The sequence below is a fragment of the Platichthys flesus genome, chromosome 16, assembly GCF_949316205.1.
Source record: "Platichthys flesus chromosome 16, fPlaFle2.1, whole genome shotgun sequence".
Lineage (NCBI taxonomy): Eukaryota > Metazoa > Chordata > Actinopteri > Pleuronectiformes > Pleuronectidae > Platichthys > Platichthys flesus.
In genome coordinates, this window is record NC_084960.1 from 2,818,432 (window position 1) to 2,873,818 (window position 55,387).

The window sequence follows — 55,387 nt, forward strand, 5'->3', positions numbered from 1 at the left end:
CTCCACCTTCAGGATGTTCCAGCCCACTAACTTGCCACAACCACTTCTTGTGTTGTAAAAAAAAAGGAAAGATGTGACACAGTGTTTTGCTCTACATGAATCGTTTGAACAAATGTGTTGTGGCATGCTCGTGTGCAGAGGAAGGAGGCCGGGACCGATTCGGCCTTCGGGGGGAAATAAAGACTTCTGACGAGCCCCGTGCTTTCTCTGCATCGCCGGCCGACCTGTGCACGCTGGCTGCAGAGCAGAGCAGCTGGAGGCGGGGGGGCCTGATGATAGCATGTTTACCACAGTGTCAGGTGCAGCTCCGCTTCTCAGTGAGCAGCTGCAAACTGGCCCTAGCTATCCTTCCAGTAAAAGAAACAAGGGGACGTGATAGATTGGCACATACAGTACTGTAGAGTAAGCACATTTTCTGTTTGGTCATGCTGTTTATTGCAAATGAGTTGAAACGTGGTGGCTTATATGAAAAAAAAAAAACAAAAAAAAACTGCAAAACCTAATATAGCGTATGTGCTCGGAGATACATTTTTCACTTTTCAATCAACCCTCTGGACATGAATGCAGTTGCGAAGAAAAACAGAGGAGAGGTACACTTCTTTTTCTCTGGGCCGGGGAGGAGATTGTGGAGACTTTTTGGAAATGGTAAAATATACAGAAGAAGAACCAAAGAGTAAGTGCATGGGGCGACAACTCCATGTGTACACAACATATTACAAAATATATACGTTTCCATCTCAAAAAGAGAAACAAGCAGTGGAAAGAATAGTTGCTCCAAAAAAAAAAAACAGAATCCAGAAGCGGGGGAGCCGATCCCATGAAGTCAAACTCCACATCATATGAAACGTGACAGAATGGATGTTTCACCTTTTTAATAAGGGGTTGCACAAATGCATTTCAGCTTCAAATGGATTCTCAATGAGAGGAAACCACACTCGTCCTTCTGCTGAAATTCTCAGCAATATTAACAAAATCCACACTGGGAAACCCTCCAGTGTGCATGTGTGTGTGTGTGTGTGTGTGCATGTGTTTAAACGTGTGTGTGCATGTGTGTAATTTCCTTTACCACAGTGATGTCTATCCCAAACGTAGAAAGGGAACAGGATAGGTCGGGCCGACGATGGCTCTAAATTCTGTGTGCAATCATCATTAGAGCCCAGGTCAAAAAAACGGGCAACAAAAACACAAACGTCTCGTAGGTTCTTAATAAGGACTGCAGCTTAAAAATGAAGGATCACAATATACTGCCTCTATATGCAAATATCACCTATGTATACATGTAATATTGTATTACATAAATGTGTAGATAATTGAATTTATCTCAAAAAGCATGAAGAAGAGCTTACCTTAAAAAGAGTCTAACACAATTCAAGGGAAACTTAGCAAAGACTCCTAAAACTAAACTTTCCCCTTTTATCACCAAACGTCTACACCTACAATAAATTATCCTCAGTTTCCAACACTTGAGTGAAAATAAGAAAAAAGCATAATTCTTAACATAATCAGTATACTGATCGGTAAACTATCATAATCAAGTAAACATGAGATTGAAAGAAAATGAGGTTCAATTATATCACTTATGATTAGTCATATTTGTGTTAACTATATTTTGCATATTTTTTGTTTGTGTGTTTTTTTTCCAGTTTTTTGTGAATTTTTATTTGCGTTTTCTTTATTTCTTAAATCGCTGTAAAACATATTTTAAAGTTACATCCTGTCTGTCTGTTTACTGTACAAAGTGAAAAGAGTTTTTTTAAACAGTTTATTTACAAGGAAAAGATTCGACAAACTAACGCTGACACTGATTGATGCCTCGGCTCCGTCTCGTTTCCTCGTGGTCTCTCCGCTCGCCCTCTCGTCCTCTCACGCCCCTCCCTTGCTGATAATGGTTTGACCTGAACGCTCGAAAAGATGTGCGTATAAAAATTCCAGAGATCCCGACGTATTTAGCGGGAGAGTCATTAATGGGTCGGGGGGGGGGGCAGGGGGTGAATCTGTTTGATTTAAGGCTAACTTTATCAGTCTCACTTTCACATTGTTAACGGAGGCTGTTGAATTAATGAGGAGTTATTATCAGCAGGTTAGTGGTAGAACAAAAAAAATGTGCTACCCCTCCACACACACAACACACACACACACACACACACACACACGCATCAGGGTATAGGACAGATATCACATTCTACACACTTCTCCAATCTCAGGCCGGCCCTCCAGCGCAGCCCTTGAACTCCTGACTCCGCCCGCTAACCGAAGATCAAACCTTTAAACAACGAATCGAGGCGTCCTTATTCTGTACAGTAATATGATGCGTCATCAGCAGACAGCTCGGGGGGGGTGGGGGGGGGGGGGGGTGGGATGATAAGGCATGTCTACCGAGTGCCTGAACCCACACCGAGGAAAAGGTCCTGTGCAATAAATGAGGCCTCTCCATCTTAAAAGACGATAAGTCAAAGTGCCTGAAAAAGGTTGTCACAAGATGGCCGCCTCTCCTGATGACGCCACGCACGGCGTTCGAGAGGCCCCTCCCTCTCAAATAGACATCCTCCTTGGCTCGAGCTTGTCCCAGCGTCATTGTCACGGGGGGGGGACAATTCCTCTCCTACAAGTTTCGTAGCATTTTCGCCGACATAAAGAACAGTGCATATATAGTCTGAGCAAAGCTTTCCGTGAGTGAAGAGTGATGCCGTCTGCCAAGATACTAGTGAGAGGCCAAAACAAGTAAGTGCCTGGTGACTGTTGTTATGTAACCTGAATAAAAGAAGTGGTCTAAAGGCTGCCGTGTTGTGAAGTGAGACCCGTCGGCCTCTCCGTGACAGTGGGACATCCTGAATACAACCGCTTCATAAAGCACTGCCCATACGTTGACATAGGAAATTATTTTACGAAGTTATAAAACATCTCGACGGCAGCGTCTCCAGCCTGCTGTAAGTGTCTACTGCAGTTTGGCTCATAAACGTGAAGAGAACGCAGCAGCCGCCGCCGCCGCAGCCTCAAAGCACGCTGGTCCGTCCCGGTGCCGCCGCGTGTGAACTGGAGGACACATCCACTGGAGACCATTAAGGCACGTCCTTCCGCTCAGTGTCTTCAGCTTGTGACGAAACGTGTTGTTCACAGTAACACAAGTTCAGACTCACCCAAAAAAATGTGTGTTAAAGTTTGTGTGTGTGTGTGTGTGTGTGTGTGCACTTGATTTGTAACGTCTTGAAACATCAAGTCAGGATCTGTCAGGTCCAAACGTGTCCTCCAGATCCCGTCTTCTTTCCCCACGAGGAGCAAATAAATGAATGAGCATGAAGCAAAAATATTCTACAGAAAGGAAATCAATAAATCAAATGAGGAGTTAAGGACTCAGTCTTTCTGGCTTGTTGGTTGAAGGAGGGAACGACTTTCCCGCTGTCACAGAACACAACGACAGATACTAACACAGGAGTGAAATCTTCTACCAACAGAACATGAAACAGAAAAAAAGAAACTTAGTGATATCATAAGCTGTGTTATCTTCATAAATACTAACATCTTTGTTATTCACAACGTTATCAATATTATTGTTGTTCTGATACCCTGTTTTTTTTTGTCTTCTATAAGAATATGTTATTACCATTTATGATTGTATTTCTCATAGCAAACAAGATCGGCTCTTTTGGCGTCAGGGATGAGGAGGAGGAGCGGCGGCCGGAGAGAAGAGGAGCGAGCGGAGGACGAGGAGAGAGATGGACAGGCCTTCCACAGAGAGAAAGAGAGAGAGAGAGAGAGAGAGTGACAACGTCTCCTTTCTGTGGTGACACAGGGGCAGATGGGCGGCTCGCCTCTCTCTCTCTCCGCTCTCGCAGTCCTTCCTCACCAGCGCTCGGCGGGAGCTCTCCGGCGGCCATCACATCGCACCAGGCCACACATGTCCAGTATCAAACCAAGATGAGGTGTCATCCCAGTACTGAGTACAGTGACTTCTGCCGCGCCGGTGGAGGGTTTGATGGACTCTAGTGTTTTGAGGGGGACAGTTACTCGTCAAGTAAAGAAGCTTTGGCCATTTCTGAGAAAGGGGTTTACGTTCCACACCTCCTCAGGGAGTCCTGATTGTTTTACCCAGATCTCACGGTCGTGTCCTCCTCCGTCTCAGGTTTGCCGTGTGCGAACAGCGTCTTTGAAATCATCCCTGATCTCCTGACACCCTCTCCCCATTCTGTCTCTCTTAACCTGCTCTCCCCCCTCCATTTTCTCGCTCACACGTCAGACTCAATGCTGGAGAGTTTCTCGTACACATGGCCATTGCTTCCGTTGAATTGCCGCGGGGGGCCGACCCCCAGCATGGAGCCGTGGTGGTTCATCCCACCGAGGCTGAGCTCCTTTGGGAACCGGGGGGCCACATTGGAGACCACCCCGGCCGTGGCAGACGCTGGCAGGTATGACGTCGTGCTCATCTGGGTCCTGAAGTCACTTCGGCTGTTTTTGGCAACTTGTTGTTGCTGCTGCTGCTGTTGCTTTTTCATGTAATATTGTTTGGCTCCGTGCATCAGACACTGGTCGTCCCCAAAGGTGGGTATAAAGGGGTTTTGGTTTACCCGGTCGGGGTAAAGAGATTTGGATAAAGAGAACCCTCCCCCGCCTCCTCCTTCCATCAGAGACCTATCCCTGTCTCTCGTGTCTCTCTCTCCGATGGAGCGGCGGTGGAGGCCGTCGCCGCCTCGGAACAAGCCGAACGGTGAGCTGGTTCCTTTCCGGCTCTCACCGCCATAAAACAGCGGGTCCCTGTCTCTTTCCCGTTCTCTCTCCGAGCCCCCGTGCCGCTCAAATATGTGTGCGAAGGGGCTGGTGCCCTCCATGTAGCGTTCTTTCTCCTTCAAGCTGACACTCCTGGGTGGAGGCAGCATCCCTCCCATGCCTGGCCCACCCATCCCTCCACCGCCTCCTAGACCCATCAAACTCCCCATCCCACCCGACTCCTCTTTCTGAAGGTCGACAAACGCATCGTACGAGTGCTGCCGCCGGAGCGGCTTGCCCAATCCTCCGCTCTTCCTCCTCTGCTGGGCCTGAGATTGAGTCTGAGGGCCTGCAACCATACCTCCTCCCCCACCTCCCCCCATCTGTTCCAAGAGGTGGTTGTTGTCCTCGCTGATATCATAGAGGTTTCCTGTCTTTTTACAGCCCTCGCAGCGCATGCAGGTCGCCGAACTGGGGCGGCTGTTTCCGCCGCCTCCCGAGGACCCGCAGCTTATGCCACCACCGTACCCGCCACCACCCCCTCCTCCATGCATGGACATCTGCTTGCCCCCTCCTACCCCGCTGGCCCGACAGTTCCTGCACTCCCACTCTCCCCCTGCCAATCCAGATCCTCCCCCACTCTTAGAATCAACCTTTTTGGGTTTGCTCTTAAGGAAGTCATCCACCGGGACCAGTGTGGTACAGGGCCCCACAACCCCATCTCTATTCCCAGGGCCCTCTGTCAGGTCCACATGTTCCCACTGAGGGACGCCTTCTTTTGGCCGAAACTGGTCCAAATAGAAATCCCTCACGCTCTCCTTCTCTCTGAAGACATGATAGTTCCCATCATTGTTTCCACCACCTCCTCTTTTGCGTTCAGGGGGCAAAAGAGGCGGTGAGGCTGAGCGGTGGCCGTGGTAGTGGTGGTGGCTGATGTGGTAGGGTTTCCTCCTGTAGCCCAGCTCGATCTCGTCCAGCTCCCGTCTGGACTTTGCAGAGGCCGGCCTCTTTTTCAGGCTATCGCGATACTTCTTGCGCTTCTTGGCGTTGCCCTCCAGGTTCCCGTACGTTACGGTGTGCGTGGAAATGTCCGAGACATCCGAGCGTATATTCCCATCTTCCTCTCCTCTCGTGGGACAATAGCCGTGCCCAGGGATGAAGGTGGAACTTGAGGCACCTCCTTTAAAAGAGAATTTACCATACACGTCTGGCAGGCCCCCCTTGAAGCTCTGGCCTGAGGGGGGAGTCTGTCCAGACAGGAGGTCAAACTTGCTCATGTTCCTGTGAGTCAGTGCGGAACAGGGCTGGGTTGAGAAAATAGGAGCCACCCCACCACCCAGGCTGTCACAGTCGAACATGCCGCCCTCCAGTGAACTCGCACTTCCCAAACTCTGAGGCCTGTTGGGAGGAGGTCCGCTGAGCCCCAGCGTTGAGCCGTGATGGTGCAGGTAGTGGTCCTGGTACAGGTTGCTGTCCTTCAGGTGGAGGTTGCCAAACGTCCTCTCCACCTCACTGATGTAGTCACTGAACATGTTGTCGTCCGGCAGGTAAGGAGGCTTGCAGTCCGAGTGGCCGGCCAAGCTGCGCCGGTGCTCCGAGATGTCATAGACAGAAGATTCTCGACGGATGAAGTCCAGGGCACTGTGTGGTGAGCCGTTCACCCCCGACAGGGAGGCCATGTTCTTGGCGGTGCGTAAGAGGCGCATAATGTTGGAATGGGTGTTGTTCATGGTGGCGGATGGGGAGTTCAGGGCCGAGCTGCTCTTCTCCTCGATCTGCACGCCGTGGATGCAGCTCCAGATGCCCTGTTGGGGGGGGGGAACAGACCACAAACAGCATTTAAAGAAGGATATCTTAAATCTAGAAAAACATCATTATTGTATTCTTAATTGACAGAAGCATACGTCTACATTGCTCCCCAACATGATGGGGTGACGTGAGAGCACCTCTTTCTCCTGATGAATAATAATAGATTCCAAAAAATGTGGCATAAAATAATAAAACAGATCTACATGTGATTTATAGACAAAGAATTGGCCGGTGTGAGATAAAGGGAGGCGGTGCCAGTGGAGCTGAGAGAGGATGGTGGAGCTGGATGGTGAATGACTGACGCTGACAAGGAGCCTCTGATCAATTCCTTTAATCGATGTGATTAGAATTCAGGCGAACAATATCCACCGGCAGTTATTAAACACCTCAGCTCCCCCCCCCCCCCCCCCGCCCCCCCGGTCACCGCGCGGCCCTCCCCCCCGAACACAAAGGCCGAGCCAAGGAGACACCGGCCGAGCGGTTCAGTGACAGAAAGATAAACTGGCCCATTTGCATTCAGTGATGTACGATACAGAATTCAGATAAAAATGGATGAACGCTGGGAGAGCAAACCAGGCCTGACGGATGGGGGGGCGGTCAAGCATCAGATCAATGGCTCACACAGATTTTTACTCAGTTTTGTCTGGACGTCTGTGGAAACGAAGGGATTCTCTTCCACCGTTAAAGATCAGAGAGCGGCTGACCTCTGACCCGTTCACCACTGCAGAGGTCACGACTCTGCCACAAGGTCAGGGGGGGGTCAGCCGCCGTCAGATCCTCTCCCCCTGTTAAGCCGCGACTCTTCGACGTCTCTTCCTTTTATCCACTAACAAGACTCGTTGACCCCGGCGTCTTCTCTCCCAAGCCACTCGTCTCTGGGTGTTAATTGGTTTCATGGACAGCGACCAGGCCTCCACCCCTCACACCGGGTTTTATAGATAATGTTGTTTGTTCTTTCAATTTCACAGTCTGTTAACAGCCAAGTATGTAAAGCTCGAGTGTGGCTAAAAAAGAGAGGTTAACACAAATACAAAATGACGGAGGGAAATCGAACGTACACCGTCTCTCAATGTTTGTTTGTTTCTTATCCGTCTCATCCGTGTTCCTTTCTTCCATCTGTCTGTTTACAGTTTTCATCTCTCTTGTTTTTCTTCTGTGATCGTCCTGATTAAACTCCACCTGTTGCCGAGTCTGTCGCTGATCCTCGCCCCCCCCCCCCCCGGAGATCGATGACATCACCGCGTCTCGATTGTGGACGGGGGGAATCTTTGCTTATTAGGTTTTCACCTTCACAGACGCCAGGACTGGGTCGAATTAAGCGGTGACGGCGTTGAAGGGGAAGGTCACCGCGAGCGTTTCAGCTCTTCCCCCTCGGACGCAGACGCACAACCGGCGGAACGAGACGTTAACACCGGAGTTCATCAAATATGAGACATTTCACAAACTGATTCCTGCTTCGTATTCAGCAGCAGATTTCGCCCACATAATGTAACAGTTGGCAGATTGCTGCCGGCCCGCTGCTACACTGCCTGATTATTTGGGCCTAATGTGTGAATAGCTGCAACTGTGGCCCGAGGGTTCCCGAGAATTTTTCAATCCTCCCGGGGATCACAGCAAAATCTATAAGTGATTACACTGAGAGGCAGGAATTCAACAAGCAGGCCCCATGTTCAACTGTACAGACTGTACATGCAGCAGCTCGGGATTTAAAACTGCTCCTGTGCCGTTTACGGTGCTAAATGTGAGAAGATTCTTCCTCGAATACATTTACTGTTCAGTCACGAGTAGCGTTAAATCGATATAATTAATTTGTTTCATTGGCGCAGGTGGGACCTGGAGGAGCAGGTAGCCGGGACGGAGTCGAAAACACCGAGACCGAGAGGCCGTGACCGAAGTCACTTGACCGACGCCCACCGTGACAGATGTCTCATTTTTTACACTGCCTAGCTCAAGTGTTAATCGCAGCAATAACAATAACGTTTATTGGATTACGCTGTGAAATTAAAAAATGAAAGATAAGAAAAGTGGAATCAATCCGAGTGGCAGCTAGAGAAAAAGAAAAAGGAGGAAAATGGCCGAAGCCGGAGAGAAGAGCACTCGAGCAAATGAGGAGGACACAATGTGATGGTGTGGCCGAGGATTCTGGGAAAGATAATAAACCATAATTTCCGCCGCTGCCGTTCCAAAAAGCCTGAGCTCTGTGCCGCACATGCAAATTAACACTGAATGAATATTTAAGCATCATCTGGTTTTATTTGTGTGTTCATTCAAGTTGTCGCATCGCAGCATAGACAGAGGTAATTTCTGGTAAACGAGCGCAATCAGCGAATGTACACGGAGCATAATTGCTCCCGGATCCAGATCCCAGTACAAATTATAATGGTTTAATAATCAGAAACAACTACAAGCAGCCTGCAAATGAGAAGTCAGCTGACATCTCAGCAACTGGTACTTCACGCTGCTGCTACACAAACGCACACGGACACGCAACCGTAAACAAGGCAACAGCAGCGACATTAAATTAACAGCTACAAAATAATCAAAGTTGAGGCACTGGAGCGTAATGTCAGAGCAGAGAGGGGAAAATGTGATGTTGTCGTGGTTTTTTTTTTTCTCCGTGGCCTTGCCTTCTCCGCTGCACCGCGGCAGCTCATCAGATGGGGGGGGGGGGGGGGGGGGAGCAGCAGCAGTGTATGGCTCCGTGCCGTAAATTAGCCACGCGGTTTGGCCTGCAGCGGTTCACCTTCAGAGGCCCACGGTGAATTACACCGGAGCCATGTCAAAACAATTGGAATGCAAATCAAATACCTCGGGGGGGGTGACTTTGGTCTCCCGGGATTCCGGTAATCTACCCTCTCTGGTTCTGTGGCTGATTTTAGTTGAGTGGAATATTGATTTCAGCTCAACATTTTGTAAATATTTACCTGATGGACGTCAGGAGGCGTCAGAACGAATTGGAGGGAGCTGCTATATCTGGTTTATTTAGGGTTGGAGGTTGGAATTTGGTTTTGTGGTGTAGGTTGTCTTCATGGTTAATAAAATAAAGCTCTTTCAATTCAGAGACATTACCCACCATAAATCTGACGATGCAGGAGTGAAGAGATAAGAAATGAAGGTGACTCTACAGACATGGAACGACTCAGTGATTCAGAGGTCAAATGCAGAATTAAAACCCTTTTGGACGTTTTGCCCCCTGCAACATGATGAATATGTCAACGAAGAGAACGCTCACACTGGACGATCCAGTCGAGACGCAGAAGCACAAACTCTGCGTTTAACCAACAGAGAACTGGGAACTCACAGAAACTCACGTGGTTAAATGTGACTTCAGAATAAAAGAGGTAACAGAAGAAGTCTTATTTAAGCTGTAGGCATCTTAATTCTGCGGGGACCACGATTTAGAATCAGGGCGGCTCAGATTCAGCCTGTGACATTAAAAGATTATGTCTGTGAACTCCTCACACTATGGGATCATCATCATAATACATATAATCTGTTGAGGTCAGACTTAAATCGATAACGGCCCCGCCGCCGTCTGGAGGACAGAATCAGACCTGGAATCAGCCTAGTTGTACTCTAGTGTGCAGGAGGTATAAGCACATTCCTTCATGAGCTACTAGAAGCAATTCAAATGTAAAAAACACAAGGTGCTAACGCGAAAACTCACAACTTTCCGGAAGTTGTCACCTTTGGTTTTAACTTTGGCAAAGACGCCCGAGTGGATGCTGGAGGCCGTGAGGAGCTTTACACAGAAAGTTGTTTATTAATATCAGCCACGGCAGGATTTGGAAGGTGCGTTAGGTAGGAAAGTGTGATACTACCGAGCGTATGCTGTATCTCTGTGCTTGGAAACAAAACACAAGGTGTGAAATGTGTCAGCTGGAGAGTGCTGGCTCCCTTCTGAGCAGATTGTGTTCAGGATCTGAATCTTTCAATCAGAACATTGGATGAAGTATAAGTCATGGCTCTTCTCTGCAGTTGCTGGTACCAGTGTGCACCAAAAGTGGCTTCTCTTGTAATTCCTCACCCTGCTGATGCTGAAGACGAAGCCGGGCTGGCCGGTGCAGACGCCCATGAAGCAGAAGCGAAGCTGCCAGTAGAACCAGTGCTCGCAGATGAAGGTGATGAGCGACAGAGCCATGGCGGCACCGAGCATGTAGAAGACGCCGGCCATGTTGTCCACGTCCAGCTGGCTGGACATCACCTCGTTCTTCTCGTGGTGGCAGATCCCCGTCAGCCAGAGGGACTCCAGCTCCTCCATCTCACCTAGAGGGAGGAAATGCAATGACACGAAAGGAGGGGGGAGATAGTGAGGGAGCGAGAGGACGAGCAGAGAAACAGATGGTGTGGAGAGAAGAGGAGGCAGCGAGAGGACAGGAAGGAGGGACGGACAGAAGAAGGGATTTTTATAATTTGTATGGCAATTGAAATGAAGATAGGAGTGTGTCAAATAAAGAAGAAAGATGTGATGTGACAACAGAGAGGAGACAAGGGATGGAGAGATGATGAAAGAGAAGAAGAGAGGAGGGGAGAAGGAAGAAGGGGTCAGGGAAGTTACATTCGGCCAAAAACAGGAAACACATCACACATACATGCCACTGGTCACATGCTAGTTCTCACTGATCTGATTTGCACTAATTTCTCTGAATAATTGTGAGATGTTTAAAACAGCCACGTAAATAACGTGTGTGTGTGTTTCTATGCAAATGTGTGTGTCTGCGTGTGCGTGTGCGTTGGAGTGGCAGCTCGTGCGTCTGGTGCTGGTCCCCGAGCTGCTGGTCTCTTTGTGGGTCACCTTCTGTTTCTCTATCAAAGCCGACCGAGGCAGGACAAGTGTCGGTTAATTAATCATACGTTCAGCCGCCGTCACCGCGTGTGTCACCGCGACTCCTGAGCCGGGGCAGCGGCTGAGCAACAACACGGAGCGCCACCGCATACAAACTACACACACACACACACACACACACACACACACACACACACACACAGACACACACACACAGACGCACACACGCTCAGACACAGACAAAGTCGTACAACAGCTAAATGGTGATATCAGCTGATAGATGGTAACTGCTGCTATCTCAAAGCTATTTCAATGGTTTATTAGAAATGTGACGCGTGTCCCTGTCTGAATCTGAATCAAGGGCATCAGAGAAAAGTGACTGAATGTTAATGAAGTTAATGAAAAGAAGAAACAACTGTCACTGAAAGTTCAATCAGGGAATTTGGGAATTACGGAACTAGTCATTTGAACGACTGTATTTTTCTTTGGAACTCAATCCAAGTAGTTTAGCTAAAAATGAAGCTAAAGCCAGTAGCTGGTTTTCTTAGCACTATTCCATTTATCTTTGTTATTATTATTTATCTTTAATCTTCTTTCATATTTCCCCCTTTTTTTTACTCTCGTCACTTTGCAGCCTAACGTGGAAAAGTAAGAAAACCTATGATTTACTGCAGAAATGGTTTTAATCCATCAGCCAATCAGAACACAGCTAATCAAAACTCTGGGTTCCATTTTTATCTGTGATGTATTTGTGGCTCCCGCCTGCGTCAAACTACCCAGAATCCTCCTCTCAGCCTCCTTCTCAGGCCGATGGGCCCGTCTCCCGGAGTCTGATCACTTTCTAGGCCACCGGGAAGGGGCGTGGCAAAGTGACATTGACATCCTGAGAGGGGTGAGACAGGGCGGCGCGGTGGTGCAGTGTCTCACCGTCGACCCACATTCAAGAGGAATCAAACTTACGATCAATAAGTCAACAATACACACACACACACACACACACACACACACACACACAGAGATCTGTCTGAATCGTATGTAGGTTGATAAAAATAAACCTGTGTCACATAGTCAGAGTTTCTACACCTCTCTCTCTCTCTCACACACACACACACACACATACACACACCCCTCTTGCTTACACACATAGGCCTGACCCATATTCACCCGTACACGCACACACACACACACACACACACGCACACACACACACACATACATACACACTAACACAAAGCCAAGAACTCTTGCACACACTGTTGAAATACACCAGGAGCTATACTGGCACCTCTAACTGGGACAGACTATCGTGGCCCCCGGAGGGCCCTTGGTTCAGGATGCTCACAACAGGCCGGGACCGTTCTCAACTAAACACAATCACACAGACACAGACACACACACTTGTCCCTCAGTTGTGAGGACACTCATTGACATAATTCATTCTCAGTCCCCTTACCTTAACCTTAACCATCACAACTAAATGCCTAAACCTAATTCTAACCCTGAAACCAAATCTTAACCCTCAAACAGCCCATTGAATTTGTGAGGACATTCGCACACACACCAAACCTCCATTACACTTCCCACTGTGAACTGAGCAGTATATCAAAACAGCACAAAGTGAAATCAGACTGTTCTGGTCGATGAAAGAACCATGAAGCTCGTTCTATCCGGCTCAGACGTGGACACACATTGAACACGTTTTAATTTCGATCCCGGGCTCGATGTGAGATTCTGCAAAGCTCCAGCTGAGGAGCCGACTGGAGGGAAACGCATTTCAGAGAGAGCCCGGCCTGGAGAGCGTCTCCCATTAAAAGGCGAGCATGATCGTAAAGCATAGAGCCCCCAAGGTGGAGCTCAATTCCCCCTTATAGTCCTAGCAGCCCCCTCTTCTCTCGGCATTTGATGTATGGGAGTGTGCGATTACTGTACGTTTGACCTACAGAACCAATTAAACACTAAAACTGTGGGTTCCAGACTCGAGCGATGTGAGGGCCGACCCATAAACAACCAGGCCTGTGGGTCGACCTGCGGGTCGGACGAGTTCACGTCGGTTTTTATGGGCCTATATTTTCGGGCTTGTGGGCGGAGCGGGTCAGAAAAGGACAAAGCAGGATTGTGGCCGTGTTGTAAATAACGTCCAGAAGCCCTGAGGACAGCAGGCGTTGTGTTACAGTCTGAATCATAACTGTTATTACGAGTCTCCTCACTGTATTTACTGACGCTGCTCGAGCTCTTATGAAGACGGACGACACAAGGGCTCCTCCAAAGTGAAGCCAGAGCGACTCAATCGCCCCCTGGTGGCTGGTTGCGGACTTATTAATAAGTCAACAACCAGCCTCCTCCATGTAAGTGGATGGGACATGGGCCAAACTAACGTCAAAGTGCTCGTTTTTGATGAAGTTTGTTTAAAAAAACATCGGCAATTTGTTTTCTACATATTGTGCAGCATGCAACAATTGCAAGACTTGATGTTTGGTGTCTTAGCAGAATAAACAAGAACCAGAACTGAAAGGGAAAGGAGAGAATCAGCTTTTTTTTTGCAGGTTAATCTGCATTTAAATAAAAAGTGGGCATCTCTTCCAATTTTTGTGCAAAGAGGTTAAATTAAACCATAAATAAGTCGGCCTTGTACTTTTCTGTTCCCTGCAGCTGACAGTCAGAAGCTCTGCTCTGTTTCCCTCCCTGCCGAGGCACCGTGGTATCTCAGGGACTATCCGCTGCATCTTTTGAGTAATTAAATATACAACTCACTGCATCAACAACGGCTGCACGCGTAACAGCCCCTGTGCATTACACCGTGCAGGATCTATGAATAAACCAGGGGAGGAAACCAGGACGCCGTCTCACCGTCTCCAAACAGCTGCAGGATGGCCAGGTCCACGTGTCTCTTCCACAGCGACTCCTTCTGGATGGCGATGCCGTACCCCGTGGTGGCGAAGATGTAGCCGCTGCCGATGGTCACCAGCTTGCAGCCCTCGTCCCTGCCGGCCATGTAGTTGAGCACGGCCGCGTCATAAATGAAAGCGTCTAGTTTGCTAATGAAAAAGAGAGAGAGGTTGGGGGGGGGGGAGAAAGAGAGCGAGAGATAGGTTACAATTAATTAGTACTTAGGAGTCAGACATCACTGCGACAACATTCCAATTAACCTGCTAAATAGCACTAAGCTGCTGATAAGAGTAATAGACTTCCACTTGGTTTGCCAAAGGCTGGAGCTGGCACACAGGAGCAGACACACTCCATGAAAAGTGAAGAGGGGGAGTAAAAGTATTATTGGAGGTTTTCAGCCACAATATGTTTGGAGAAGTAGGAGAGACACAAACAAGGATCTTAAACCGTAAACTATTTAAAACTCTGTTTTCTCCCAGAGCTGCTGCAACGAAACGCTCTACACGGCCTGAAGCCAAAAGAGGAACATGCTCCAAATTACATTTTTTAATATCTGGCGATGTTAATTACAGATTCAGGTTTCAAACTTTGATACTGAAAATCGATCTGCTTGCTCAGTTTGGTTGTAAACTGAATGAACAGCAGCTCTACTGCACTGCTCAGGTCCTCACCCAGCCTTCAGACTGCCCAGGGCCTCGTTCACGTTCTTCTGGTGGAACTTGGTCATGTAGCCGTGCATCTCGGGATAGTTGTTCCTGATGTTCCTCTCCGTGCTCCCGTTCGGGACGGTGCCGAACCGGAACGGGGGCGAGAAGTCGTTGGGGCTCTGGAACTAAACGCAGAAGACGGGAGATGTGTGAAAACCTCTACTTCACAACTGATGAGAGGAACTAGAAGAGAGACGAGCGGCTGGTCTTACCTTTTTATCCGACAGACCGGTCACCTGGTCCACGTACTCCTCCTGGATCATGAAGGCGGCCAGGTTGGCAGTGTAGGAGGCCAGGAAGATGACAGCGAAGAAGGCCCACACCGACACCATGATCTTACTGGTGGTGCCTTTGGGGTTCTGCACGGGCACGGAGTTGTTGAAGACCAGACCCCAGAGCAGCCAGATGGCCTTACCGATGGTGAAGGATGGACCGTGAGGCTCTGAAAGAGACGCAGACGTGGTCAAATGACACAAGACGGATCAAGGTTTTCTAGGTCAGCAGAGATCAGTGGCAACATACTGATGTGTCCTCATGAAAGTTACCCTGTTCTGGCTCCACCACATTCATATCTCCTTTTGGATGAATTCTAATAACTTGAGTCACTTGACCTTTTTCTCAAACACCATCATTAAATTTCACTTTCCAATAGTTTGTCCAATACTTTGTTTTATGAGCAAATAGCTTGAAAACGAACGACCCGTCTCAGATGTACTTCTTGTCTTTTTGTGGTGTTAAACTAAATTTAGATGAAACACCAGACACCGTTTATAAAGATGGACGACATGACAGCTTCCCAAAGGTAAAGCCAAAGTGCCTCTATCGCCACCTGGTGGCTGGAGGCTGTATAGGACACAAGCCCTGCCTCCTCCAGGTTACTAAGTGGGACATGGACAAAATCTAAAGGTCAAATAAATTTTTCTCAAAGATGGTTTACGTCATTTCAGTCGTTCTCATCACTTATAACAAACTCAATGTTCATCGTGATTGACAGGTGACACTGGCTGTAACTTTAAATGATGTCTTCAGTGCAAAATGGAATCTTTCATATCTTATTTTGGCTTCATTTTTGGATACTGGGAGAAGGTGGACACACATCGTCCATTTATCCATTTATAAACAGCCTATGTGACAGACATAGGCTGTTAGAGCTCCTGGCATCGCTGTTCACTCTTGTCTTTATGTTGTTTATTTGACTTTTATCCGATTCACGCGCCCAGTTGCCAGATTTTCAGGTTCACCGAGCGAACACTGATGTAGTCTAGTGCAACCGTCCTGTGAAATAACAATCTGACCTTCACCAAGGTGTTTTAATGTTCAGGGTTAGTGAGTGAACTGCTGCAGAGAGATGTTGATTTAACCGTTTCAGCCTTTTGAATCTGACACAATGCCAAATGCAGTGTCTGAAATGAACGTAGAGTTTAAACAGAAGGAGAAGAACCTGATGGTAAATGAGCAATGCCTTGAATACAGAAGCACCGGGGATTAAACCACCGACCTCCTGGTTACCCGACAACTCCCTCTACCCACAACAGTACAACCTTTTTTTTAATTAATGCTTTTTCTAATCAATTTGGAACTACGTGGATTTCATTTGTCCACAAGCCGACAGAAGCCTGGCTCATTATGCTGTGATTAGCATTTGGTTGACGATGTTTGTGTGGGTGGGTGTGCGACTGTGTGAGAGCGGGTTGTGCGAGCGCGTGGGCGTGCATTGTTGCGGGAGGCTTTTGTTTCCTCGGACGAAGCAACTTTATCGAGCCAAATATCTCCTGTGTGAGAAGTTTGCAGAAGAAGAAGCTCGGTTTTAATGAATCGAGAATTCACAAATCCACGGGTCACTGATGCGTTATTGTGCCGGAATCCTTTGAGTTCAAACTTCGATCTGCACTCTTCATGATACCGAGCTCCCACTGAGCTACGAGCAGATACAACAAGGAGGCGCACAGAAGAGAGCAGCGCTGTAGGGAGGACTGCATCTCCTTCAGAACATGATGAAGGAGGAGAGATAGCCATTGTCTATATTTAGCCACGTCAGAGTTGAGGGAAGAGATTGATTTTAAAATCTTATCTTTCTGCCAACGGAGATCTGACAGAAAACCAGAGTCTCGCTGTCAGAGCTGACTTGTGGTTTTTGGGGAAATATGGAAATGAATGCAAATGACTGGTGTGACGGAAGCAGCACTGAAGCAGAGGAACACACCTGTAAAAGGTTATAAAAGAGAGAGAGAGAGCAGCGTGGAGGAGGAGGAGGAAGAGGAAGAGGAAGAGGAGGAGGAGGATGAAGTCACTGGGTCAGTGAGGACGCGTCTGGTTTTCATATGGAGGCTGAACACAGTGTTTGTGTGAGATGATCCAGAGTCTTATTGTTTGCATTTACCTGAAAAACCTCAATATTTTAGTTTAAATTATAATTTCTAATTTGAACTTTAACCATCAAACACTTTCTTTTACTAAAGAACTGAATAGCCAGCCGCCATATTTCCTCCATATCTAATATCTAATATCTAATTTAAATTAAATTTAGCTCAAACTTGGTTTCAAAGGATCAAAACACAATCCTGTCTCCTACACAATATGCTAATGCTCCATGATTTGTTTGGCCCAATGTGTTGGATTAAACATGGTGGGTGGCACCAGACTTTAATAATTCACCAACACTTGAGCTGAGGATCATTAAACAAGTTTTAATTCAGACGACTGACGTTTGAAATGAGCTACAGGTGGATGCTGTGGAGGTAGAAGGTTTGAATCCACAGGCAGAGCCACTGACGCAAGGCAGCAGAGGCTTTGATACGCAAAAGGAGGAGACAGGAAAAACTTTGCAGCTTTGGAATTATTTGATCAGTGCAGCTCGAGTTGACTGACGTTTTCTGTTACGTAAAAAAACATAATCACGCTTCCTTCAAAATGGTAAATGCAAATTACTTGTTAAAATTTTTTTCTGTTTGCAAAATTTTGAAAAAGTGAAGCCACACAAAGCTGCGAGTATGACTCATCGTTTACCAAAAGTGAAACTTCAAGCATGTGGTTTAATTTCACCTCTAAATTCCACCTCACATCTGGTGTGAGCAAAAAGAGAGAGGGGGGGGGTGGGGGAGAGAGAGAGAGAGAGAGAGAGAGAGAGAGAGAGAGAGAGAGAGAGAGAGAGAGAGACACGAGGGCGGCAGCAGCATGGCTACAGGAGGGGAGAAGAGTGTCTGCATGGATTAACATCTCAATCCTCAAAGAGTGGTGCAGGTACACTGCCTGTGTGTGTGTGTGTGTATGTGTGTGTGTCTGTGTGTGTGTTGTGCGAAGGCCTCTCACCTCTGCCGTCAGCCAGACAGCGGTTGTAGCCCACAGGGCTGAAGTACTCGAATATAAACACAGCCATTGCTGACACCAGCAACAGCATCACAAACATCATCACCCACACATCCGCACTGAAGGGCTCTGGAGGGAAGAGAGAGGGAAGCGAGGAGAGGGAGAGATGAAGGGAGGCGAGGGATGGAGGGAGGACGGACAGAGATAAGCAAAAGAGAAGAGAGGGGGGGAGAAGGAGAGAAGGAAGATGGGGATGAGGCATCAGGAAGAGGGTGAGGAAGAGGAGAAAAGAGCGAGGGCGGCAGGGAGAGAGCGAGGAAGAGAAAATGAAGCAAGAGAGAGAGCGAGATAGAGAGAGAGAAAAAGAGAGAGAGATATGCAAATGCAGCGTGCCAGATTGAGACGAGGGAGGAAGAGTGAGAAATGGAGTGGGAGTAGGAAATAGAAGAGGGCAAAGGGACAGGGAGCAGAGGAGAGAATAAATAAACAGTTAGCCATATTATCATGTATAACCTGCTCCATTAAACACACACACACAACACAATACAACACAAAACTGGGCTCTGATCACTCGTGTGTCCACTGAATCACGGAGGGGGACGTTCAGAGGACGACGGTGGACGTCCACCTGATGAACATCTGTCCAACACTCTCAGTCTCTCAGGAGAATAAACTTAATACTTAAATAGCTTCTAAATTAACTCCACAGAATCTCTGAAACCAGTCTGGAGTTTTAGTATCGGGGCTGAATTCTGAGAATTAAAATCATCGCTGGTTGATAAGCTCCACATTATCATAAGGTTTATTAGTTTTTAATCATATTGGTCATTAGGATTTTTGATCCCGAGGGAGAGGACATGGGTTCTCCTTGCTTCTTCCTTATTTCCAAAAATAACTATTTTGGATTCTTATATTAAACTATACTCTCGTAATATTATAACTTCTTTCTCATTAAATTACAACTTTATTCTAGTAATATAACCCCTTTCTTCTCAATTCAGGCTTTATTCTTGTCAAATAAAATCTTCTTTCCTTCAATATGGCACAAATATTCATTTTCAAAATGGAAAATAATTTAAAAAATGTCTGGTGTCATAGCTGAATGCCGACATTTCCTAATTTCATGTTTTGTTTTACCAGCATAGTTCAAATATTGATAAAAATCTCAAATCAGGGTCGTGAGGCTCGTCCTTCGCTCTCGTGTTCCTCACCTAAGAAGGCCGAGGGCGACACAGTGCCATTGCTCCGGGACACCATCACACTGATGCCCGTCTCGATGAAGGGGACGGAGAAGTCGATGACCTCTGACCTCTCCTCGTTGATGGTCAAGGAGCCCACGGCCATGTGCGCGTTTTTTAGCACCACCTGGGGCGAGAGGGGGAAAACAGAAGAGACCATTGATTATCCACCCATCATTTAAACATCAATTAACCATCAATTAACTATCCATCCATCCATCCATCCATCCATCCATCCATCCCTCCATCCCTCCATCCCTCCATCTCTCCATCCCTCAATCCCTCCATCAAGCCCTCTATCCCTCCTTCCCTCCCTCCATCCCTCCATCAATCTACCAAAGCAGCTCATGGTAATGAAGCACTTTAAAAGCTTTTCCCTGCGGGGGAACTTCTTTTGCTCTGTGGCAACAAAAACACTCAAAACAACAAATTGAGTCAACATAGTTAAAAATAGATTAAAGAGAAAAAAACTGCATAAAAATAGAATATCACAGCCATCAGTGTGTTTCAAGGTGATTGTGCAATCGTTCTAAATGTGGCTGATTCTTCATGTTTATTTCCGAGGAACAAAGATGGACGTTCTTACGTTCGACCTTAACGTCTAAAAGGGCAACGTGCAAACGCTTCAACGTAACTGAGGACGGCGGCTGTGACGTCCCCTGGGTTTGTGGGTCAGTTTCTGTTTTCAGTTCAGTTGTGTTGTTGGATTGTTTGACTTCAAGTCAGCAGGATTATGCATAATATTTAATTATCTAGTGGATTTAAATGTGGTTTACTAAGCGGACTGTTGATTCTGATTCTGTTGCTCAGTCTGAATTCTAATTAAGAGTAAATATCAGGTTTTGGTTACAAGTTGTAACTTGTCCACTGACCACAATGCACCTCAGCATCACGACTGTTGAGGGAAACATTTCCATGACCACGTGTGTAACATGCAGCAGATTCAGTCACTTCACTCACCAGCTGTCAAAGTGTAGAAATTTCAGAAATCTCCAAAACACAGGTTGAAGGAGAACGGATGCATTTTTAAAGAAAACGTGGAGAAATAATTGAACGTGGAGACACTGGAGACAAAGAGGGAGCTGGACAGGTGGACACGGGAGGCCGACACACTTTCTACACACAAACACACACACACACACACACACACAGACACACCCGCTCAGAGTGGACACTCGTGACGCTCGCCAGGGGAGCGAAAGAGCGAGAAAGACGGAAGGAAAGTGGGTTACCACACTGGGTCATGGCTGCTCGAAATAGTCACCCCAATGGCTCTCCCTCCCCTACCGGCCTCCCTCCCTCCCCTACCGGCCTCCCCCCCCTCAGCGCCCCAGCACAGGTAATATATTTATCCCCAATTTTTACAGCCCTACAGCCCAGCACGGGGGTAAACTGGGACGAGACTGTCTCACTCAGTTAATAAGGGGTGTGTGACTCAAAGTGTTAGAGAGTGAGTTTGTGTGTGTTTGTGTGTGTTTGTGTGCATACAATGAGTCATCCAGAGAGAAAGACGGTGAGAACGAGGAGCGAGCGAACCTTTGTTCTCCACCTGTGAAGTGGACCTTTACAGGCAGAGAGAATATAACACATCTACTCTGCACATTATCTCCAAGTGTTTGTGTCTGCGTGTGTGTGTCTGTGTGTACGTCGTGTGTAACTTCTCTGTCTTGTTTGTTCCGTCAGCATGTAAGTATGGATGTGCATGTGTGTGTGTGTGTGTGTGTGTGTGTGTGTGTGTGAACGTCTCCCCAGGGAAGACAACGAGTCCATCCAGCAGTGTACTCACTTCCTCTCTATCTCTCTCTCTCCCCGCTCGCTCTCTCCATCTCCCTCCTACGACTTGTTCTCTCCGTGTTATGAAAGTGACCCATGTGGGTGTTACTGAGAATGAGTGTGCGAGGGTCTGCATTTGTGTGTTTGTGTGTGTGTCTCTGCCAGCGAGTTCAAACTCATGTAACCAAGCTTATTGCCTCTAATATTTCGGATTAGGAGCGTGCGGGGCAGCGTGGGTCAGAGCAGCCAATGAAATGTGACACGGTCAGAATTGAGTTAGGATGAAATATGTAGAGAGCTTCTCAAAGTCCTCATTGATTTCTTCTTCTTTCTTCTTCTTCTTGATCTTTTGTCATTCCGAGCTGGGGCAAATCGAGTAAAGGCCCTCAGTGATCTGGCTGAGTGTCCACGAGTGTGTCCAAGCACGTCCTGTTGTGTGTGTGTGTGTGTGTGTGTTTGTCGGTGTGTGTTTGTGTGTGATCTCGCTCCATTAAGAGTGGGAGATATACTGTAGTTTGGGCCGAGATCCAAACGCGGAGGAACATAAGATGGTTTTATTTGATGCAGATTTAAAGCCTCAACTACAATGAAGCATGTGTGTGTGTGTGTGTGTGTGTGTGAGAGAGAGAGAGAGAGAGAGAGAGAGAGAGAGAGAGAGAGAGAGGGGAGGTTTAGACAAATGTCCCTCTCTCTCCTCCTAATGACCGTTCATCTGTAAAGGTGAAAAGGAGACGGCACATTACGGAGCTTTTAGTCCGGTGATAGTTTTTCTTTTTTCTTTTTTACAGGTGACCCCACCGCTAACACTCGTGACATCACTTCAATACCTTTACAAAATAGATTAATGAGCCGTTTTCAGTGTAAACTCAACAGCAAGTGTGAGAAAAACTAAATAACGCGTCACAGACTCTTGCTTGTGACTGGTGAAGGTTGTTCAAACTTCAGCGTCCACACAGAGGAGTCACGGCGAGTTGAAGAGCGACAGAGCGGCGGCGTGTTCTCCACCTGTGACCTTTAGGGGCTCATCGATCTGTTTGCCTGCTCCTTCATTAACCAGGAGCCGAAGAGAGACAGCTCAAGTGCAGCTCGCTCTCCCGGGCTGAAGAATGAGAAGTGACAACGACCTTATCCCGGGACCAATGTCGATAAGGAGAGCGCTGAGAGCCCAGAGGTGGATTGTGAACTGTGCACACCCTCGAGTGAGGAGCGTGACACGAGGGTTGGGCGAGGGAGAGCTTCAGGGCAGCTCCTATAGAAGCTAGATGAAGCGTAGGTCACTGATCACACACTGGATCAATACTCTACTCTCAGCAGGATTATTCAAACATTACAAAAATACAGATTTAAGCCATTTTCAGACAATTTGTTTAATTACTATCCGACTAGAGTCTCTTCCAAACTCACTGTCCACCCTTGCAGCAGCCCGTCACCTCTGTGCACTGGAAGCTCGCTCGGTTTTCTGTCCTGACCTCGAGCAGAAGGAAAGAAGTCCTTCTCCTCTCCTCACCTGATGTTTTGCCAAATTTGCAGATGTCTTCAGGCGAGTCACGCAGCCGCTCCGACGGCCCGGAGGGTTTCAAATCGCCCGTTAAACAGCAGTAACGCCAGCAATTAGAAGATGGAGCCGCAAAGTGTGATTCATGCGTCGGTTTCATTTGCCAACAACTTTCAAACGAGATCAAATCATTTGTGCAGAGGTTTCATCTGTGAACAGCGTTTCTGCAGCTTTCAACATGTTAGATTTAAGACTTTTTAAGAGCATAATGAGTCTAATCTAATCTAAGTCCCATGTCAAATACGACAGATATGAAGCAATATCAGTAGAGGGAGTTTACTGAGATAAATTCTGAGTTATTGGTTCTATTGAGGCATTATTTTAAAGCTTGTTAACATGGCAGCGTTAAATTAACAGCTTTATTTTTGACTCTTTCTTTAATGACCCTGTGTTAACCTGTGAAATCTGACAATAAGGGGAGTGGTGGAGGAAGTGCTAACATTTTACTATGTAAATGTACAGATAAATAGACAAAAATGTACTCAAGTGAAAGTATCACTTTAACTTTTCTACTTGAGTAACAGTAAGTTAGTACTTTGTCTTAAACACACTAAAGGTAAAAGTACTTCCAGAGAGAAGCCTATTCCCCGATGTCTACTAATTCATTATGTCTGAGGGCGACACACACGCCAAGTTAGAGTTTTATTTATTATTATTTTAGCTATTTCTTTTATGAGAAGTGTAAAAAATGTTTGGGTTAAATTTGTAACTGTGGCAGGACAAGATAGAATATGACGAGAGTAGATACACTGTGGTGGACTAAAAGTAAAAAGTACCTGAATATAAATCTTAAAGTAAAGTACAGACACAAGAAAAATGCACTTAAGTACAGTAAAGAAGTAAATGTACTTTCTTACATCCCCCCACTGAGTAAGGGTTTCAGTCGACTTGTGCGACTCGATTCTATTTTGGATCCGACACACACATTAGTAACAAAGACACAAGAAGAGGACGCCACAGACACACACACACAGAGTTTGGTCTCCTCACCTCCCCCACCATGCCGTTCCACGTCCCATTGATCTTCTTGCCATGTTTGCCGTTGGTGACCAGGTAAAGGTCGTAGGTGAACTTCACCGTCTTCGCGATCTTCTTCAAGATGTCGATGCAGAAACCTTTACAGCAGCGCTTGATGTAGATCCCCGAGTCCTTCGTCTGGTTACTGCACAGACGGACAGAGAGATAGATATATTAATCATAAATATATGTGCGTCTTTCTGAGCTGTTAATTGGAATTAATTGTAATTGATTGTGAAGACACTGGAAATCAACATCATTCCTACTTTGGTCATTACTAGAGTAGATATATCTACGAGACAGAAAAAACTGCCTTTATCAGAATGAACTGTTCAATCTACTCAAGAGGAATCAGGTTCTTTTCATTGTGGTTCTAGGATCTGAAGGATCTGAGCTCTGAGCCTCACAGTGTCTTGATCTGCTTCCGGCAGGGCACCGTGTTCCTCATGCAGGTCCCGCTCAGCGGATCCACGTCTTCCACGATGACGAACGGAGCCTCCTCCAGTGTCACGATGGACAGGTGGTCGTCCTCCCTGGTCGCTGCCCCCCCATAGAGTTCATAGCGAGGCCACACATGGTACTTCATGGACAGGGAGCCGTTCTCCCATTTGCCCACCTGGAGAGAGAGACGCAACAAAACAAGCAAACACAGATTTATGTTGTGTTTTGAATTGTTAAACCTCAGACATGGAGACTTATTGTCTGAGATTGAAATCCAGTCAGTCTGAGAACGCATCAGTAACATACATGAAATGAGTCACTGGGCAGGAATCCACTGGAATTAATTCCACATCGAAATAACTGCAAACATTTGCCAACGTTTGTATATTTGTTTGCAAAAAGACATCTCATTTTTAAATTTGGCTTTTGCTTCCTTTTCTTGTCGAGAATCGTCTGTCTGCCAATAAAGCAACAGGGGAGTAAGTAGAAGAGGAAGATGAGGAAACAAGAGGAGGGGAGGGGAGAGGAGAGGAAGACGAGGAGGACAAGAGAGGAGAGGAGAGGAAGAGAAAAGAGGAGAGGAGGAGAGAGGGGAGGGAGAGGAAGACTAGGAGGAGATGAGAGGAGAGGAAGAGGAGACAAGAGGAGAGAGGAGAAGAAGAGGAAGACTAGGAGGAGATGAGAGGAGAGGAAGAGGAGACAAGAGGAGAGGAGGAGATAGGAGAAGGAGAGGAAGACTAGGAGGAGATGAGAGGAGAGGAAGAGGAGACAAGAGGAGAAGAGGGAAGGGGAGGGGAAGAGGAGACATGAGGAAAGGAGGAGAGAGGAGAAGAAAGGAAGACTAGGAGGAGATGAGAGGAGAGGAAGAGGAGACAAGAGGAGAGGAGGAGAGAGGAGAAGAAGAGGAAAACTAGGAGGAGATGAGAGGAGAGGAAGAGGAGACAAGAGGCGAAGAGGGAAGGGGATGGGAAGAGGAGACAAGAGGAGAGGAGATGAGAGGAGGAGAAGAGGAAGACTAGGAGGAGACGAGAGGAGAGGAAGAGGAGATGCGAGGAGGGGAGGGGAAGAGGAAGACTAGGAGGAGATGAGGCGAGGAAGAGGAGACAAGAGGAGAGGAGGAGAGAGGAGAAGAAGAGGAAGACTAGGAGGAGATGAGGAGAGGAAGAGGAGACAAGAGGAGAAGAGAGGAGGGGATGGGAAGAGGAGACAAGAGGAGAGGAGAAGAGAGGAGGAGAAGAGGAAGACTAGGAGGAGACGAGAGGAGAGGAAGAGGAGATGCGAGGAGGGGAGGGGAAGAGGAAGACTAGGAGGAGATGAGGAGAGGAAGAGGAGACAAGAGGAGAGGAGGAGAGAGTAGAAGAAGAGGAAGACTAGGAGGAGATGAGGAGAGGAAGAGGAGACAAGAGGAGAAGAGGGAAGGGGGTTGGAAGAGGAGACAAGAGGAGAGAGGAGAAGAAGAGGAAGACTAGGAGGAGACGAGAGGAGAGGAAGAGGAGACGCGAGGAGGGGAGGGGAAGAGGAGAGCAGACTGGGACCCAGTGTGGAGAATGAGAGCAAGGTTAACGTAAAGGACGAGACTGAAACGGAGGAAAGAGCAGAATTCAGATCAGGAGGAGAGAGCGGGTTGGGGAGAGAAACAGCAGAGACAGAGAAGTGGATGGAGAGATTAAAGGAGGGGGAAAAAAAGAGAAACAAGACAAAGAACAATTGGCGGAGGGGGAGAGAGGCACAGAAGAATAAATGGAGCAAAAGAGTCAAGTGAGTTTCTGTGCGATGGAGGAAGAGAAGCAGAGACGGAGCTCGTTCAGATTCTGAAGAGGAGAGTCCAGCTGCAGGTCTGGAGGACCCTCAGGATCCTCATGGATCTACTCCACTGAAGGAGCATCATCAATTAGTCAATTTCCCCCCCGGTGCCGGTCACATGAACCGGAACCTGGAGAGGACGGCCGGCGTCTCCTCCTCCACCGGTGTCCTGCACGTCCCCCTTTCATCCAGGGGAGGACACGTGCCGACACGGATATGGATCATGAGTTCATTGGACACGCTATAATGGAGGATAGGGGAGGACGGGGAGCTGTGGCTGAAGTGTGTAAACTCTGGTTTGCACACTTGTTAAATATGTAAATGCACACACACGCACACAGACACACACACAGACACACACAGCACCCCAGGGAACACAAAGTTGGCAAAGCTGCCCGGAGTGGACAAGCTGAGCCTGTGTATCCCTTGGGCAGAATGCAGCCTGCAGCCTTCTCCGAGCCGCACAAGTGTTAGTAAGCGATAGAGACGGACAAGGAGGGAGGGAGAGAGTGAAAGGGAGATAGAGGGAGAGAGAAAGGTGGGGGGGGGGGGGGTAGTAAAGGGTCAAAACTCAGCCTGTAGGGGAGTAAACGGGACTGGACACTACAGAGTCTGCACACTACTTCAAAGGGAGGTGGAGGGATGGTTGTAGGAGCTGGAACTCATTAGGATCCAAGAAAAGTGGTTCAGCTGGAAGTCAGGCTAAGAATTAAACATGAGCGAGGGAGCTGGAGGAGGGAGAGAGAGAGATAGGGAGGGAGGGAGGGAGAGGGGGAGAGGAGGTGGTGCAGGCGGCGAGCGGAGAAAGAGAGAAAGAGAGGAGACAGGAGGGGAGCGATTCACCTTGTTCTCTGATCAGAGGACAGAATGTAGATTAGAGAGAGAGAAATCCTGAGAATAGAGAGCAGGAGGAGTCGGAGCAGTCGTTCTGCAGGAGGCAGACACACAATGGAGGGCGAGCGCCAGGAAACACAGATGCAGGCTGGGGGGGCGACTGTGCAGGTGGTGACGAGCGTCGGGTTCACGTCAGGTTGTCGGTTTCAGGGGGTTTGAACAATCTGCACAACAAGCGTCTTCAAACCTGATTAATTTAACCTTCACTTGATCAGAGGGAAGTTTACAGCTCATAAAGTCTGGGTTATGTATTTAAAGCTGGGGTTGGTAATCCTGGGAAAGGGAACAGGACCAGGCTACACAACCATGTGTCTATGCTGATCATATGCATTTCTACAATCTAGGGCTGGACAACAACTATATCAAGATAAATTATGATCAAAACATTATATTTTGTAAGTGTAAAGATTGATTCATGCTGCTGAGTGAATTGTGCGGTTTAAGATGAGGTTGTGTTACATCTCTTCACTGTGTTTACACAATGTGGAAGCATCAGATCAATATATATATTTGACTTTTGTTATCTTGTTATTGATGAAAACGACAAACCTAAACAGAGGTAGTGCAGGTAAACATATTTTAAATATTATGGAGCTAATCCAGGTCATTAGTGTGTGATGTCACCCGACCCTTCATCACTGAGAACCTGTGGCTCCAGTAGATCCAGACGATTCCTTTCATGACGTTTATCGTTCCTCTTTCATTCTTTAGGACTTTCAAAGGGACGCAGCTGACCAGACTTGAGAATCTGGGTCCATCTCTGAAGTGGACAAACAGATGGATGAGAAACATCTACGATTTGTGATCGATGTCTGCGTGAAGGTGAGAACCTGCTCAGCGTATACGAGTTGATAAACGAGGCCTCATCGTGATTCAGCTGCACATCCAAACCTGAGGGGTCCTGCTACATTAACTTTTTCACAGTCTCACCGGACTACAAATTCTCTGATAACTGCATCGGCCCCTTGTCAACACACCGCAGCTTACACACACACAGACACACACACACACACACACAGCCGCTGAAAGTCAAACGGTGGCAGATTTCAGCAAACACAAGCTCCTCCAGCGTCTCTGATTACAGAAGGTCGTCCTCACAGAGACACTCCTGTGCAACCGGGGGGACGTGAGACACAGGACGTGCAGCTTCATGTGCATATTTAACTTCTCCAAGCACAAATCCTTCTATCTTATAATGCATGTCTTTTGTGCTGTAGCCTTGTAAAGTACGATGAGACAGAAAGATGAGCATGAACCCAGCCGGTGTCTTTCTCTGTGGAGTTTGCATGTTCTACCCGTGTCTGCGATGGTTTCCTCCCCTTAGGATCATTTGAGTTATGTATTAAAGGGGACATATTATGCCCATTTCACCACAGTTGATATGGCTCCTTGGGGTGTTAATGAAATGTCTGTAACATATTTTGGTCAAAATACCACAAGGATCATTTCAAACGGCAGCTTTTTACCCTGTCTGAAACAGCCCTCCTCAGATTGACCTGTTTTGTGAGCTCGGCTCCCCGGCTAGCGTTAGCTTGCGAGCTAACCAGGCCGGTGGGGCCCCTGGCTAGCGTTAGCTCGCTCGTCCAAGCCCATGTAGTGAGACTCCCTACATGGGCATGGTGTGACTATGACGTTTATTTCGGTCGTAATCCCATTCGACGCACTCTAGCGTATCGTTTCTGATATAGAGGAACCACAACAAATCGCGGGAGTTGTTTTTTTCCAGAGTTTTTGGGACGGTTGACATGCCAGATACCAAATTAACGTGTAGAAGCACTACAAAAGTGGAATTTTCATAATATGTCCCCTTTAATGTGAATCATATCTCTGAACATCGGCCCCGAGCCACGCCGGCCACCTGTGAACCTCTCGCCCAGTGTCAGCCGGGATTGGCTCCAGCCCTCAAAGGAAACGCGCTGTCGATAATTGATGAACAGAATTCCTTTGATAACTTTTTAGGGTCGATTAAAAACCTCCAAAAAGAATCATACATTTTTTAAGAACAATACATAAATCATGTTTAATATGAAAGGAGCTTTGCAAACTTTTGAGATGAACAGCTGTGGACTCCTGAAGCAGTCTCAGCACAACGCCGCTCCGGAGTCGCTGCTGCAGTTTATTGCTCAAAGGCACCTCTGCCTCGCTGATAACATCTAATCAGAGCAGCGCCCGTAAAGCTTAAGGCTTCAAATGCTTAAAAAGTGTGAATCACTCGATAGGAGATGCAGATAGAGAGACAAAGACTCGTGGACCAATCAGGGACTGAACTTTCAGAATAAAGCTGAGTCGCTAAAACACCAACATTCATTCTTCACGTGTTATTTAACGACCAGAGGAATTTAAAGGCCACGTACGAGCGGGTTGCTTTAAAATTTGAAGTACAGACGTGCACACACACACACACACACACACACACACACATGTTCTCTCACCCGGTCCCACTGTCTGTCCTTGTTGAGCAGGATGATGACCAGCTTGGGGTGCATCTGGTATCCGTCCTCGCTGAAGGACAGATTACGTCCCTCGAACGTCACATTCATCAGGTACCTGTGGAGGGAGACATCGGAGAGAGAGAGAGAGAGAGAGAGAGAGAGAGACTCGTTCAGACGTGGACTCCTCGTCTTCATCGTCTTCGGCTCACAAACACTTTACTTGCTCCGTGGCTCCACATCATTTCTCGTTCAACGGCTCAATTCCCCCCCGAACATCAAAGTTTCATTGATATGTTGGTTTATTTTGGGCGATGGCAATTTTTATTTATACAGCCGATTTTCAAAGAACCTCAACGTGCTTCAGGAGGATGTCAGCCCTGCTTTTCTATTACCGGGTGAATGAGATGATTTGATGATTTGAGGAAAACTCAATACAATTTAAATCCTTACCATCAGATCATCGTCAACAAAATAACGACAACAACAGCAACAAATCTGAATGTCTGAATTTGACCTGAATCTCAACTTTGCTTGGACACTTTTCTTTTTATTGGAATATTCAAAATTCACATAGTTCTAAATGAAAAATCTTTTGTTATGTACAAGTTAAACTAAATTAATTGGATGTCTCACACTATTGTGTAACCATGGCTCATGGAGCATGAAGCGGGAGAACAAATGATCTCACGGGACACGTGGACGACTCGTTAAGAATTGATGAAAATGTCAACTATTTGCTTACATCAGCTAAAAGATCAATTGATTTTTAGGTCTGGCCGTGTCCGTCTGTCGAAACATTACAAAGAAGAGAGGGATGAAGAAAGGAGGCAGAGGAAGGAGGATGAAGTTTTTATGTAACAAAAAATACTGGTTGTGTGTTTGTGTGTGTGTGTGTGTGTGTGTTTAGTGCCTTGTGTGCTGTAAGAGGAGAAACTGAGAGAAAGCAGCATTGTTTCTGTCAGGTGAAATCATTTCACCGCTCTTCAAAAAAACACAAAGGCGCACACAGACACACACACACACACACACACAGACACACACATGTGCGAAACACACTTTTCTCTTGCAGTGATTATGGCGAATGTGCGTGGGAGTGTGTAAGTGTGTGTATATGAGAACATGAATGTTTATGTCAGGTGAACTCAGATCACTTCTCTGTCATCCCACTCACACACACGCGCACGCACAGACACACACACACACACACACACCATCTGTTAACTCTTTCACTCCCTCACACTGCACTCTCTCTCCTTCCAGCTCTCTCTCTCTGTCTCTCTCTCGCTCGCTCGCTGTGTGGCTGTTTCCATGGAAACACTGCCTCCAAACCATGCACGCCATATACAGTATATGAAGATGAATAAATAAACGACAAGCGGGTGTGTAGCTGTGTGTGTGTGTGTGTGTGTGTGTGTGTGTGTGTCTGTGGGGCACGTGAACAACGGACTGGGTCGACTTTAACGTTCCAACTCTCACTCTCACTGTTTCACCTTCACTCCTCTCAGACGCCTGCTGGAGCCAATCACATCCAAGGGGGGGGGGGGGGGGGGGGGGGGGGCCCTAATGGATGCCTCACACAAATATGATAATCTAACACAAGTGCTTGTGTTTCTTTGTGTCTATGCACACTGATCTCTGCAGGAGCGACTTATGTAATATTACGGAGCAACTACTGCTCCTTCTTCTTCTTCTTCTCCTTCTTCTTCTTCTTCTTCTTCTCCTTCTTCTTCTTCTCCTCCTTCCTGTATTAAATATAGATCTTCATCCAGCATCATATCATGTCATGCAGCCCCGTGTGCCCCGGCCTGTCGAGCCCTGGCTCGGATACAAAGTGCACAGAACCTGATGCATAAATCATGAGCCATTTACAAAATGACTTGATGCTGTGCCCCCCCCCCCCCCCCTTTAATCTTTACTGAGCAAGCCACCACTACATGCTGCAATGTGTGAGTCTGCGCATCTCTGTGAGTGTGTGTCTGTGTGTGTGTGTGTGTGTGTGTGTGTGTGTGTGTGTGTGTGAGTGTGTGTCTGTGTGTGTGTATGTGTGTGTGACGGCAGAAACCCGAGCGAAACACAAGCATATGTGTGTTGCCATGGCGCCCACAACCACTGTGACTTCCAAGCCAATCTGTTGCGTAACTATGGTAACGGTAATCTCGCAGAGGGTGGGAGGAAAAAGAGAGATGGAGAGAGAGAGAGAGAGAGAGAACGAGAGATAGAGAGGGAGAGAGAGAGAGGGAGAGAGAGAGAGATGGTGGCATTCAAAGAGAGAGCGGGAGAGAGAGAGACAGAGAGAGAGAGATGGTGAGAGAGAGGGAGAAAACGAGAGAGAGATGGTGAGAGAGAGAGAGAGAGAACGAGAGATAGAGAGGGAGAGAGAGAGAGAACGAGAGATAGAGAGGGAGAGATAGAGAGAGAAAGAGAGAGGGAGAGAGAGAGAGAGATGGAGAGATAGAGAGAGATAGAGAGAGAAAGAGAGAGGGAGAGAGAGAGAGATGGTGAGAGAGAGGGAGAGAATGATGGTGAGAGAGAGAGAGAGAGAGAGAGAGAATGAGAGAGAGATGGTGAGAGAGAACGAGAGAGAGATGGTGAGAGCGCGAGAGAGAGAGATGGAGAGAGATGGTGGCATTCAAAGAAAAAGAGAGAGAGAGAGAGAAAGAGGGAGAGAGAGAGAGGGAGAGAGATTGTGGAATTCAAAGAGAAAGAGAGAGAGAGAGAGAGAGAGAGAGAGAGAGAGAGAGAGAGAGAGAGAGAGAGATGTGGCATTCAAAGAGAGCGAGGGAGGGGATGGGCCTGCTGTGGTTAGAGGAGGCACAGCGAGGGGGTTACTCAGCATTCACACCCTCACAGATATATGTACACACTTTAACCACATCTGGAACCTCTCCTGTGGGGCTACTGGGAGAACTGGGTGATGTGTGTCGCTTGATGCCTCCCTGTGTTTCCATAAAGCAACCGTTTGAACCACTAGACGCCATGATGCTCCGTCCATCGCTCGGAGCGCTCTGCACACCTCCGCCCACACCCGTCACTCTCCAGCTCCGTCCAGAGGTGAACACCACATCTGTACTGAACAGCAGGTGGATTCAAACTCACACACCAGCAGCATCTGTCTCTTCACCTGGAGGGGGAGAGCGAGCGACACCGACCGGACCACGTCAGGCAGCAGCTCCGACAGAATCGAACCCTGCCCCCTTCAGCCACTGAACCCCGGATGGGTGGAGCATCAAAGACATTTTACATAATCTATCGTTTAGGGTTTTGTTTCGAGGGAGATTCTTGCTTTTGCAAAATCAGAACAACACAGTGCCAGACACACACACACACACACACACACACAGAGACACACACACACTTGCCATGCTAACTCCACGGCCTGACACAGATACGTTTGAGCGCATGTTCTCCCGTGAATAATGGACGAGTTTGTGTGAAATATTGATAAGTCATTTTTAATAAATTAACCCCGACATGAATTAGGCATGAATTACACTCCTTAGCAATTACTGTGGTGCAATGTACTTATTGGATTTGTTGAGGAGGAATCTATATGGAGGATGATAACGTGCCCCAGATGGTGGTGTGCGGCCGAGGCAGACAAACATACAGTAGCATTGCTGCATGGGGGGGGGGGGGGGGCGCGCGCATCATGTGGTAGCTGCGAGTGTATTCAGACGTTGCAGCTGAGCGGGTTAAGTGTAATAAATTGTGCTAATGGAAAGAAAGCAGAGAGGACAAGAGGCTCAGAGAGGAGGGAGTGTGTGTGGGGGGGGGGGCTAGATATGTGCTTCTGATTTGATTTACTTTTGACAAATGATAGACAGATAATTAATTCAAATTAATGATCATGGAGTGAAACCAAAGTGGAAGCCCTCGAACAAATCGGATTATCTACATTTTAGAGATAATGAATATACTTGAGGCGATTTTCTCTTTTCTCTTGTTTTTTTTGTCTTCTGAGCATTTTGTGAATAGAACGAGGAAAAAGCCTGAAAAGACTAAACTCAACCCTCCAGCCTCCCATCATCCTCCACTGGTTTCAAACCACAGCCTCTCAACAAAAATCAAATCTGAACTTTTCAGATAATCTAACCTTTCTACTATTATCCAAGGACGAAATAAGAACATAGTGCACACACACACACACACAAACACACATACACACACACACACACACACACACACGCCATGCTTACTCCGTGACCTGACACAGAAACGCTTTATCTCATGCTCTGATGTGAATAATGGACGAGTTGTGTGAAATATTGATACTTCATTTTTTTTATATTTTGTGCCTCAGTAGTTCATAAGTTCAATATATAATATATAATATATAATATATAATAATAATAATAGGAAGACAAATAATAATTCCTCGTCATCATCTTTCCAGATCCACGAGAGCTCGAACCACCGAAAAGAAACTGAGCCGAGGAAAAGAGATTCAGCGGCAGAGACAGATGGAAAGATTTAGGATAAAAAGAACGAGAGAAGTGAAAGAGGAGAAGAAGACAGACGGAAGACGCTGGAGAGACGGAGCAGGAGCGTCCTGACCTACTTCTAATCAAGCTCCATCACCAGCAGGCACCTGTGTAACGCCTCCTGCTGGCCTGCTCCACAAACACACACTCAAATGGCCCTTTATATACTGGGTCGGAAAATAGAAACACACACTCACACACACACTCAGGTGGACACACACCATCCATCGAACTGGCACACACTCATCCCTCAGCTCAATAGAGTGAAACTGCTGCTTCACAGTGTTCCGCACACACACATTAAAGCACACACAAACACACACACACACACACACACATTGACACTCTTTTGAAATCCTCACTGAGGCAACAGAAGTTCAAAAATGTTACACGAGTTTAAAAAAAAGGACTTGACACCTTTCCAGCTCCGAGCTCATTTGGAACCTGTCCACGCCTGGCAAGGTCAGGGCCGTGTTGTCAAACTCATGATTCTCACACTGCTGCGTATCGCTCGCCCATGCTCTCTCTCTCCCTCTCTCTGCCCCCCCCCCCCCCCTCGCCCCCTGGCTCTCTGTGCTCTGCTCCCTTCCTTCCTCTTCTTTGCTATCTTCACTTGTCAGGCTCGTACTGTAGCATTAGCTGGAATGTCACAGCGCCGGCTACAGTGGACTTAATTTACTCCGTGGAGTGGCATGTCCTCCTCTCGTGGTTCTTGCATGAAGGCGCCGAGGGCTGGACAAGAAAACTGTGAGCAGAGAGAGGGAGCCGCCAAAAATGTGGAGCGGCCATAGAGGCATGTAGATGAGCGTGACCACACGGCAGCAGAATGACATGTAGATGATGTGCATCTCATCCTGAGCCTTAAAACATACGATGCATGTTCCAATCCAACATGTGTATTATTGTCATATGTTCTCTCCAATCCCCCCCGTCCCGTCCTTCAACATTTGTTTTGCAGCTTGAGACTTTTCTTTATCAGGGATTCAAGTTTTAAAAGTCGTGGTTCCAAATCCGTCCCAGAATGAACGTGAAAGGAGAGACTGGTCCCTGCTCTTCCCAGTTCATGCCACCAGGGGCTTCTTCTGCAGCTGTGTACGTGGACAGACTGTGGAGGAGCTCAGCCAGTTGGGAAGAATTTATGTGATTTAGAAAATAAACCAGGAGGACAAAATAAGAGTCCATGAAGGCTTGTTAGTAAGCAGGAAGAGGAGTTGACATCCAGCCGTCCATCATGTGTCTACTGCTCCTCCTGCCAGGGTCGCAGGGGGAGCCGGAGCTAATCCCAGTTGACACTGGGCGAGAGGCGGGGCGACACCCTGGACTGGTCGCCAGTATATCACAGGGCCGACGTGCAGAGAGGACAACCATTCACACCCTAGAGCCTCCAGGTAACTGAACTCCCAATCTGCAGGTCTTTAACCGCCCACCAGTTAGAACCAGTTAAATAAAAAAGCCAGAAAGTTGGTTGAAACATTTCGTTAAATGTAAAAACAGCTGAAGCAGATCACTGACACTGAAAGGTGAATTGTTAAAACAGCTAATAGCAGAGGGATAAACAATCACAATCGTTAAGAGGGTAATGGATTGAAATGTCAGAGCGGCTGAGAAGTGATGGAGGAACAAACGATAGTTAGGCTGAACAGAAAAATGGATGTTGAAAGAGCGGAAATCAATGGGAATGGAATCAAAAACTGAGAGTTCATTTATTCTTCTAGCACACACACACAGACACACACAGACACACACACAGAGACACACACACACACAAACACACACACTTTGATGGACGTGCTGCACCAACGATATTTTATTTAGAATTCAAAAAGAGGAGGTGCTCCAGGAAGTACACGGTGCAAGAACTGGGGGCTCCACCCTGTTCTCCACCCGGTTGATTCTCTTCTTTGTTTACCTGCTATCAAATACCCTTTAATGAGAATTACTTGTGACTCCACCTGATTTATTAATGAATAATCCTTTAAAAGGTCTGTTTGAAAAATTTACAAATGTCGTCTGAATTCACCGGAGACAGAGAAAGAGAGAGTGTGAGGTTTTCTTTTCCCATCCTACAGGAGAGCTTTGAGTCGCTTCCCTCTCTCTGTCCATCTTTCATCTGCTCATCCATCGATTCGCTCGGTGCTGGAGCAGCCGGGGGGGGGGGGGGGGGATGGGGGGGTGTCAAGTCCACCGAGCAGCAAACCAGGCAGCCAGCCACTCATTCACTCCCGCGCTGCTCTATAGACTGTAGGCCACATGCTAATCTCCTGATTGAACGCTCCGAGACAAAGGTTATCACCAAACAAATTTAGTTAAGGCGGCGGGGGGGGGCGAAGATCTCACCGGCGCCTACAACTGATCTAATCCACACACGGATGAGTTGATTATAAGACTGCAGGTCTGGAGAGCAGACGATGGTGAGGGAGGAGGAGAGGAGAGGAGGAGAGGAGAGGAGGAGAGGAGAGGAGGAGAGGAGGAGAGGAGGAGAGGAGATGAGAGGAGGAGAGTAGGAGAGGAGAGGAGATGAGTTGAGATGAGATGAGAGGAGGAGAGGAGGGGAGAAGAGAGAGAAGAGGGGAGAGGAGAGGAGATTTATTGAGACACTAACAAAACAACAAAAAACCCTTTTTACATCATCCCCTAAACACAGAACAAAACCAACAACAATACAACTACGATAAAACAGAAAGCGTCAAAAGTCAAAAACAAAATCTCTCATAAGAAATTAATAATGAGATGTTTGTCTTCACCCAGAGGAGAAGAGTGGAACGAAGGAGAGGACAGAAGAGGAGAGGAGAGTAGACAGAGGAGGAGAGGAAAGAGGAGGAGAGGAAAGAGGAGGAGAGGACAGAAGAAGAGAGGGGAGATGAAGAGAGGACAGGAGAGGAGAGGAGAGGAAAGAGGAGGAGAGAAGAGGAGAGGAAAGGAGGCAGGATAAGAGAGGAAAGAGGAGGACAGGACAGAAGAAGAGAGGGAAGAAGAAAAGAGGACAGAAGAGGAGAGGAGACAGAAGAAGATAGGAAAGAGGAGGAGAGGACAGAAGAAGAGGGGAAAGAGGAGGAGAGGACAGAGGATGAGGGGACAGAGGAAGAGACGGGAGAAGAAGAGAGGACAGAAGAGAAGAGGAGAGGAGACAGAAGAGGCGAGGACAGAGGAGGAAAGAAGAGGACAGTAGAGGAGTGGACAACACAAAGAGGAGAGCAGATGCATAAAGAGGCAGAATGAAGAAGAGAGGAAAGAGGAGGAGAGGACAGAAGAAGAAAGGAGCAGAACACGATGGAGCAGAGATCACAGAGCAGCCGAGCAGGGGAATTGTATTCTGGGGCAACAGAAGCTGCCATGAAGCAAACTGTTATCTCCGAGCGGTGAGCAGCGGTGAAACAAATGCAGAAAGCCTCAGAAAGGAGGGAGCACGCAGCGGACAGAGGCTGAGGACACTTCTGAAGACTTTCCTGGAGCGGACACAAAGCCTCAGTGCAGGACGCAGTTTAAGTTTGGAGCAGAACATTGATCCGCTTCCCTCAAAGGCGTCCAGAAAGCTTTCTGTAGCAGGGCCCCTGTGTTCTCCAGCTGCTGTGTGCTGGTGTGAGGGAACACATCTATGGTGGAGAGACTGTGTTTGTGTGTCTGTGTTATTAATGACACACACTTGTGTAACTGAGTCTTATAGGTAGGTAGGAGACAAGACAGTGATGTCTGCTGTGAGGCTGAATATCTCCTCAGCACACACACACACTGACACACACACACACACACACACACACACACACACACATACACACACATACACACACACACACACACACACACACACACACACACACACACACACACACACACACACACACTATATTACAGACAACCAAGGGAGAAAAGTTTGGTGATTTCCTATTTATTTTGGTTTAGAATAAAAAACTAAATGTTCGACCTCTTCCAGGGAAGTTATGTTTTCACCGCTGACTATTTGAAAGGAAGATAAAACATAAACTACTGAAGTTCATTCAAGAAACACATTAAGTTTTGGTGCAGATCACGGATTTCATGTTCTTATCATCTTCTCACATTATGAAATTTGGCGTTTTCCAACATTTTCATCATTTTAGTGGGAATAATTAGTAGCTCTTACATTACACATTTAGAGGGCTGATATTTATGAGTGTGTGAAATTGTGTATGTCCACTGTAATAAACAATTTAGCAAAATGGTAGCTAAAGTGAGAAGGTAAAAAATGTCTGTAGATTTAAATTAAACCAACAACACATCCAGTTTTCATTCTGCATTGTTTCAATTACTAAAACAGCTCCTTCAACTCATCAAGCTGCATCAACACACACACTTATAGAAATCAGTTCTCTAAATACGCCTAATTGTTTAAATCAAGATCCATAAATTATTATCCAGGAAAACAGCGTAAAATAAGTAAAACAATCTCACAATGATAAAGTGAAATGTAATATAGCTGTACACACATTCACACTCACACACACCGAGTGGCTGAGGGTGTGTGTCAGTAACATTGTCCCGAGCTCTGAAGCTCATCCCTCATGGGACTCGCCACTGGGACCAATTAGCTGTTGCTTCACACCCAGTTCAAAAGGCCGGACAGCTGAGGGGGCGGGGCCGGATTATCCTCAGGACGGGGGTGTCAGTGTGTGTGTACGATATTATTACATAGGGGTAATCACAGTATGCAGGGGATGAATGTGGTGTGTGTGTGTGTGTGTGTGTGTGTGTGTGTGTGTGTGTGTGTGTGTGTGTGTGTGTGTGTGTGTGTGTGTGTGTGTGTGTGTGTGTGTGTGTGTGTGTGTGTGTGTGTGTGTGTGTGTGTGTGTGTGTGTGTGTGTGTGTGTGTGTGTGTGTGTGTGTGAGCCAGCTTCTGCTGCATCCACGGTTGTCATGGTTCCACTGCTCCACTGTATGCCAGTGGGTTGCGATGATGTCACAGCACCTGACCTGGTGTGCAGCAGTTTAACGTTCATAAATCATTGCCACATTAATTTGGAGACATTAGTGTAATTGTAAATAAATAAGGGTGAACAAAGGAGAGCGCTGCTGAGAGGCTCGGCCTCTGCTCTCCAGTTTTATATCGTCCACCACGGAGCTGCAGCTTCAGGGCGGAACGGAAGTGAACTGGTTTTACTGCTCGTGAACAAGGAGCTGGTTTCAAAACACAGGGAGGGAGACGATGGACAAGCACCAGCCAATCGGCTCGAAGCCAAAAACACTGAGATGTCTCAATGAACTCGACCCTGAGAAAATTATTTATGATTCTTAAGCAGAATAAACTGGAAACAATAACCACCAACCACACCAGTTTGTCAGAAAACATGTTAGAGGGTGAAAATGCAGCAAAATCCAGTATTTGTCCGATTAAAGACGCCGTTGAGCTGCATTGTGGGAAATGTAGGATTGTGAGCCACGGTATGAGGCTACATCTGCCTCTGCTGCTTCAATCTGATGGAGGTGTGATGCTGAAGAACTGGAGCAACAAATCAACAACTTAAAATCAATCTAATAATTCCACAAGGTTCAGGTTCTGCGTCCTGAGTCGAGCTTCACCTCAACTATTAACAAACAGGTGAACAGATAATAAAGCTGCAACCAGCATCACCACAGGCCGAACAGAGGCCGGTTGAGAACAGACACCCGTAGATCAAATGTGTGAATAAGCCGGGACACATTGTTAATTTCTGGACAGAGCTGTATCATCACATTTATGACCTCACTTGTTCTTGTTATCATATTTTCACATCGACCTGGAGGTCCCCGTGCAGCTTGCCTCACCTGAGCACTTCGTTGGGGTTGCCTGAGCTGGTGGTCTTCTTTTCAGGGGTTCCGTGGCACTCGGACTTCAGCAGGGTGTGGGGTCCGCGGTCCATCATCATGGTGGAGGTCGCCATCGTGATGATCGCCACGCCGTCGCGGACTCGGGCCTCGAGGCCGTAGTCCCACTCGTCGTAGGACACGGAGAGAAGACCTGGACGGACGACAGCAAAGGGACAGAGAGAAAGATCAGGAGACGTGGAGAAGAAGGAAAGACGCTAGGATAGAAGGATGAGACGGACGGATTAGGAAGAACACAGGAAGTGGGAAGTAAGAGAGCGAGAGAGGTGAGTTGGATTAGATGAGGAAAGTGGAGCGATGGAGAGACAAAGGAGGAAGAGGAGGGACAGATGGAGGGAAGGTGAGGCGAGCAGAGACGGGGACGATTCTGTGGAGGTACAGCAGAGACTTCATGTTTTGAACACACTCCAAGAGACACAGCCGCTCACTGTGCGGTGACTCAGAGACGAGAGAGGAGGGAGCGTCTATCACCTGGCTGTGTTTGTCCATCTGTCTGTGTTGAGCTGTGTCTGTTTATCTGTCGTTTGACAATCTGTCTGTTTATGAACGTTCAATAGATCTCTCTCTCTCAGACTCTCTCTCTCTTCTCCGTCTGTCCATCACCTCGTCTCCTCCTGTGACCTCACCATCTTTCAGCGGCTCAATCAGCTGTTCAGATCGTGGACAAAGTGAATTTCTTGGGGTTATTCAATTTAAAAAGTGAAACACGATAAGTGAATATTTCAGTGATTAAGACTTAAAGCTCGTGAAACTCAAAAATCCAGTATCTCCATTGAGCAAGGCTGGAAATTCACACTTGGCTTCTGAACCTTTTCCTCCAGATTCTCGGACCCTGATTTCCAAATGAAATGTAAATTATATTTTCATCTTGTGAAGACGACTTCCCACCACTGAGCAGCTGCCCAGCTCTCTCTCTCCTCGGCCCTGGGATGACGTCTCTGATGTCGCTGGTGCAGCAGCGGCTTGATACCACGAGTGTTTGGCCCGTGTCCTGCACACGTCTGTTCTGCTGGTTCTGGATTCACCGACTCCAGCCTCAGTCTCTGAAGCTCTACCAACTTCTCCCATTGGCTGCTTGACAACCTGCTCAAGGCTGCAGGTCATCCCTCGTGCTTGGGCACATTTCACCCTCCGTCAACTTTCTGTTAATATGCAAACAGCCATGGACATAGTGTATGATAATGTGTATAATGTTAATTTCCTCAAATGCAATATATTGAATTTTAACATGATACTGTGACTTTTTGAGATGCACCTGTGCCTGGATAGTTTTTATTTCTCCATGGACGACCGACTAAGGAAGTTTGTCTCACACAAACAGACCTGACAGTGATTTACCCCACCCCCCCCCCCCCACCCCCCCTTCCCTCCACGACGCACACTAATTCATCAATGTGTGTTTTTTTTATTATTCAGCCTTTGGAAAAAACTCTGACACAATATTAGAGCCATTACAACATCTATTAGAACAGAGCTGACATTTTGATAATGAGCCCCACTGATATTAAACTGCTGTTATTGATAAGATGATTAACTCAGACAAGCTGCTCATTAATGGACCGAACCAGCGTTTGTTTACTTGTGGATGGGAAACTTGACCGGCCTTGTTATTCTTTTTTAAAAATGGCCGTTAAAAGATGGTTCTTCTTTGGCCAGCTGCGGGGGCACAGGTCACGTGACTCCCGGTGAAGCGGACTCTGCCTTCCATCCATTTAATTTGTCTCTCCGTCTCTCCGTCTGTCTTTTAATGTGTCGCCCTCTCCGTCCATCAGCTGATCTGCATTTATCTGACAGCGTACGACCACATGTCCGCCGCTTCGCCACCGTGTCAGTGGGCAGAAATAGACCTGCCGTCCTCTGGGGGGGGGGGCTCAGCGCTGACAGCTCCGGCCCTCCAGGACCACATCTAATGTCACACACACATTCATGACATGTTCTCAACACTCACTCACTCCCAGCGCTGCTTCCCTTCCATACAGAGAACTCTTATTACTTAATGGGAAGGATAATACGCTGTGTGTGTGTGTGTGAGAGTGTGTGTGTGTGTGTGTGTGTGTGTGTGTGTGTGTGTGCTGCAGACGCGCATGTGCTGCATGGTCTCTTCTTTTTCTACATCTTGGGAACAGAGTAAATATTCATCCGCCTCTCGGGTCGTGTTTGAATGTCACAACACAGACGTGTCGGCTGAGCAGCGCTGCAGCAGCTGTACAGGTTGTGTTTGGTTTTCTGTCCAGTAAAGTGTCTCCTGTCTCTGTTCCAAGGCGGCGTCCGTCTCGCTGTCACTGAGACAAACACACATACGCAGAGAAGAACTCACAAAGGCTGCGACCACACGCAGGCGACCTGATTGGAGATCGTAACAGCGGAACTAACGCACGACTGGGTATTTTTGGAAACAGCTTATTATTGTCGGTGATGTCAGATTGGGAGGTTTGCTGTTGGCACTGACGGTGCAGCGGTGATGTGCAACTCTGATCTGGATGAGACAGAGACAGAGAGACAGAGAGCAGAGAGAGAGAGAGAGAGAGAGAGAGAGAGAGAGAGAGAGGGAGAACAAGGAAAAGAAGGAGCAGAAACTCAGACACAAAGATGCAGCGAGAGTCAGAGGAGGCAGAAAACACAGAGAAGCGAAAGAACAATGGCATGAAAGGAGGAAGGAAGGAAGGAAGGAAGGAAGGAAGGAAGGAAGGAAGGAAGGAAAGGAAGGAAAGGAAGGAAAGGAAGGGAGCAATATGAGAGCTAGTTCCCCAGAGCACCACTTAAGGGAAGGCATCAGTGGAGGCTCTTCATCACACGTGGCGCAAAATTATTAATCCCGCCTCGTAAGCAAATTAGCCCCACAGCCAGCGTGCACCTCCCAGTGAACCCTGACCTGATGCATTCAACCAGAGCGGACGCCACGACGCCATCAGGCGCACGCTGGGCCGCGGCGTCGGTCGGCTGCAGGTTTACAAGTCACTGTGGTTGACTGCTGCTACAGGCTTTATGTGGCTTCTCCTGCGGGTTGAGGTTGGGACGCAGAGCGAAGAGGTCGACTGGATGATGGAGCTCCACAAGTGGACGACTCGGGTTTATAAATATGCGAGAACCTTCAGTAGATTAACCTTTTTTAAACATCGGTTTTGGGGTAAAGTATAAGCATGAGATAGAGAGAGAGAGAGAGAGCAGCAGAGGACACAACCTTTTAGTGGACATATAACAAACTGGTGCAGTTGCTCCATTAGTTTACATTGCAGCCACTGCCTCTGCTTCATGGAGACGATCTACTGGACTGATGACTCATGTTTTCATTCACACACACATGTATGAACCAAGGGCCCAGATTGAAAGAGCTGATTCGGCTTTAATGTATAAACTACAGATACACACTCACACTGCAGAGCTTCTCTGAGTGAAATGGTGAATTCTGAATCGCATCCATCACACGATTAAATGAGTGACTGACGTTTATCCAGTGATCAGTCATCAAAGCTTTGTGTGTGTGTGTGTGTGTGTGTGTGTGTGTGTGTGTGTGTCCATCAGCTCCTCTCTGTAATCACGAGCGAGTCACGATTATCTCCATGGCAAGATAAATCAAGGAGGGAAGTTGTTGTGTTGATTTTCATAACTGATACGGTGATATATCAAACTTTATAGAGTGGAACCCTAATTTGGAAAAAGGCAAAATGACACAAACACACACACACACACACACCCTTAGTTTTGTTCACCCTGTCCTGCAGGTAAACACTCAAACACACACACACCCATGTGACTACACTCACCCATTATTTTCTCATGCAAATTAAATCATGAACCAAGCATTTCACAGACAAACGCACAATGACATTACCCACAAAAGGCACCAAACACACACTCACACGCAGGCGCACACAACACACACCTAACTCCAATTTAGAGTAAATCATCCATGGATGCCAATAAGGGAGCAGAGGTAAAGAAAGTTTGAATTACGGTGCGTGAACAGAAAAAAAGGATTTCAGGGTTCGGCTCGGCAACCATTTCCCAGAAACTGCTGAGGACAGGCGGGGGGCGGGGGGCGGGGGGGGGGGTGTAATATCTCGCCTTCGCCGTAAATCAACGAGCAAAACACCAACAGGTTATCGAGCTCATCTGTCCGGAGTGAATCTACAACCTGCACCAGCCGTTTACTCTGCTGCAGAGAGGGGAACGTTCCATTAGCTGTGGCGGGGGTGGCATCACTAGCAGAGGGTTGATTCCGACTGCGAGCTGGCCTGTCTGTCCACCCCCCCCTCCCCCCCTGAGGGCAGAAAAGTGGTGTTACATGACGCGGTGTGACAGGTGGTGCCTGCCGGACTGTGCGAGCAGGTTGAGTGGTTTGTTCTCCCCAACTTGGATGTCACTTTGGTTCCACGTTTGACCTTCAAAGGTTACAATGACCTCCAGTGGTGTTCTGAGGGGGGGAGGGGGGGGGTGCTTCCCTCACTTGTTAGGAAAGGTCAGGTTGTTGGTTTTTTTTGCAGGAGAAAAAAGTCTAAAGAGCCAAAAAGTAAAGAAACTACATTTGAAGAAACTATTTATTAACGTTTCTGCCGAGTGATGGAATAAATACGTTCATGAGCTTTAAAGCTTATTGGACAGGAAGTTGACAACAAGAAGAGAAGTCCAAATTTAGTTTGAGTCAAATCATTCAGGCAGATATGAGCTGTTTGTTGGGACTTTGACTCTTACTGCTTGTATTTCCCTAAATTAACGTCTCAGAGAAATGGTTCTCATGTCTTTTACAAGCTCTGTTCCAGACCCATATTTATCTAAACTGTAATAAATAACAACAATATGATTTTAATTTTTTTGAGGAACGTTTTGGAGATGCCCAGCCAATTTCCTTATTCTATCCTCATGAAATCTAATTGCTGTCCTTACAAACGGGTTAAGGATCCCAGCTCAAGGCAAGTAGTTCTCCAAGCAGAGATATAAAACTATAATCCCAGTGCTACTCCTCATTTTGACGCTGACATGTTCTCGTACCTATGGGGAACTCCGTCGGCACCACGATGGTGTCTCCAGCTACCAGGGAGGGAGAGATCCACGTGTAGCCGTAGCCGGTGATCCCGACCGAGTGGGACACCTCGAAGATGGTGTTGGCCTCCTCCTTTGTGCAGTAGAGCAGAATGACCGGGCTCTGCAGCTTCTTCAGCTGGTTCTGGATCTTGGAATCTCCGTCGTCCACGGTCATGTCGAGTAATATCACTTCCTCCAGCTCCCAGCCCACGAAGCTGTTCTCCACCGTGCTGCGGATCTGAACAGAGGAAACAGAGGAAGATCAGCTGGGGATTCTCAAACAAAGGATTTTCATTGAGGAAAACTCGTCCCTAGATTCTATTGTTGTGTAATTTCTTTAATTTATTGACAAATGTATACAGATAAACTAGTTTCTATTATAGGAATACGTTCTGTTTTGTCCAAAGCGACTTACATGTTTAGAACACTCAGCATTTATGAGGGGCTATTTTAGGGGTTCAGTATCTTGCCAAGGACACTTAGGGCATGCAGATGGGAAAGAGTGGGATTCAAACCGGCAACCTTCTTGTTGCAGAACACCCGCTCTAGCCCCTAGGCCACGGTCTCCCCAAAGGCCACACTCTCCCCCAAATTATACTGCATTACATTGCATATTGCAATCTGACACTGTTCACTGTTTTGCATTTTGCATTTCACTTTTTACTTCATTTTTTATATATTTTATTTTTTATATATTTTTATTTAGATATGTTTATGTTTAAATAAATGTTACTTTGTTTAAATATTAGAAAGAGTGAGTAAATATATATTGTTTTTTTTTTTTATTGCTTTTCTTATGTGTGTTGTATTTGTTGTGTTTTTATGTTTCTGTGTTCATTGATGCACCAATAACCAGAGCAAATTCCTGGTAGGTGTAAACCTACTTCGCAATAAATACTTTCTGATTCTGATTCTGATTCTAGTTTACTAGTCTAACCAATTACTTCATTAGAAGAGCGTGAAGCAGTTAAACACAAGTGGGATTATCAGAGGGGAGGTCCAGTTCAACCCAACCTCTGAATGTTCTGCTAACTTGTGTTTAATCAGCATCAGATGATAAAAGCTCATTAATTAGCTCCACCAAGGAGCTTATGTGTTTATTGCTGTTTGTTTGTCTGTAGCTGGATTTCTCAAAAGCAGCTGAACTGATTTCCATGAAAGTCTGTGAAGGGGGGGGGGGGGGGACTCGTTCAATTTTGGACTGGATCCAGATAAATGTGCGAAAACAGGAATCGTTTTCCAATTTCTTTAACTTCGTCAAGTTATTACGTTTTTTCCACATTTTCATAAATTTCGCAAAGAAGTAAAATGCCTCGGCAAAGGTCTGAACTCTCTGAGCGTCCTTGAAGTTTATGTCACAGAGCAGGGCTGAAATATTTTCATTGTGATAAAGATGTTTCACTCGTGCTCTCCAGCCCATGATCTACACTGAGTCCCCTTCTCTCTATCGCAGTGTTCACAGGACCCAAGGCCGAGTGAGGAAGACAGAGGTGAACGTTAGATCCTAGCAGACAGACGGAGAGGACACAGACTCAAGGTTTAGCCCCACATGAAGACTGATGGTATGTGGACGCTGGGACCAAGTTAACAACACGTCCATGTCTCTGCTGAGCGCGTCTACCTTGGTGACAAAGTCCTGGTAGCCCGGGTAGTAGGTGGTGACGATGGAGAAGATGTACCAGTCGTATTCCTCCATGATGTTGAGTATGACCGAGGCCTGCTGCTCGATGGAGGGGCCGAACTGAAAGAACATGGAGTTGTCGTCCTGGGAGAGAGAAGACACAAACACACAGCGGTTACACAACAGACACACATGAGAACAGGAGCTACTTACAGGACGGGCGGTGGATTTGTGACATCACTGGTGAGAGGAGGGAGGAGAGAGAGGACACCAGTGGGCTAATGTAATGATACCGGTCCTGATTTTCATTAGTTCCCTTTATGACTCCTGTAATGAGTTTGTACACGTGGGTAGCTGGAGGAGTGTGTGTGTGTGTGTGGGGGGGGGGGGGGGCGGTCTCAAGGCTGCTGTCCTCAATGTCATCTATCGTTTCTATCACAAGCTCATTGAAACGATGTAGTGTCAGTGTGGAGTGTCCTGCTGTAAACTCCCCTGAACACTCCTCAGATTAAACATTCACGGGAGAAGCTCAATCTGACCCTCAGACAAACGTCTCTCTCACCGATATCCAGGCTCTCTCTCTCTCTGATGAGGAGACAGAATGAGAGGAGGAGGTGAGAGATGTGAGTCTAGACTGAGTCCTGAGCCGGTTGTTGTGCACGTGTGAGTCAGCGAATGTAGGCACAATGCATTGTGTTAGTTTGTTGGTATATCAATGTGCTAAATAACATGAATGGGTGTTTATTTTGAAAGGATTTTGAGTGAGGGAACTCGGTGGCAGCTGACAGCCGGGCGGGCAGGGTGATGAAATCTCTCTGGCTTCTTAGGACTCTCTCTCTCTCTCTCTCTGGCTCGCTCAGCATCAAACGCTAACCTGCCCCTCCCAGGGGACGCACGCGGTTGATCCGTTACCTTGTTGTTGTATTAATGAGATCAGTAGCTGTACCGCGGAGGTGGCCGAGCCGGCGGCTACCACACGTGAAACACTTTGCCGAATAACGAGCGGTGCAGCATGCGCGAGGTTGAAAACATGTCATCATCCCCGTGTCGTACGAAATAAGAAAACATGTGCATCCGAAGCCGGGTTCGATGCCGACTTTGTGTCTGTGCTGTGGTCATGTTCCTCAGATCCACTTCAATCCATTCCTTCCTCAACTTCTTCTCTCTCGTCCTTCATCCATCTCTTCTCTCACTCCGCCGTCCCATTTATACCAGTGGAATTACCGCCAGGGCACAGTTATAATTGAATTTCCAAGACTCAGGCACACTCTCGCCTCCTCCTTTATACTGCGTGCCCCCCCCCCCCCCCACCACCACCACCATTTCCTCTGGCTTTCTCTCTCTATCGCTCTCTCCTTCTTAAGAGCAGCATTAATGTACTGTCCAACGCAGAGTTCCAGAGGTCTGCAGGATTTTCATTAGGTTACGAGAAAGAAGAAACATTCTAAAAGAAGCTACAGACAGAAACAGGGATGGAGACTGGGAGGGTGAGAGATACTGGGGAGAGGAAACTCAGCTGGTGGGCTTGGATGATGAGAAAGCTCGAGCAGAATGAAGTGCTGCAAAACACCTCTCTTCATTTACAGCAACAATAATTAGGGTCTGGCCACATTACCACCTCTGTTGGCACAAGGTGATCGATTAGTGAGTATTAAAACTCCCAGAGGGGGAAGCCAGGCCAGCGAGTCAGTCAGCCAGCCAGGCTTTAAATACGCTTCCCGTCTTCTTCCCTGTGCATCCACAGCTGACGTCAGCACAGACAACAATACGCCACGGCACACACAATACAGCGGGGGGGGGGGGGGGAGAGATGCAGCGATACGAGGAGATGCAGAGAAAGAGCAGATCAAAAAACTGTGGGAAAAGAGAGCGGCGATAAGGGAAAAGGGAGAAAAAAACAAGAGAGAAAGGAATTAAGCGAACGAGAATAAAGGATAGAGATGTTCAAAGAGCGGCAAGGACGGGGCCAAGATCTAGAGCGTCCAGAGGGACGGAGGCCGGGGACAACGCGGTGACAATAGGATGAATGGAGGGGGAGCGGGCAGCCTGGCAGACGGCTGTGATCCTGTATGGAGCGAGCAGTGAAGGGGCAGGGAGCCAGGAGTCAGTGATGGAGCAGGCAAACTGAGGTGTGTGTCTGTGCGTGTGTGTGTGTGCGTGTGTGTGTATGTGTGTGTGTGCATGTCAGGCAGTCAGCCAGCCATTTAGGCAGGAGGAGGCTAAGCCTGACTCGTTCAACCACAGAGGACTGCTGCTGTCAGAGAGAGAGGCAGAGAGAGACAGGACATGTGTGTGTGAGTGTGTGTGTGTGTGTGTGTGTGTGTCTGTGACCTTTTCTACGTGACACGTGTGTGAGATAAAGACGCGTCATGTGTGATTCAGCATCCGTATGTGTCAGTTTATGGTGTTTGTGTGTTTGTGCATCTTATTGTCCTGGATGCTTCATTTGTACAGATTTGGCCTCTTTGGGCTAGTCGTTATATGTACGTGTGTGTTCGGTGTGTGTGTCTGTGTGTGTGTGTGTGTTCCATGGTTGAAAGGCCTTGGTCGGCCTGCTCTGCCCCAGAGCCTCTAAATGAGTGCACACTCCTGGAGCACTTATTTGACTTGGAAGGGAGAGAGAGAGTCAATAGCTCAGGTATTTCAATTACACAGATAGGGGCACATCAGTGGCTGCAAAAGAAATACACTCTCTTCCAATCTCGCTCCTGAATATGCACGTGCACACAAACACACACACACACACACACACACTGAATAGAGAAGTGTGTTGTACAGTGGAGCACATTCAGAGTGAGTATAATACAACCCGCTGTTCCACCGTGTCAGCTGCAGATGCCCTGTTTCCTGTGGCTTTTCACTACAGGCATCGATATCAAGTCTTTTAAGTACTTTAGGTTCACACAGATGTGTTTTTCTAATCATACAAATCCTTTTGTCTTTGCCGCTCCAGACTTATAGTCGTGCTGTACTGCCACTGGTGAGTAAGTGTGTTAGATAAGGAGAGATAGGCAGTGTGCATTCTGGGGAAGGTTCTCCACGGTTGCATTCGTTGGATCTATAAAAGCTGTTAAACTCTAATAAATAAAGAAAAAAGAGGTTAATGTGTTAAAATACTGCACAAGAGGAACCAGAGACAATCTGTGAGATCATGTGGAACGAGGGCTTGCGTCCTAATTAGCCTGTGTAAAAAACACTGGGTTGACATTTCCCCTGCAACAATATTGATTTTAAGATCTGAAGTTAACTTTACAGCGTACACGTATTTATTCTTCCCTATTTTATTTGTGAGGAAGCAGCGACTGAGAGAGAGAGAGAGAAGAGACAAAGACCTAGAGATGGAAAGGTAGAGCAACTCAGAGGCAGAGGGATGATGGTGTCTGTTGCTGGGAGGGTTTTTGGCAAAGCATATTTCCATCCTGCATATGAAGGCCCCTTTGAACCTGAGCGAGGGGGGGGGGGGCTGCTATTGACGGGGCTGCTATTGCGGCCAAAGGGAGAGAGAGAGAGAGAGAGAGAGAGAGAGAGAGAGAGGTTGGATGGATGAAGAAGAGAAAGCAGGAGAGTAGGAGGTGAGGCGGGAGGAGGGAGGGGGGGGGGGGGGACAGCTGGCCTTCGCTTAAATATAGTGAATTTCAAAGACAGTGGGCAGGAGATAAAAACTCACCATAGCCCTAGGCGCACACACACACACACACACACATACAAACACACACCGACACACTAACACACAGTGTAGAGCGTTCATTTCTGATAAAGCCTCTGAGCTCAAGCCACCATCACCACTTGCGTAAAAATTACATATTGATGAGGGGCCCGCCTCTCAACCCCCCCCTCCCCCCCCCCTCTGTCGCTCCTTCTCACTACACAGACACACACACACACACACTTATTATCTCTACCTCAATTAAACCTCCCCTCAGTCCCCGTCTTCTCTTTTCCCTCCACTTGGCGTTTCTCGTGCCTCATCATCACATTTCTTATCGTGGAAGCCGACTTATCTTTAATCAAACACATACAAGCTTAATTAGCTCTCGCACATTCGTCAGAGCGTCGTCTAATTAACAGTGACCTTATTTTAAGTACTTTTGAACCTTAATTAAAATATTAAAAAAATGCACAGGTCTTCATTAAAACATTCGACTGGTTTTGAGAGGACGTGACTCTGAGCCGAGCCGCCGTGGATCCGAAGAGGACGAGAAGACGTGGAAACAAAAGAAGAAGAAGAAACTGGAAGGAACAAATTAAGCTGCGTAAGAGACACAATGCAGGAGAGAATGTTTTGTTTCACATCTTAACACAATCAGAGTGTGTGTGAATGGAAGTTAATACCACTTAACACACACACAGACACACACACACACACAGATCGTTTCTTTCTGGCCCATTTCTGCTCTAAGTTTAGCAGACGACCCACTGAGGGGCCTCTGCAGTCTGATGCTTTTCCTGCTGCTGCACTTGTTTGTCCCCTGGTCCTTGTAGATTAGTTATAGTTCCTTCTGTGTGTGCATGTGTGTGTGTGAGTGTGTGTTTGTGTGTGCCTCAGAGAGTTGGGCTAAGGAGACTAAATATGGAGGCTGGAGGGAAGGGTGAGTCTCCAACATGAAGCCAGTTGAGCTTTTGTATCTGTGAATTTGTCTAAAAATGTAAGCTCAGTATAAATCCTATTTAATAATAAGTGGGGGTTGAACCTATGGAGGAAATGTAAAAAAAAAATGTATTCTAATATTCTGTAAAACATAAGCATCATCATGCCTGGATGAATAGTTTGATTCCTACTGTGGTAACCGACTATTACTTCACAAGCATTTCATTATTTAGCTGATATTAATTTTGTTACAGTAGTACATTCACTGTGTAGTATTATGATAAGTATGTATATAATATACTTCTATAGGTTTTACTGGATTTACAACCCAAACCAAACCCTGCAGAAAAGTTAAATTAAATAATGAAATAAGATTCGGTGCCTGTTTCTGTCTGAAGGTCGACTTTCAGACGCTTCAGACTAATAAAGCTCTCAAGTGTATTTAAGAATTTCACATGGGTCACATGAAAAAGTCCACTAGAGACAGTGGACTGGTTTCCAGCCCAGGTGAACGACTTTAGAAACACAGTTAAAGTCACACTACGTCGAAAATCAGGTTTTAAAAGACGTTAACACGATAAAAGACGTATTTTCATTACTGCAGTAAATAAACATCTCACACTTCAAACTGTTTTCATTGATGTTTTGCTGCTTTAAGCTGATCTAGACAACAACAACACTCTCTATAGCTGCTGTCAGACCTGCAGACATTTCACTGAACTTTTCTGGAGGGGTTTTGATAAGAGGCAGCAAACGTCTGAGTCAGTTGTTCTGGAACTTTTCCATCCAGTAAAATGAAATGAACAGAAGGAAGAATCCAAATATCTCAGACGGAGGAGACGATATGTTCTTAGCAAGACAACGACAATAACAATATCTACATCTTGTCCAGACTTGATGTAGATATTGCTGCTCCACCCAGACGCCACCTTTACATTTTCCTGTTGTAGGGCCATTAACCCTTTCCCAAGTCTTTACTAGTAAACAATAGAACGCAGCATACAGGCCAGTGACCGTTTCTCAATGGCGACTGACCGATGCCGAAGCTGGTTGAACACAGACGGATGGAGTCTGAGGCCGGGCCGAGTCACAGAAGTTGCAGATGGAGGCATTGAGCGTTTAATGCCTCCACAAAAATCTTTGAGAAACTGAACGGACTGTTTGTATCGCTGCCACTCGGAGACGGAGCCGATTGTAACCTTCCCCATTGAAGACAGGATCCAGATGTCACTGGGGTTTTTTAACGTGGTGGAAACCAGGCAGTGGGGAGTGAGGGAGCTGCTAAGTTTCAGATAAGAGACGTTATTTATCCGTTTATTCCCCCTCTCCACTCTCTCCGTCCTCCGCTATCTCCTCCACTCCTGTCATATCTGCTGATTTCAATCTCCTGCTCTTGCTCGCCCTCAACTCTCCACTCTTCGTCTCTCCTCCTATTATCTCCCGCGCTCTCTCCCTCCTCCTCTTCGTTCTTTGACACCCCACCCGTCCTTCTTCTTCTTCTTCTTCTTCTTCTTCTCAGCCCTCCCCTGCTGCGTTTCTTTACGGCGTCTTCTTCTGTTCCTTCCTCCCTCCCTCTCTCCCTCTATCATGCATTCCCAGGGTGCACCTGGGCTGCGCTGTCAGTCGTAGGCTCAGAGCCATCATCACGCTGGGGCAGCTTCTCTTCACCTCACACCAGAGGAACTGAATTCTGCCACAGCTTGGTTTCCTCACCTCAGCCCCGATTCTACTCCTCATCTCCAACATGTGATACGTATGCAACACAGCAAGGGCCGAGGTCAACGTTTACCCTCAAGACTGTCGGCCTGTGGAAAAGAGTGAAGCATGCAACCGCACGAAAGAGGAAGAGCGAGGGCTGAGGAGGAGGAGGAGGAGGAGGAGGAGGAGGAGGAGGAGGAGGAGGGGGCGTGCAGAGAGCAAAAGGAAATAGAGTGAGAGCACGGTTGATATGTGCTTCTGTGTTCTTTTCCTGGCAACACGATAAAGGCCTGCTCTCAGTCACTGTCAGCGCTGAGACCACCCTCTCTATCTCCCTCCTCCTCCTCCTCCTCCTCTTCCTCGCCTCTCCACTTCCCAAAGCAAAGACTACCCTCTCTATCTCCCTCCTCTTTTATCTCCTCCGCTCTCCGCCCGTCCCCTGCATTTTACATTTCAGGCATTTAGCCGGCGCTCTCATCCACGCTGACTTAACAAGCGCACACTGCGGAATGGGCCTCGGGTCCTGGTTCTCCGGCTCCTCGACAAGCGGAGGGCGCCGGGGTCGACGCCGCGGCGGCTCCGTGACAGATGCAACAAATGTTCTGCATCGACGGAATGATGAGAGGAAGAAATTACACGGAGGCACGTGAGAAAATGAAAAGTGAGAGAGGTTCATCCTGCACACAGACCACCCCTCTATCTGTCTCCGGTGCCATCCCTCGCTCGGGAGGCTGCGGGGAAAATTAAAACTCAAATCTGCTTTATTGGCGTGACAGCGGCGAGGATTTGTCTCCACAACAGAACACGTTAGAAGACGGGCTGAGACAATAAACCAATCTGCACGCTCCTCTCCTCGTACCTCGCTCTCCCTCGCCACCCGGCTCACAGCTCCGCCCGCTCTGTGATGCTAACGTGTCGGGACGCTCCCTCGTTGTGTCACCGTCAGATCCCGGCTCGTTGTGCACTTGTGGTTACCTGTGTGCATGTGTCTGTGCACGAGGCCTCATTAAAACACAGTTGAGCCGGTGAAGCTTGAAGAAAGACGAGAGAGAGTTCCATGTTTCCACAGACGTGAGAGGTTGTTTTGCCTCAGGACAGACGGGTGGAGTCAAAAACTAGCTGCTGGATTTATGAATACTTCAAAACTGTATTGTTCCTCATCCCAGAACTTCCCTCGCCCCCCCCCCCCCCGTCTATCGTACACTGTAAATACAAGATGGAAGACGCGGATGCAAGTCCTCCCACGGTGTGCAAAGCTGAAGACACATTATCCCGGATAAGAGGAGGGACATCTCCCTGTGGTGACGTCATCTGCAACGGAAGTTTACCTCGAGTTTGTGCAGACGTTATCTAAAGCCTGATATTTAATATACTTTAACATGTGGTATTATACGGTTGATCTGAGGCCGTGCACTTTTAGAGGACTCATAACCAACAGGCTACTTTTCTACATTTGCTCTATTTGGCCATTGAGGAATAAGCATCTGTATATTGAGACTGTGGCCTGTCGTCCAATCACATGGTGTGAAACCAACCTGAGCTAAAGGACATCAGGTCACATCAGCAGCTGTTCATTAACTTCCAGATGTTTAGATTAGTGACGTGACCCATTTGCTCCAGATATCAGGAAATGTTTAACGCTGAGAATAAAGAAAGATTAAATAATTCTCTCTCCCTCCCTCCCTCTCTCCCTCCCTCTCTCTCTCCCTCTCTCTCTCTCTCTCTCCCTGTGTGTTGCCGTGACAGGAGTCCTGTGGCTGCCAAAGCTTTTTAACCACAACAATATCTAAATGGCACACAACAGCCCATTAGAGTCATCAAGCCGTTAAACCAGCAACCGGCAACCTTCAGCCCGGCAATTAGGAATATTTCATTCACCCCCCCTACACACACACACACACACACACACACACACACTCTGACACCCACACACACAGAGCCATTACTCTCTCTTCCTGTCTCTCATGCACGTGCCCCCCCCCTTCTCTTTCATCTCTTCCTCTCCTTCTGTTTCGCCCGTCCTCTCAACCCTCTCAATTTGCACGTGCACTCTCTCGCTCACGTGCACTACACTACACCTCACATCAATCCACTCTCTCTCTCTCTCTCTCTCTCTCTGTCCTCCCGGCTCCCGTGTCGCCGCCGCCGCCGCCACACAACAGCGGCCCCTGCAATCAGTGTCACGATCGATTAACAGATTTCACACCGCTGGACACAGGTTTACACAGATGAAATGAACAGAAGGAGCAGGGCCCAGATAGAGGGGGGGGGGGGGGGGGGGGGGGTGGGGGTTGGCGCTGCTGCTGCTGCTGCTGCTGTCAGGCGCTGTTTAGAAAGTAAGTGGGTCCAGCAGCAGCACAGAAGCACCAGACCTGTGGCAGGGCTCTGGAACATGGATGTGCTGGCCCATGGAATCAGGTCTGGAGCCCAAAGTGAGGCGGCTCTGCAGAGGTGAGCCGCTGATCCAACAGAGGAGCGGATCTGGCAGCGGCACTCGACTGTCAGGCCAAAAAGAACTCAGCGGGAACCTTTGAACTGAGGATGAGAATGAAAGAGGGAGCGGGACGGTGGAGTAAAGGAGAGACGGGATGAAGAGCAGCTGAGATTCACACGTGTCTCTTTTATTAAACAGACAATTTTTATTTTGTCTGGTAAATACATTTTGAATTTCAGTGCTCAGAACATTTATATTTTATGGTTATTCGTGTTTTTAATCCAACAGATTTCAGTTGGACATATTCTATTTTGTCCACTGGTACATTTACACAATTAAAAGCTTCATCCAATATAT

General features: G+C 47.3%; 1 protein-coding gene across 1 annotated transcript; it reads right to left on the reverse strand.

Annotated features, from left to right (window-relative positions):
* Positions 1-2,356: 2,356 nt before the first annotated feature.
* On the reverse strand, positions 2,357-46,454 carry grin2ba (glutamate receptor, ionotropic, N-methyl D-aspartate 2B, genome duplicate a). Its single transcript, XM_062407676.1, has 13 exons — positions 46,311-46,454; positions 44,657-44,927; positions 39,608-39,800; positions 29,349-29,463; positions 24,186-24,394; positions 23,752-23,923; positions 19,407-19,560; positions 18,199-18,324; positions 15,102-15,331; positions 14,854-15,014; positions 14,144-14,331; positions 10,538-10,776; positions 2,357-6,506 (listed from the first exon to the last, which is right to left on the reverse strand). Exons 1-13 carry the CDS (start codon positions 46,440-46,442, stop codon positions 4,224-4,226), a joined length of 4,473 nt encoding a protein of 1,490 aa, XP_062263660.1. The 5' UTR covers positions 46,443-46,454; the 3' UTR covers positions 2,357-4,223.
* Between the last annotated feature and the right edge of the window lie 8,933 nt (positions 46,455-55,387).

Coding starts and splice junctions, on each gene's coding strand:
- grin2ba (XM_062407676.1), bottom strand. CDS start 46,442: ATGTTCTTTCAGTTCGGCCCCTCCATCGAGCAGCAGGCCTCGGTCATA. Junction 39,801..44,656: donor GCCGACGGAGTTCCCCATAG/GTACGAGAACAT, acceptor TCGTCCGTCCAG/GTCTTCTCTCCGTGTCCTAC. Junction 15,015..15,101: donor CCGGTCTGTCGGATAAAAAG/GTAAGACCAGCC, acceptor TTCTGCGTTTAG/TTCCAGAGCCCCAACGACTT.